Below are 72,089 nucleotides of genomic sequence, written 5' to 3' on the forward strand. Positions count from 1 at the left end.
ATCATTATCATAATCACCTTGAACCACTAAGATAGGCTTATGTGGGGAACTTTGAGAAGGACAAGCACTTGAACTATGAAGAGGGGTTTATTAGGTGTTTCATTCACATTAATCAAATTGGTTGAGGATGGTTTAGGAATATCAAAGGTGTCCTTAGAAGAAGAATGAACAAGATTATTGGAAGAATTGTTGATAGTCTCTCCTTGCACTAAAATGTTATCATGGATAAGACCAATTTTAGGAGGGAGACTAGAAGTAGGCATTGACGTTTTAGGAAAGGTCTTATCATCCTCTATCACCAAAGGATCTACATGGGGAATAAACTCTCTAGGAGAAGGATCAACATTACTCTTTAAAGTCTCACCTTTGAGAGGGAGATCTTTGAAAAAGAGGGAGTTATCAATCATGATTTCATCCCCTTTAGCTAGGTTTCTCTCATGGGGGAGAGAATAATCAACACCTTCTTCTAATGGTTCATCCCAAATAGTGAGGTCATTGAAGAAAGTATTAAAAATTATATCTTGCACAAAGATGTCCTTATTGTTATTGCCAATTTTGGGAGAAGGGATAACATTGTTCATTAATTCTTCATCCTTAGGAAGGAGAGAATCACTACATGTATTTAAATTAGATCCTCTTTTCTCAAAATTTCTTCAATAGGATCTTTAGGGGAGAGAGCATTAAGAAAATTCATTATGATTTCATCTTCTTTCTCTAAGGCATCTTTAGGGGTAAGGAAAACTTTAGGAGAAGGGAAAGCATTTCTCATTAATGCATTATCTCTAGTGGGAATTTTGTTGGAATCAAAAGAGGAAATGCCATCACTAGGAAAAGTATCTAGACAATATCATCTTCTTGCACAAAATGAACCTCATGAGTCGAGTATTCTTTAAGAGGGAGATGAACATCTTTCTCCAAAGATTCATGCTTAGGAAGGAGATCTTTGGAAGAAGTGCTCACAACCTCTTGTTGTACTAACATGCCCCCATTGGTAAGACCAAATTTAGGAGAATAGAGGCATCATATAAATAAGTTAAAGTAACACTAAGAAAAATGTTTATGATATCATCCTCCTTCTCTAAGATAGCTATATGGGAAGGGCACATTTTAGGAGAATTGTCAAGATCACTCTTCAAATCTTCATCCTCAAAGCATGGGAGAGTTTTGAAGGGGTTGGTAGAAAATATTTTAGGCACTAAAATGTTGTCATAGATAGTAGGAGGTTCTCTAAGAGATGGAAAAATTGGAACAAGGGAAGCTAACCCATTATCACATTTACAAAAAGAATACATCATGACAAAAAAATTCCTCTTTCAAATGATAACATATGCAAAATAGAAGGAAACATTCAATTTTAACCAATGAAAGCACTCTAAATTTTGATTTAGAAAATGAAATTTATAAGTGAAATGAGTTCCTAAATCAGATCTGAAATTAATGATCCAAATTAAGCTATCCACAAGTTCAATTTTGAATTGAAAAATTAGGGTTTTAACAAAATTAACCTCTAAATTTTGAAATTTGCAAGGAATTGAAACTTGTAAATGTAAATTTGAATTTGAAATAGAAAAAAAACTTAGATTTGAGAACATAAATGAAAATTAAAGAAGATTGGATTCACATCGGGTTCACCAAAATGTGGTGGCGGGAAAGCGAGATCGGATGATGAGGACCTAATCCTACTTTTGCCAACACATTGGGAATACGAAAGAGCCTAGGGAGATATATCACTTTGGCTACTTCTTGTGCGAAAGTGAGAGACAAGGATTATATCTTAGGGTTTCTATTCCTCTTTTTGCAAATGATGAGAAAAACTAGGGTTTGAATGATCAACTAGGCTAGGAGATAAAGAATGAAGCATAAATGAACTCAGAATTGAACAAACCTGTAGATCTGAAATTGAGATGCTGAAAGCATGAAAGGGGGATGATTTTGGATGTGTACCTGATGCTGCAAACTAAGCCAAACTAACTAGGACCAGGGTGCCATGCCACTATCCCTAATGATTTGACATAAAGCTGCAACTGGGAGGATGAATTCTGATGTTCCGAGCTTTCACCTTGCCAAATTTCACTTGAAGTTGGATGGGCTAGGACGTAGGACCAGGGCACCCAGAAAGGACCAAGGCACTCAAAGAGGACCGGGGCGCCCAAAGAGGACCAGGGCGCTTAGAGAGGACTAGGGCACCCAGAGAGGACCAGAGCACCTAGAAAGGACCAGGGCGCCTAGAGAGGACCAAGGTGTAGGACTAGGGCACCACACCCCTTTCCTAGAAAGGACCAGGGTGCCATGCACCTGTCCTAGTGAATTTTGCTCAAATTTGATCTTCGTTACTGTGTCTGTGTGCTTTGCCGAACCTGAAAATTGCAGCGACGATCGGATCATGTACTTGTACCTGCAACTAAAAATAGGGTTTTGGGTGGCTATATAGGGTTTTTCCTTAGTCAAACCCCTATGTTGGTGATTTCCACCTCCATAAATAACCAATAATGTATTGAAAATGTGTGTATGCAAGATCCTAAAATGAAAGCAACTGGAGCTACCCTACGCATGAGAGTAAACCCTAAATGTAAATGTGAATGTAAATGACAATACTTCAAACCAAATATGCTAAATGACATAAAGCATGCATGTAAATATGCAAATTGATGTAAAGAAGCTCATACAAAGACATGTAAATAACATGAAATCATACCAATCCCCAAGAGAGAGATATTACCACTTAATCTCCTATTATTCTTCAATGTCTTCAAGGCTCCTAATTGATGATGAATGTTTGAAAAATGCTTGATGAATGTTGATGAATGTTGTTGAAGACTCCACATAGGCTTCTCTTTCACTACATAGAATGCTCCTTATGCTTGCTTTGTTGAAAACTCCCTTAGATTAGATAGATCTTAGTTGCCTTCAAATAAAGAAAGAAAGCTCTTATGTATGAAACCGTAGATCTTAATTTTGACTTAATTTCGTCTTTAGGCCAACCTAGGAATTGAATTTACCGCCAATGTTTTGGGGTTAAGCATTATAATATCATAAAATTATGCTCCCAAAATTTCGGGAAAAAAGTCGAGGACCATGTGCATTCTCGCCACGGTCGGACCAACTTTTCACCAAATTTTTAGGGCCGTTAGATATGATGATATTAGAGAAAACCCCAAAGTTACAATTGATTTTGAGGTGTTTTGATATGCAAAATTGGGCCTTAAAGGTCAAAATAGGACATAATTAGGGTTTATGATTAAATGATTTATTGGAGGAATAAAATAAAAAGGGACACACTTAGGGTAAAGAGCCCAATTTTATGATGTGGGGAGTGATGAAAAATGACTTTTGATTAAATTAAATTAATTAATTAAATGCTTAAAGGGAAATAATAATGCAAGATGCAAACACACTAAGGCGGGTGCTAACCTAAGTGTGAAATTGTACCACCCTAGCAAGGGTGTACAATTTACGACACTACAACTGCAAATCTGCAAAATTTGATTGTTACTAAAAAATAGCAAATTATATGTTAAAAATCATCTCCCAGCCCTCCTAAACACATCCATAATGTTATTTTCACCATTTGAGCTGCTTGTAAAAGTCAACATCCAAGACCTCTTTATATAAGCCCCTTTAACTTCCAATTTTAGACTCACAAAAACTCAAAAGAAACAAACGTTAGAAAGATCGTTTCATGTCGGGTTCACCAAAATACGCACAAACTTAGCCTATTCAAACAAACACATGCAAACCTCAAAATGATAAGTAGCTTGATATGATGATGATTGGTTGGATGTGGTTTCTCATTGATCCAACAACATGACGACATGATAAGGATGATTGAGTGATGAAATGGACATTATAAGGATAGCATATGAAGAGATGACTAAAATGAGGGAAAAGGCCTCAATTTATAGATTTTAAAATTTGAAATGGATGGTGGAGATCAAAAGATGATGAAGGGCCAAGATTGACTATGAGAGGAGATGACAAGTGGGAGATCCAAGAGATTTAGCCATAAAGACATTGCTTGACTCCACACTCCTCAAGGAGATGGGAAAGAGGGACAAAGGACTTTGGGAAGAGGAACAAGGAATTAAAAGTTCCTTGGGAAGGACAAAGGGAATTAAAAATTCCTTGGAAATAAGGAGCCTTGGAAGAATAAAGGATAAAAGGAATTAAAAATTCCTTGGGAAGAGTGGGCATGGGGAGATTCAAGGAATTCAAAATTCCTTGGATAGATAAAAGTGGGTGACATTTAAGGTTGGGAGGTAAGATGGGAGAATCATTTATGGCATGTTCGTGACTCATTCCTAATCTTGGAGATTAGGAATGTGCAAATGATTAGTGAGGGGATTAGGTGGGATAATGGAGGATTAAGATGCAAGTGAGCAAGTTAGGAGGATGTGACATATGGAGAGAGAATGAGTGAAGGGATTTAATAATAGATAAAATGGTAAGAGGGATAATTAGCTTAAATCAATTAATTAAGTAGGTATTAACAAACTAATTTAGTAGGAGGATTTGTAGGATAAGGTTAGACACAATTAAATAAAATGTAAATTTTTTTAATTAATGGTGAAGGTTAATTTAAATAAATATAAATTTATTTTATTAAGGGTGAAGGTTAAGCTTAATTAAATAAATATAAATTTATTTAATTAAAGGTGGTGGGTGAAGATAAAGGATTAATTAAATAAATAGTAAATATTTATTTAATTGGCTAGAATGGGATAAGGTCAAGTGTGGCTGGGTATGGACAAATTTAAGTGTCTATATTTTGCCCCTTTGATATGGCATCATGAAATGATGTTATATCAAAGAAGAATAAAATATAGTGGATAGGAAGGGATAAGGACTAGTAGCATGATGCCCCAATCACTAGATGGGTAAGGAAGGATGATGAGGAGGTAGTGGTATGCCCCCTTGAGAGGATATGCATGTTCCAAGAACACGGGTGTGCTCTCAAAATGGATAGGACTATAGGATGAAAGGTGAAAGGGAATATGATAAGGATGAGGAAGAAGGATAAGAAGAAAATAGGAGGAGAATCATGTTGCAGTGGTATGAGCAACCTAGATTTGATAGTGTACTTGACACTATGTACCAAGGTATGAGGAACCAGGATGACAATGTGCCAAGTACATGATCAAAAAGGTCAAGGGAAAACATATGCCCTATTGAAACCATGATATGGAAGACCATGATGTCTTTGTGTCAATAGGATGCAAAGACCATTGTAAATTCAAACAATGATAACACACACAAGAAACAAGCAAGCATGCACAACAAACCAAAATTTTGCCCCTAGTTAAGTTGAAAACCAATTTATTGATTGATTGATTGATTGAGAGGATAGCAATGTTAATGATAAGAACAATGCATACCCCAAGGATTGGGAAGGATAAATCCCATGATGATTATTGGATTAAAGATTGATCAATAGATTGTCAGCTGATTTGGATCAAGATGGTGAATTGATTAAGGATGATGGGCTAGATTGCAAGATAGGATTTTGCATGGATTAAGATTTATTGCACTTGATTGGACTGATTTGGTATTTTTGGATTATAGGGATGAGAGGAATTGGATGGGAAGAGGATAAATGGATTTGATATGATGAGATTGAATGATGGATAAAGGATAAATCATGGATTAGGACCAATGACAAGGGAGAATCAAGGTTTGGTAAAAGGATGGATGGATGGATGGATGAATGGAGAGATTGCTTGGATAAGAGAGACAAATAGTGATTGGATATGGAGGACTAAAGGATGGAGGAAGGATAGGTGGATGAGGCTCCAAGAACTATGTTGCAAAGGACTGAAATGCCCACACTTGAAGTAGTGGAATTAATGATGGTGGATAAAGATGTATTAGATGGAAGGATAATGTGTAATGGATATGGATGGTGGAGGAATTAAGGCTTGTATTTTCCAAAGCATGCATGTATATTATTTTGCCTCTAGCTTGAACAAAACCAAAGGTAGGAATGGAGGGTGTATTTGGATAGTTTGGAGAATATGAGATAGAGGATATGGATAGGATAGTCAATATCAAAGATGAGGATGGACTTGGATAGGACTATGGATAGTGGAAGGAGGATAAGGAATTATGAAAAATCTTGAATTAAAGGGATGGGATCATAGAAAATGGATGTTGGATAATGGATGGGGTTGTGAAAGATTGTGGATGAATGGATGGTAATGTTGGGAAGATCAACATTGGCACACACCTTGAAGGGTGGTGGATTTGTGGAGGAGAGGATTTTAAATTAGATGGATGATAAAATGTGGATTTTGGGACATGAGGACCCAAAATAGATGAAGGGGATGGTGAAATTAAGATAGTGGATGTTAAGACGTAAGGGCTCAAAATAAATTTTGAAGATGGAAGCTTGTTAGATGGAGGATTGGAGGACTTATGTGTGGAGGGAGATTTTGGATTAGCAAGTTTGGATGCCAATTTGGATTTTTCTTTGATATGCATTTCTTCTATGAGTAGTTTGGGAATCCACATAGTTTTTAATTTTTAATTTTTGGGCCTTTGTGGACTTTTGAATTTTTCCTTCTTTTTTTGGATCATATTTTTCTTTTCTTGAGCATGTCTTTTTGATGGGACATGTTGATCCTTGGATTTTTTTGAAATTTTGGCTTTATTCATTTTAGATTTGGCATCCAAATTACTTCCAATAGCAATAGTAAGGGTGTATGAGGATGGATGACTTGGAGATTTTATGAATGATATGGTGGAAGAAGAGTGTGGGAAGGGATTACAAGGTTATGGAGTGGTGGATGGAGGGATGTAAGGACCCAAGATGGATGGAAGAGATGAAGGGTTTAGCTTTGTAATATAAGGACCCAAAACAGATGTGGATGAGGAAGGAATGGAATTTTGGACGTAAGGGCCCAAAATAGATGTGGAAGATGAGGGATGGTGTGATTTTGATTTATATAGAGGGATATTTTATTTTAGAGGGATGGAAGATATACCAACATCTTGAGCATGAGCTTTGTATCAAAGGCCATATGAATTTTCGTTTTCTTTGATTTGGATGGGTTCTGATATGCCTTGTTCATGTAGACCTAACCCTTTTCCTTGATAATTAATTTTTTCACAAATTCTTTTTCCAATAGGATACTTATTATTTTGGAAACAAGATGCAAGTCCATTTTGAGGTGGATGGGAGGTGGAAGGAATTGTAAGCTCTTGGAGGAAACCGAAGTGGATGAAGGTGGAAGAGCCAAGTTGATAGGTATGGGATTCATGGATATCTTGGATAGGGATGGTGGTAACTTGTGTAGGATTGGGATCATGTGGGGGATTAGGAGGAATATTAGGATCTTGAGATGGATTGGGATTGTGACATGGAGATGGAGGAATACTTTGATTTCAACTAGGGATGGGAACATGTGGTGGAGTGGGAGGCATTATTGGATCTTTATATGGAAAGGGATCATGAAATGGGATGGAGGGGATACTTTCCTCTTGAAATATAATGGGATTACGAGATGGAGTGATTTGATCTTGACATGGAGGGCAATCGTTGCATTGGATAAAAGGGATGTCTTGATCTTGATTAGGAATGGGATCATGAGGGGGATTAGGAGGGATAATTGGATCTTGGGATGGAAGGGAATTATGGGATGGAGTGGAGGGTAGACTTGGATTTTGAGATGTAGAGGTATCATGGGATGGAGGGATGCTTTGATCTTGAGGTGGAGAGGGATCTATGCTAGCATGCTTTGGAACAAGGTCTTGGCATGTTTAGGGTTGTGGGGATTGTGTGAAGGAGGAGGATATGGAATCTTCAACTTGGGTAGATGGATGGATGGTGGATTCATGAAACTTAGGGTATTGAGGTTCTTATTGGTTTGGAGGGGATGGAGGTGGATTTATGACTTGGGGAGATAGCACAATTTTGTTTTGAGGTGGGGATTGTGTCTCCTTTGCTAATATTTCTTGGATAAAATTATGAAGAAAGGACTTGGAGGGTGGGGATGATGTGGATTTTGGAGGATTGTGATCTTGTGAATATTTGGGATTAGATAGAAGAATGGGATAGTGGGTTGGGGGATAAAGTGAGGCATTATGATTATAAGGATTGGAGTGTAACAAACTTGAATTATGGGTAGGGGTGATGGTGGGGTTAGACAAATATGGGGATTGGCATGTGCATAGGGGAGAAGATAAAGGTATGTATGTTGGATGGGAAGGGTATGTGGGTGAGGGATAATATGGAGACATGGATGAGGGATAAGATGGATTTCCCTCTTCAAAGGTAGAGGAAGGATAAGGAATGTGAGATAGATTGGGATTGGATATAATTGGGTGAGATAGAATGGATGAAGATATGGTAGATGGATTGGAGGTTAAGGGATTGACTTGGTAAATGGATTGGGGTGGGGGGCATGATTAGGTGGAAGTAAAAATCACTTTGAGGCATGTGTAATACCCTAAAAAATGTTCATCTAAACCATGGGCCCCTAATCTCGACTACATCACCAACATCCTAACCAAAGGCAAAATAAATCAATCATGAGCACCTAATTAATTAATTCTTGGTCATCAATGTCACATGGCAAATAAATCACTCAATATTAATTAAATAATCATTTAATCAATTAATCATTCCAAGTAAATCATTTAATCAATTATCTTATTTATTCAATTAAATATCCTAGCATATTTAATTAATAAATCAATTTGTCATTAAAAAATAAAAAATGAATTAATTTGGAAAAAAGGAATTAATTTGAAAAAGAATTTAAAATTGAGAAAAGAAATCAAAATGGAATTAAATTGAAAATTTTCAGAAAAGCAATTAAATCAATTAAATCAATTAAAAATAAAAATTGAATATCAAAATATAAAATATGAAATAAATCATTTTTTCTGATTTTATCTTAAAATTAGTTCAATTTTCTTTAAAACTAAAGAAAGTAGCCAATCACATCAATTCACTCGGATTGTGCTTCCTCTTGGAGAATCTCTGCCGCTCAATGTTGATCGATATTGAACGTTGGTCTCTCTTTGGATTTTCTATAAATTCAGGCCCTCATCTCTCATGAAAAAAAGGAACCTAGAGATTATTGTTATTATATTGTTTTTTCTCCAGGCTTATTGAGATTTGTGCATTGAGATATTACATATTAGTTATTGCATATTTAATGTTAATTCATATGGCTTAAATCATGTTAGATTAATCACACATATCTAGCTTAATCTTGCATCCATTTAGCTCAATTTCATACTCATATAGATTAAATCTTTCGTTTAGGTGTTGTGTAGTCATTGGTGTTGCATATGAAAATCTGAGAGCAAAACTAAACTCACATCTACTAGAAGGGAATATGTTGCTTTGTAATGGTTTATTGGTCATTGATTATTGATTTACTAACCATGCATCTAATGAATTAATTGAAGTGTTGTGTATTCAGATACAGATACAAATCCTCTTTTCACACACACATTTTTGGCACCCACCGTGGGGCTCAAGAATTTCATTTCTCAACCTTGCAAAATCCTTATTTCATTTTTAGGTTTTTCATCTATACAGCCTCTGCAAAAGGTCGTATGAGTTTTTGTGCATTACAGGACGAGTTCTGGGAATACTCGTTTGGCTTTGTGGGAATCATCGTGCGAGTTCCTACTTTGTCATCTTATTTTGGGGTTTACTCATTCGGTCTAGTGAGAATACTTGTTCTGCCCTATGGGAATTGTTGTATGAATTTATGAGTTTCTCGTTCTATAAACAATATCTTTTTTAGGGTTTACTTGACTTGGCTTTGAATTTCACTAACGCTAACCTTGAATTGTCATCTGTCTGCCTGAGATTTTCACAGTTTCACTCATTTTTTGCAGAACACTTGTTGAAGAATTCATCAAATTAAACTCACGCATATCAAATAATCAAAAAACAACATGACTATTGTTGCGTTGGTTTTGCAGGTTGCCTAAGGAGAATCGACCAAATATCATGTATTCCTTTAATTCATTTTTAGGCACTTAAATTGCTATTTGGTTAATGAACAAATCTGTCTTTTATCTTTTAAGAAAAATCTAAGAGGTAGCAGAGTATGCTCTTGTCTGCACAGGCAATCGGAAATTCAGACCCTTGAATCTTTTTCTAAGTTTGAGATTTGTGTACCTTTTAGCGGGCTTGTCACAGTGGGAAAAAGTAATCACCCTATGAGAATGACCCAAGTGAGTACAACTAAAACCAAGCATTCTGAATCACTATAATAAATAGGCCTTTCGGGATTAAAGTCTTGGGGGACGAAATTATTTGAGTTTTCTCTTTTGAGATCTCTCATATCGGGCATTTTGTAGGGCCTCACGGTCTTAATCATGCTTGCATGACTACAACTTATTTTGGTACCTTGTCGGTCTATAGGCCTCAATCACGCTTGTGCGACTTCAAGGGGTAATTTCGAATGGAAATCCTTACTACGAACTTTAAAATAGAAGCTACTGGATTCACCTTTGAAAGGGGGATAATATTTGTGCAAGAGAGATAGTAACTCTCCCAAGATACTTGCTATTCTGTGCCCCCATTAGCGTTTGGAGTCGGCTAATATGACATTGAGAATCCATTACATGAGACTCAATGACTGTATTCTGATTAGCTATTGGGTTTGTACCCGAGTCTGCAAGCAAAGGTTTTCTCTCTTAGCCAATTTACTTAGAATTAGCATGTTGTGTTTGATGTCACTTTGGATCTCACGTGTTTGCTATGTTTTTTGTCTGAAGCTAAAACTGAAAATCTAAAAAACTGGAAAAAATCAAAAACACCAAAAAACTCAAAATTCAGTGGTAAAAAAAACTCAGTCTCCTTGTCAAAAATTTGTCTTTGAGCATAATTATCATACGAGCTTCCTAATTTGTCATATGAGCTTCCTAATTCATCGTATGAGTTGGCTACAATGTCATCTGAGTCTTCTAGTTTTTCATTCTGGCTTATTTAAACCATTGTTTTGGTCTCTAAAGATTGTTGTCTGAGCTTATAAACTCTATCATACGAGTCGTTATGGTTTGTGACAAGCTATCGTTTGGTTAACATTAAACTATTATTCGAGTATAGGCAACAACTCGTATGAGAAACTGTCTATGTTATATGGAACTTGTCAAATTGTCATCTGAGTCAGTATCCTTTGTCGTACGAATATTTGATTCTATCAGTTCAGAACTTGTTTGTTTGCATACTTTTCTAGAATTGTCATACTTGCCTGATCAGTCCGCAATGAGCGTAAATCTAGTCATCGTAATCTTGAGCATAAACAACCTTGATAGTGTACCTCTTTCGCTGTGTTTCATGACTTTGTCGATGATCTCCCAGCTAATTCAAATCAATCAATTATCAAACGTATCAAACTTAATCATCCTAGGTTTCTTAGATCGCGTCTTACACATGATAGATCATTCCTGAAACCGGATTAAGTCTTAGTCATCTTTCTTAATCACTACGTTAAAACACGTAACTAGCTTTGATTTAATCTTGACATTTGCATCACATCTGACTCTCGATCACATCGGTTGTAAATGCCTATTCAAACCAGAAGCTCTTCTAAGAACAAGAACAAGAAAAAGGAAGAGACAATAACATTGCAAACCAATCCTTTTTACTAAGAGCAACCAATTTTTGATGAATCTTTTGAACAACAATACTCAGACAAACCATTTTTGGATCAATCCTTATTTTCCAATATGTTTGAAGGAAGACAAGAAAAAGAGGATGATAAATGTAAAACTCATGATAACCTTAGTGTCTAGGCTAATGATAGTGATTCCTCTTCCAATGATTCTAAAGTTTACGAACCCAGATAAGAAACAATAGCAAAATGTAAAAAAGACAAAGACTTCAGAAAGATGATGAAAATTATCATGGCCCGAGACAAAGAAGAATACTTTCTTGAATTGGCCAAACAAGGAGCTAAACTCCCCCCTAATTACAATGTTGAAAGTCTTATCACTAAAGAAGACGATAATCCACTAGCAGTGGTGACAAAACAACTACAAGAACTACAAATTGAGATTAAGGAGATGAAAGACAAAGACAAATCTCCTATGAAATATTCCTTGGATACAATTTGTCCTTTTCCATTTGACAAGAGTCTTTACATGCCTATGTTTCCTTCCAAAACAAAAATTCCTAAGTTCGGTAAATATGATGACAACTCGGATCCCCAGGACCATATCCAAGAATTTTGTGCCCTATGTATGGAGTTCATGCACGAATAAACTTATCTCATGCACCTCTTTCCAAGAAGTTTAGGAGGACAAGCTATGGAATGGTTTTCAAGCTTGCCTGTAGGAATTAAATATATTGAAGAACTAGTTGAATTGTTTTTACAACAATACTCTTATAACATTCACCATCCGGTCACAATGATCGAGCTTTGTAATACTAAACAGAAGACAGGAGAACCTTTTCTTACTTTTCTTCAGCATTGGAGAAAGAGGTTCTCTAGGTAATCATGGTCCATTCTTGATTCTAAGAAAATGGACATCTTTGTCAATAATCTGATTGCTGAGTTGAAATATAGTATCCAAATGCAAGTATACCCTTCATTCAACAAAATGGTAGATAGTGCTCTCAAGATGGAAGACGTGCTTGTAAGGAAAGGAGATATATCACTTTATAAAGAAACACATAAAGGCTCTAGTTCCAAAGAAAAGAAAAAACAATGGAAGTACGACAAAGATAATAACAAAAATATTGTTAATGATGGAGTGGTTGATAATGTCAAACCATAACCAAAACTTGTAGTATTCAACCTGACTAGTAGAACACAAGCCCTCAAAGCAGTTGAAAGCGCTACAAAAAAACCCGCCTAAGAAATCAAAAGAGTGGTTTAAAGAGAAACCTTGGGTTTCAATACCTAAGCATGATTTTACTCCTCTGGGTGAATCCTATAAGTCAACTTTTAAAACTCTATTGGCAAACAGACTGATCACATTGCCAGATAACTCTAAACCATATGATCCTGAGGTCAAACCTAAATGGTGGAAGGAAGACAAGTACTGTGAATATCATCGAAACAAGCGTCATACAACAAATAATTGCATGAAACTCAAACACGAAATTCAAGACCTCATCGATGCTGGCAAAATTGTTGCTGGAAACCATATGACTAATGCTGATCACAAAGCCTTCAAAGATCTTTTACCTTCTTATGAACAAGGGGATTCCTCAAAATCCAAGGGAGGTGCCAAAGTCAATTACACCTGTAGACATATAAAAATGACTACTTTCCTAAATGAATATTTAATGTTCATTTTATTCTCATTCCTCTATTTAATTAAATCTAATTTAATTAAATCATCCACATTCATCTATTTGATTAAATAAGTTATTCAATTTATTTAATTAAATTCACCTAGGCCTTTCATATCATTTAATTGAATAAATCACTTTATTTAATTAAATCCCCTCTCTCTCCTTTTAATTAAATTTACATTTAATTAAATTGTTCACTTCAAATAAATAAATCGAATTTATTTAAATCCCCCACTCGCATCTATTTTGTTGAAATAAAGCAATTTATTTTAATTAAAATTATGCTCCATCCACTTGCATTCTCCTACATCTCCCACTTGCCTCTCTAAACCCCTTCTAGATTCTTCTAATCCCTTCTAAATTAGCCTAACCCATCCCCTAAATATTGTCACATCCCTAAACAAGGGAAGTCACTTCTCAAACCCTTAAAGTCTTCAATAACCATTAAAGGCTTTATGTCCTCAACAAGTTAACCATTTAAGTCTCTTGCATAACCATTAATGGTTAACTCAACCTTCTTACATGGTTGGAGACTTTTTGCCTAACTCAACCCTCATCTAACCATAGCATCTCATCAAGAATTCATTGCTTTGACCATGGTTATTCCTTTAACCCTTGCACAAGAATTTATCCTTTGGGTAAAAGCTTTATCCAATGGGTAATCTTAACCTAGCCTTAAACCTTACCTTCTAAGGTAACCATGAGGTCTTCTCCAGCATTTAATGCTTCTTACATCTCCTCTCAAGTAGTCTCTTGTTGACAATTGTCACCATTTCATTGGTGAGAATTGTAAACATGGATTGATAACTTTCAATCCTGACCCTTGATAGGATCATCCAATCTTGACCCTTCATTGCCCTATTTTTCCTATCAATAGAGCTCTTCTTCTATCATTCTCATATCCAATTCTTTAGCATCAAACTTATAGACATTTTACTAAGCATCTAAATCATCTTTATCTAGCATTTAGCCTCTCTTTGATAGAAATAATCATAACATCTTTATTTGTATAATCATGGTAGACTAGTATGATATGCTAGGATAGTTTTTCTACTAATCCTTTCTTATCATCATATGCATGCTAGTTTAGTTCATTTTTAATTAATATCATGCACATTAGGATTGCATTCATGTTAGATTGATCAAAACATCCCTCATTCTCATGATTGTCATCCCTAATTCACTTTGCTCAGTGATCTGAGAGCAAAGGCATTGGCTTAAGGGGTCTTGTGAGATAGAGAACAATGGAACATCCCTTGGGAAGTTGAGCTATTTCATATAGCTCCATAACTTTCACCAAGAGTCCCATTGGTGTGTGGACTAGTCATGATTTCGTAATTTTTGTTTCATTGCACCACTTTTCCCACATACAACAACTATTCCAACAATGACAATGTGATCAACATGATTGAATCTTCCCAATCTAGATATTGCAACGTGATCATAGTTAAAGATAAACAAAATAAAACACAAACTACAAATACCGTAACCTGCACTCAAAAGAAGATTGTGCTCAAAAGAAGGTTACTCTCAAAGGAGTTAGCTCTTCCTCTCCTAATCAAACACCATCAAATCTACCGACTACTTCAAACAAACAACCAGATACGATCATGACTAAATCCAAATAGCTGGATTCATCATCTTCTTCTGGTAATAGCATTGTTAAATAATTAAAGTGAACCACAGCACAAATCTCTTCTGCTCATAGAGAGATTCTAGACAAATATTTGCTCACTACTAACGTCCCTAAAGACCTAGATGTGGGTCGGTTTCAATCTATGGTGGGTCACCTGACTTCACCTCACTACCTATCTTTTTCTGAAGAAGATGCCAATTCATAGAATCATCCGCATAACCGGCCATTGCATATTTAAGCTATGATCCATAAGCACCGAGTCAAGCATGTTTTGATAGATGGAGGCACCGGGTTGAATATATGTACCTACAATTTACTAATACATTTGAGATTTTCTGATAATGTCATTGATCCAATGAAGAAAATAACAATCAAAGCTTATGATGAAGAAGAAAGAACATCTAAGGGTTTGCTACTATTGTCAATCAGGGTGGGACCTGTAGAACGAGATGTTATTTGTCAGGTGCTTGATCATCCTCTCTCCTACAACATCTTGTTGGGTAGACTGTGGATTCACGAGATTCAAGCAGTTTCATCTACTTATCATCAATGTTTGAAATTTCCCTATAATGGGGCTGAAGTTAGTGTTCCTGCAGATACAACCTACACCTATAATGCTTTATAACAAGGTGCTGATACCCTTGTTCCTCATAACAGAGCAGCCTCTGCAGTTGAAAGTTCAGAAACTTTGATGAAAGACTTAGAACAGAAATTGAAAATCACAGGTACTGGTATGGATGGATACAAGATCAAACCTGTACTCTCATTGATATCTCCTCCACCATCACCAAGATAGTCTGGAAAATAGTCAGAAGCTATGAAGCCACAAAATTCAAATACAAACGTCATCTATGATGGTATTTTTGTACAATCCTCTACTTCCCTTGCAGATGAAATAAAAGAGGCGGCAGTCGTCAAATGGCTTTCCAAATAAGAGAGTGAAAATAGAGAAGGGCAACATAGTGACATTTCCCCTGCCCAATATGGTCTAGGCTATAAGGTGATTCAACGCATGGGATATTCAGGTACCGGTCCTTTGGGAAAGTGCTAATATAGAATCATTGAACCTATCAAGTTACAAACTAAGTCTACAAATGATAATACTGGAGTCGGCTACCATCTAGAAGAGTCATCAAATCAAAAACATACTTCTCATCGACAACCTAAGTGGAGGAAAAAGATACTACCTCCAACATCACAAGAAGTAAATACTTAGCAAATTCAGGATGAGTGTGAAAAAGAACAAGAAGAATTGGAAATCAAGAGAGAAGAAGTATCTTGCAATCAAGTTTTGACTGTATCAACAATAACACTACAAGAAGTGGATATTCCAAAAGACATAAGAGAAGAAGTGGAAGGAATCAAAAACCTATTTGTACCACTAAATATTCCTATCACATATATGGGAAGAATGCGAGTAGAGGATTCAAAAACTAACTTGAATGAGTATGAATAGGGTCTAGAGCCTCTATCGGATACATCTATTGAAGAAACTCCTAAAGAACCTAATGATATCATAGATGAAGCACAATACATAATACACTTGAAGCTGCAAAAGGAAATAGAAGAAATCAAACTAAAAAGACAAGAGGATTATGAACAATAGCTGCAAGAGGAAAAAGCACAAGAAAATTCTTCACCTACTATATCTCCCTCTAATGAGATAGAGCAAATCAGGTATGGGACTACAAATAAAGAATTGGAGGCTACATAAGCAAGGACGGTAATTAGTCCAGAGGAAACTGAATGGAAAAGATGATAAAGAATAACAAAGTCCTCAAGGTTATGTCAACATGTATGTCAACTACAAGTGATCAATGAACCAAATCATGAAGGAACTTGCAGCATCAAAGATGTAGATATTGATACTATACATGCTTTCACTAAGCCACTTGAAGAGGAGTCAAAGGCTTCATCTTCTGACTCTGATCACTCTGAAATAAGATCTATTTATGACATTTCCTATTCGACACCAAACTATGACTACTTTGTCATGATTGTCGAAACTCTGTCTGATGAACCTATTACTGTCAAACCACGATATGTAGTCCAGTCCGAAGTAGAGGAAGGTGCTAGTGGTAGGTCTGTTGGGTTAGGTCCCCTAAATACTAACATAAACTTTGATAATAATATTCTATCTCTCCCCGGTCTCGAGACACTTACGCAAGGTAGTATTCTAGAACTCAAATTGTCAGTCTGAGGTTTTGATGACAATACCATGAATTCCCTTGAACCTGTTAAATCTTTATCCCTGGTACATCTTGAGCTTATTGACTTGTACTTTTCGAGATCAAATTTTGAATATCCCCTACCTTTACCAATGACTATACATTAGCCTATTATCTTAATACAGTTGAACAAATGGGCTCTTCCATCAGTGAACAAAGTGAGAACATAGTAGCAACAGATGTCAAGTATCGTAGTATCAAAAATAAAAATAAAGAAATATAAGTGTTCTAATGGTGAAAACCACAATGTGGTGGTGTCAGAATACAAAATAGTAAAAATAAAGGACGTACCTACTAGTGAAAACCTCTCTGAGGCACCTGAAGGTTAGATAATTGATATTTTGCATGATCACTTTCAAGAGCGGTCGTCAGTGCTAATTGAACCTACATAGCCAGTGAACATTGAAACAAATGAAGCTCAACATACCATACATGTAGGTCAATCCTTATCAATAGAATAACTGAAATAATTTGATGATTTCTTCACGGAAAAGAAGATCAATTTTGCATAGACATGTGTTGATATGTTGGGTCTGGATCCTGACCTCATAATGCATCATCTTTCTATCGCTCCCAAAGTTAAACTTGTTAAGTAAAAACTCCAAAAAATGCATCCTCATGTTGCATTACTTGTTAAGGCTGAACTAGAAAAATTACTAAAAGTTGGTTCATCAGAGTAATTGATTATGCCAAGTGGATATCTAATATTGTACTTGTTTCCAAACCTGACAAATCAATACGTGTTTGCACAGATTTCAGAGTTTTAAACAAAGCTTGTCCAAAAGATGTTTTTCCATTACCCAACATAGACATGATAGTGGACATGACTGTAGGTTATGAAATGTACTCTCTAATGGATGGTTTTTCTGGATACAATCAGATCAAAATTGCACCTGAGGATCAAGAGAAAACATCATTCACTTGTGCATGGGGAACTTTCTGCTGGAATATAATGCCCTTCAGCTTAAAGAATGTAGGCACCACTTATCAAAGAGCTGTAACAACAATTTTTCATGATATGATACACAAAAACATGGAGGACTATGTCGATGATACTCTACTCAAATCTATGAATAGATCAACACATCTATCAAAACTAGGTCCAATCTTAGATAGGATGGAAAAATTCAAACTCAGATTAAATCCCAAGAAATTTGCATTTGGAGTCACATCTGGCAAGCTCCTACGATACATCATTTCAACGAAAGGAATTGAAGTGGACCCAAAAAAAGGTAAAGCTATCATGGACATGCCACCTCCGAAGAATGTCAGTCAAATGAGGACTCTACAAGGGTGGCCCCAATCCAGAAGACGTTTCATCTCTCATCTCACAAACAAAACTAAACCATTCACAAAAGCTTTACAGAAAGGAGTTACCTACAACTGGGATGGAGACTATGAACAACATCTAAAGCAAATCAAGGAATATCTTTTTAATCCACCTATCTTAATGCCACTGATTCAAAACAAACCCTTGATACTCTACATATCAGCTACTGATACATCACTCAGGTCACTTTTGGCTCAACTAGATGAGAATAAAAAGGAAAGAGCTATATATTATATTAGTCGGACATTGGTGTCTTATGAGATGAACTATACTATTATTGAGAAATCTTGTTTGGCATTGGTCTTCGCATCATAAAAGTTAAGACATTACATGCTAGCACATTCTATCAAACTAGTGGCTAAAATAGATCCGCTCAAATATCTTCTCAGGAGATTAGCTAAGTGGGTTATGATTCTTATAAAATTTAACATTGAATATATAGAACACAAAGCTATCAAAGGACAGGTCATTGCAGATCAACTTGTTGATGCTCCTCTTGAAGACAATCAACCTTTTCACATAGAGTTTCTGGATGAATCCATCATGCACCTTACTCAACAATCCTGGAAAATGTTCTTTGATGGGTCTTTCACTCAACAAGGTTCTGGTGCTAAAATTCTTTTTATCACTCCTCAAAGATATTCAATCCCAAAGGCTTACAAGATCCTCTTTCCTTACACAAACAATATTGCAAAATATGAAGCTTTGGTAAATGGAATCAAGCTAGCTATTGAATGGAAGGTTGTCGAGTTACACATCTATGGTGACTCTCAGCTAACAATCAACTAGAGCAATGATATATATCAAACTCGGGATGAAAAACTGATTCCCTACAAAATAATGGTTGATGACTTTAATAAATACTTTACTTTTGTATCATTTCAGCAAGTTCCTAGATGAACAAACAAAGTTGTAGATGCTATGGCTACATTGGCGTCTCTACCACAGGTACAAGAGTTTGAGTATCGCTATGAATTCCTGGTGGAAGAGCTTCATTATCCTACTTATGATTCCCCTAGGTCCCAAATGGTTTGTTCTATTTTTGGACATGACTCATCTCGCTATAGTCATATCTACTCTTACTTACGTTACCAAATTATTCCTGATAACCTTACCTGTAATGAGAAAAGAAACGTAATCTGAAATGCTTCATGGTATGTCATCATAGCTAACGATTTGTATAGGTGAGGTTTGGATAGTACTTTTCTTAGGTGTTTAGAACCTGAAGAGTCCCAACATGCCTTATTTGAAGTCCATGAAGGTATTTGTGGATCTCACTCAAATGGTCTAACTTTAGCTCGCAAACTGCTAAGGGTTGGCTACTAATGGCCAGATATAGAAAAAGATGCTATAAAGTTTTCTAAAACGTGTGAGAAATGTCAACTACATGGGCATCTCATACATGTTCCAACCAAAGAGCTAATACCTTTTATCACACATTGGCGTTTTCAACAATGGGCATTTGATCTCATTGGCCAAATCTATCCTGCATCCTCTAATGGACACAAGCTTATCATAACTGCTATTGAATATTTTACCAAGTGGGTTGAAGTGGTTTCGTTAATCAATGCAACCGACAAATAGGTAGCTATGCTTATCCTTAACTATATCTTCAGCAAGTATGGCATACCTTCTTCAATTGTAACTAACAATGGAGGGCAATTCAAAAACAAAGATCTAGATGAGGTATGTGAAAAGTTCAAAATCAAACAGCATTGGTATTCTATATATTACCCTCAAGGTAATGCCCAGGCTAAGGCATCTAATAAAAATCTGCTAACTATCTTACATAGAATGGTCAACAAATCTGGAAAGGATTAGCATCTGCAGCTCAATCCAGCATTGTGGGCTTATCGAACAAGCATCCGAACACCTACAGGAGCTACACCTTTTGCTTTGGTATTTGGGGTTGAAGCAGTCTTGCCTATAGAGGTGGAAATCCCTTCTTTGAGAGTTTTTCTACAAGGTCTTGTCATTGATGAAGATCACATAATATTTAGGTTGCAAGAACTCGAATTGTTATATGAACGTCGACAAGTGGCATTCGATCATCTACGAGCTTATTAGAAGAGAATGTCTAGAGGTTATAACAAGAAAGTTTGACATAGAGAATTTCAGGTTGGTTGATAATATGATGAAACTATAAAGATTTGATCAGCTACTGAGAGGGGGGGGTGAATCAGTAGATAGAAAATTAACTAAACTTTCACCAAACTCATTCCCAACTTAGAAGCAACTCACAAGCTTTACCAGTTTAGTCACTAAAACAAATCTGCAACAACATTGTCAAACCTTACCGGATGACCTAATACTTCAGTGATATAAAGCAATAGATCTGAAACTTAAATATCCTTCGACCAAAATCTTAAACCACTTCACTAATACCAATAATAACATGTTTCAAATAATTTCCAATCATTTTGATATATCTATGCATATTTACCAATCATTCATATCAACCATACCAAAAACACATCCACAAAATCTTTCACCACTTCAGACAATGATTTTTCACGTGGAAACCCAAATGGGAAAAACCACGATGGGGATGAATACCCACAAGTATTTTTAACTCTTCTGAAGTTCTCCCTATTAGGAGCCAAGCCCGGTTAGAAGCTTATACAATAATGTCTTGTTAGGAACAAATCCAATTAAGGACCACCCGGTTAAGGGATTGACTATAAATACCGTGTTAAAGGTAACCTTGGTGGAGGATTTCAAATCCAAGCTAATGGATCACCTGGTTAGAGGATTTTAACAACAAGCCTGCTAAAGCTTACTCGGTTAAGGGATTTTACTGCTGTAATGGTTAGAGAAAAACAAGTTCTTGATTGATCTGGAAATAGCACTTCCTTGTTGAATCAGATCCTTTACTGCTCCTATCTTCCTTCACATCATTCTGCAGATACACCACCTAGTTCAACAATAATCACTTCCACACTCTATCAAATTACCAACACTTCATTGAATCAAATCATCGACCTTATAAGAAAATACATTAGGTCGGTAACACAACACTAACCCTACAATTCTCATAGAGATTACAAACACACCGGTTCAATCTTGACCATTAGATTACATGCAATCAACTTCACATTCTTCTAGGCATCTACAACCGCTCCTGGATCACCGCACTTTGAATCTTGTAACACATCACGCGTTTGTCACTTCATACTAAGCATTTGATCATTCCCAAGATAAATGGTTATCTTTGCACGCCAAAACCTTTTCAAAACTCATCACGTGCAACATGCTTACATGGCATCTTCATCACCGATCTTCATTCAGTCATTGATCATCACAACCAATCTCCAAGATCCATCGATTAGGGTTATCAGTTGATCATCACTACTTCATTACTGGTTGCTTTACTGCTTCATTACCGGTTTCTATTCTCCTTCATTACCTGTTGCCATTGACATTAATGACAACACTATACTTCTTCAATCCAATCTTCATGCAATGCCAACATTGGTGACCTTGTTTTAAGAGAGAATCCTAAAAATCAACAGTTTCAAGAACAAAAGGGGAAGTTTGAACCCAACTAGCTGGGTCCCTACATTATTACTGCAGCCTTTGGCTATGGTGCTTAGCAACTCTCGACATCGGAAGGAGAACAGCTCTGTGAACCGATCAACACCATCCACTTGAAGAAATTCTACACCTAGCATTCTTTGCTCCAACAATCTGTACAACGAAAAAGTCCTAAAGAAATTCTAAAAATCAGAAAAAGTCCTGAAGAAAAAAAAATAAAAGAGAAAAAGAAATGAAGAAAAAAATCAAAATATAAAAGAAAAATGCCTTGGTGAAAACCTGGTAAACATGCACCTTGGTAGTAAAAAAAGAAAGAATCTTTGCCAAGCAGGTGAAAACTTGGTAAACAAGCGCCTCTTGTACTCAAGCGCTCCATCTATCAACACAAATTTGGCATTTCCTATTTTGTTTCTTGCCTTTCTGCATCTTCTCTTTAGCTTGTATATATCCTTTAGTCGCTTTCATGACACCTTGGTTCTTCTTGGAACCCTCATGGCTTGAAACCAATCAATGTCATAGTCTTAGGGAAATCAACTGGTCAATTTAAATATCCTAAGCAGTTCAACCAAGTCATCTTTCTGTCGATAGCAACAAGTCATCCAATCTGAGTTAGTCACATATCTCCTATTCACTACTGAGTTTTACCACTAAATAAACACACACAACAAGAACATTGAAAACAATCACTGCAAACCGTTTGAGGTCTGACTACAATTTTCTTTGAATGTTGTCTTTTAACTTGGTTTTCGATTATTATTCCCTCTGAGTAACTCGAGGAAGTCTATCTTGACTAAGATGAGCAAGGACTGAGGACATAATACTTTTCTTTTTTTTTTGGCTTGTAGCAATGGTTCTGCTGATCTGAAAAATCTCATAAGCTGGACGTCTGTGATAAGTGCCTTCACATCAAGGTGAAATCACAAGACATACCTCGACTCCGTTTATTTATATGCTACAGGGAGGTTGGAATGATTTCCTTGTCTATTTCGAGTAAATTTATTTATTATGCAATTTGGATACATGCTTAATCTATCCTAGGATATGCACGATACAAGGGTCATTGCAGACATGATAATCAATATTGCATACAACAAGGAAGGAACTCTGCTTTGTCTGGTGTGTTTGCACGCAGGTAACATTCGGGTCATCCTGGCTCTTTATGCCTTGATGCTTATGTTGGCTTGCTATATTAAAAATGACGTGACATTCAAGTCATCCTAGCTCTTCGTGCCTTGATGCTTATGTTTATTTCCAACATTGTAAAATGCTCAGTGATGATAAAAAACAAATTAAAATCTAGTGACTCAGTCCTAGTTTGCATACGCATTCATTTGCATTCATACTATTGCATGAAAAACAAAAAAAAATATATAATTTAAATCCTTAGCTCATCATTGTTATCATTTATTGCATTTGAAAAAGTAAAAACATTCATATTCATCTGCATTACATACATACATACTAAAAATAAATGCATTCATATAGAACAAAAGCATATAGAAAGACATCTCACAAAATATCTCATGTAACTCAGCACAAGAACAATAAGATCAAATCACAAACTCGTATGTATCTCTCATCAAAAATATAAAGGGTACAAATGACATCCACTGTCATATACAATGTCTATCGGGGCATGAAATACATTGAGTACAAAAAAAAGGGGTGTACAAAATAACACAGAACATCAACGTCCAACTATGACCCTCTCCCTCATCGCCTGGTGCTCGAGGAGGTGCCTGCTAAGGATAAACCTGTCTGGGTGTCTGTGCTCCCTCATATTGAGCCATGTACTAGGAATATGGCACCACCTGTCTGTCTATTGGCACTGTTATATTGTATGTTGCCACATAATATGTTGTGTGGCTAGTCTAATGAAGGACCTCACATTAAGAGGTAGCTAGCTCTGCTCGCAATCTCTAAAACTCTTGGTCTCGCTCTGCTCACTCTTTGCATCTCTTGGTCTCGCTCTGTCCTTAGGCTCTACAGCTGTCACTCACGCACTGAGATTTGTGCCTGTGCTACTGCCACCTGTGTCTGCAAACCACACACCTTCCCTCTCAAGGTATGGATAATATCTCCATGTGTTTTTCCTCCTGCTCTAGCCTCCTCATCTCCATCCCCTGCTCCTCTCTCCTTCGTTGTACTTGCCTAGAAGCATCATCTCTACCAGGTTCCACTGCCTCACCCATCTCTACATCTACTACAACATCTCCTCCCCTGTCACCACCTGCCTCTCCACTAACTGCTCCCAAGGATCCACCCTCTCCCATCCATCATTGTCGACCTCCCATAGGTGCTCTGCTACTTCTCGCACCCGGATCTCCTCCTTTCCTCCTAGGTGTCATCTCTCCCTGAGATCATGCAGGAACCTCCTCAACCTCATCTTTACAAGGCACATTCTATCTAGGATCTGTAAATCGAGGAAGGGGATGTCTTTGAAGCCAATCTCTATACTGGGGCAATACCCCCGTGTCTACCACATCCTCTAGGTACTCCCATCTCTGCGGCTATAAACTTGCTAAATCTTGCATGGTCAAGGCATATGACAGTCTATGTGCCCATCCTCATCTCTCCTTATCCCCAAATCTAGCATAAGGTGTAAATTCCTAGGATATACTCGATGGTCTCCCATACTACCTCAAAACCCTAGACACTACAAAACGCTCAATAATAGTAGACAATCTGTTGATGAGAGGTCTAGTCATAAACATATCTCTCCATTGTATCCTCCAATCATCCCATAGCTCTAGACCCCTATATGGTCTCAATACTACAACTATCAAGTCATCTAACTGTTTCCTCCAAAAACCAGTCTTTCTCGGGTGGGGCTATGTGATATAACCTGAATATCGACACACACTAGGTTGATGTGCCTCCCTCAAATCATCCACAATAGGTCTGCAACCTGGGACATGCTCCCATGCCCATATCTGCAAAACTAGAACACCTGTCGCCATACTCTTTGCCCCTTTATAGGCAATCTCATGCATCTAATGATACATATGCGCAAGTAAGAATGAACCCCAACCTAATCTAACTAGATGAGTAAGAAATCTCTCTAGCATTCTACCCCATCCACATTAGAATCCCTGTTTTGCTCTGTCAGGCATCACGAAACAACCAATCATGCCAACCAAAATGTAAGCAAGAGGGTATTGTGCACCATACCTACTCAACAAATTGTCCCAACTGATAGAACGATCAAGGATAATGTCATGATGGAAAGTGCATCTGAGAGCCTCAATGCCCGATCATGGAGTCGAATCATAATCTACCTTATCTCCAACAAAAGGAATCCTCAAAATCCTGTAAATATCCTCAGGAGTGATCGTCATCTCTCCAACCGGCAAATGAAATGTGCTATGCTCAGAATGGAAACGCTCAACTGATGCAGTCAACAAACCATGATTCGCATAGATATCGAGCATCTGTAACAAGTATCCAAATCCACACAAGCCAATGTGACCTCTCTATGCGTTTGATAAGTCACACACTATTCTCATAATAAGTGAATATGTACATCTGAACTAAATATCAGGCAATTGAACCTGTAAAATCAAATAAACAAATCATCACTACGTGATCAAATTTGGGCTAATGATGTGCCAAAAGTGCTAATCAATCCAAATTTTCAAAAATGACAATCAAAATTTGATGTTTTGGTCCTTAAAAACAAACATTGTTTTCTATACGAGTCAGTACAGTCAAGCAACAAATCGTATGATAAAACATTATGAGCCACACAAGTAAACACTCCCATACGACAATTAGTAACATGTAGAATGATTAAATGGTCTATGAAGAACATTCTCGTATGATATAAGGGTAGACTCCCATATGATAAACCCTGCATGACCATACAACACAACACAAATTGCCAGATACTCGTACGAGAAACACTATTGAACCGAACGATAAAATGACACAAACAACCTAACACAAAATCAAAAGCAAGAAATTCAACAAAAATTCAAACGATAAGAAATTCAAAAGGCTTGCTATCGATCACTTACTGTTGGGGGATAATTCTGAGGTCGATTATGTCGTCTCTGGCGCTTGAATTGATGATCTTGAATAGGAATTGGCATTTTTATTCACAGGAGGTTTTTCAAATTTTGAACTTTGAGAGGTAAAAATGAATTGACAAAGACACATTGAACCCCTTATATAGCCCAAACCCTAATTTTCAAACTTGCTCCAATGGACATAAAATTTGTACTCTAAGCTAAATCGCCTATCCTGAGTCCATTTTCGGAATTGAAATCAAAATCTAACGTCAATTTTCTAGTCAAAATTTCACAATGTTGTCCCCTTAGTACTTTCCTCCTCAAGTCAATTTTTGAATCATTTTACGCTCAATTTAACTTTGATATCAAATTCATTCTTACATCAATCTTTGTGCTCAAATTGTCAGCAATAAAACAAATCTTTTTTCTTTTCAAAATTGCCTAAAATCATTGTAACCTCACCATCTTTCGAATTCACTCTCGATAGGGCATCATCATTGCATCATCATTATGTCATCATTATCATCATAAAAAAATTGATTTTTTTTTTTCAAAACTTCATCCAAGTCGAGCAATTTTTTTTTTTAATCAAAGATTAATCAAACAAAACCCTATTGTTCTTCAAAATTGAATCAATCTCTATGGACATATCAGTTTCATCACACCAAATCAAGCTGATATTGTCTTTGTCTGAATTACGCTCAATCCAAATAGGTGTTCACTTTCATCACATCAAATCAAGTTGGATATTTTCTCTAATCGGTTTTTGTTCAATCAAGTTCATAATCGGTTTTATCTCTTCACTTAATCTAGTTCAATCAAGTTCTAGATCGATACTCGTTTCTTGATCCATCAAGTTCAAGATCGGTATCTCGCTCTTTGTCGGTCCTAGTTCAATCAAGTTTAGGATCGGTGTCGCTTTAATCAACCTATTCAACTTCATCGCTTCAAATCAAGTTGAACATCTCGCTCTTCATCGGTTTGTGATCCATCAAGTTCAGAACTGATAATCTGTTTAACATTAAATTTTCTTTGAATCAATGAGTTGCTCGCACATCAATTCAAAGAGGGGCAAGTGTAATACCCTAAAAATAGTCATCTAAACCATGGGCCCCTAGTCTCGACTACATCACCAAGTTCCTAACCAAAGGCAAATTAAATCAATCATGAGCACCTAATTAATTAATTCTCGGACATCAATGTCACATGGCAAATAAATCACTCAATATTAATTAATTAATCATTCCAAGTTAAAATTTTAATCAATTATCTTATTTATTCAATTAAATATCCTAGCATATTTAATTAATAAATCAATTTGCCATTAAAAAATAAAAAAGAAATTAGTTTGGAAAAAAAAAGAATTAATTTGAAAAAGAATTTAAAATTGAGAAAAGAAATCATAATGGAATTAAATTGAAAAATCTCAGAAAAGCAATTAAATGAATTAAAAATCAAAATTGAATATCAAAATATAAAATATGAAATAAATCAGTTTTTCTGGTTTTATCTTAAAATTAGTTCAATTTTCTTTAAAACTGAAGAAAGTAGCCAATCACATCAATTCACCTGGATTGTGCTTTCTCTTGGAGAATCTCTGCCGCTCATCGTTGATCGATCTTGACCGTTGGTCTCTCTCTAGATTTTCTATAAATTCAGGCCCTCGTCTCTCATGAAAAAAAGGAACCTTGAGATTATTGTTATGATACTGTTTTTGCTCTAGGCTTATTGAGATTTGTGCATTGAGATATTACATATTAGTTATTGCATATTTAATGTTCATTCATATTGCTTAAATCATGTTAGATTAATCACACATATCTAGCTTAATCTTGCAACCATTTAGCTCAATTTCATACTCATATAGATTAAATCATTCGTCTAGGTGTCGTCTAGTCACTGGTGTTGCATATGAAAATCTGAGAGCAAAACTAAACTCACATCTACTAGAAGGCAATAGGTCGCTTTGTAATGGTTTAATGTTCATTGATTATTGATTTACTAACCATGCATCTAATGACTTAATTGAAGTGTTGTGTATTCAGATACAAATACAGATACAAATCCATGTATGAGTTGGATGAACATGGTTCATAGGGTGATCCTTGAACTTCCATAACCATTTGTTCAAACCAACCCATGATGTTTGGTTATGGGTTTTGGATTTGGATTAGATGAGGTCTTTTATGAGGATTGGGATCAAGTATGGATGAACTTTAGAAGATGGATGATGGATGATGGATGGTTAGGGATAATTTTAGATGGAGTTTATATTAGAAGAATACAATGATGGAGGAAAGGTTGGTTGATATAGTTAGATTTTAATTTGGACGATGGAGGAGGTTTGAAATGTGAAGGATGTTAGATGCTTGGATATAATTTCAAATGATGATTGGAGATTGGAGGTTTGATTGAGATAAGTGAATGGTTAATAGGTGATTGGTTTTGGATGAACGGGTAGGTGGATTGAATTAGTATTTGATTAGAATGGTATTAAGTTGACAAGGGGATTGGATTAAGATGAAGGATGAGATTAAGGATGATAATGTATAGAGGATGATTAGGGAAAAGATGAATGATGAGATTGAATCAAGAGAAGTGGATTTTGATGTGGATTATGGAAGATGATTAGGATAAGAATTAAGACCTTGATTGGATTAGGTTCCTAATGGATATATTATGGATGGATTAAGATAAGAAGAATGATTAAGATGATTAAGAGATGGCTAATTGGGATACTTAGGGATTATTGAGATTGGATGGGTGATTAGGATGATTAAAGAGGTGATGATTGGGATGAAGGGGAATGATTAAGATGGGATGATTATGATAAGAGGTATGATTAGGATGAGGCTGATAGATGAAATATTTGACTTGGAGATGATGTGGAATGCTCGACTTAGAGGACACCTAGACATGAAAAAGGAACTTTTTGTGCTTTTGAAATGTTTTGATTTTTATGAGCTTTTGGTTTTTTAATTATTTTTTTGGCTTTTTGAATTTTTATGACTTTTTTTGGGTTTTTGGATTTTTTATAATTTTTTTTGGATATTTTTTTGGATTTTTTGACTTAATATGAAAACACACAATGAAATGATGCGAAATACAAAATCCTATGGCTCAATTTGGATTTGTGTCCCCTTTTGGTCTCAAGTGAGGAAGGTGGTCTAAACATTCAAACACAAAAGACACACCAACAAGCCTACACAAGTGGGATTATCAATCCTTGTATGCACAAAGTACCATAAGGAAAGATGGCTAAAAAGTCTTAACTAGGCTTCACAAGATCAACTAGGGGGTGTCCTCTATATACGCAAGGTATGTGAGGCCCAAATTCATAAATGAAAAAGAATAATGCCAAACAGTCGGGAGGAGACGGTAACCCAATCTCCACCTTCACTTCCCAAATGTATAAAGTTTTTTGGGGCTTAGCCAAGATTGACAAGATTCTACTTCCAAGAGGGGTGTCTTTAGATTCACCCCCCGCTCTTTATACTCCACTAGAACACGAGAGTTGAGGTCGTCCCTTGGGGTGATCAAATCCCCAAGCAAGCCTCCTAGAAAATGAAAAAAAAAAGACTACTTATCTCTGGTGCACTGAAGTTCACCATAAGGCATGAGAGGGATCATACGTAAGAGGTCTTGGGTTAAAAAGCACTTGTTCATTTCTTAGATCCAAATCCAAATGTGAAGGGTTAATTTTAAGCCCATTTTGAAAATGTGAGTAAAACACACAAAACATAATGTATAATGCTAAAAAAAAATTGCAAAAATAGATTCCTTATGATTTTTGATAAATTTCAAAAAAAAAATGCTCAAAAATGATTTCGTTTGAGAAAGATATGAACATTTGAAATTTCAAAAGGAAGGCTGACTTTGGACATGTGCACCTGATTTTTGGAGCAGAATCTGAAAATTTCATTTATACCACAAATTAGAGCTCTGAGTTAGCTTTCCAACACACTTTGAAAACAAAAAACCTTAGTTGATATACAAAAGTTACATCCATTTCTGTGAGATAGCTATTTTATGTGTTTGCAGAGAGGAGGGGAGTTGGACTTAAGCCCCTAGGAACCCAAATCTGGTTCCCATGTGACCAGCAGCTGGTTGGAAGGTGTTGGGTCCTGATTTAGCCCTGCCCCTGGTCTTTCATATGACCAGCGGCTAAAACCCTACAAAAAATAAAAAGAAATTAAAAATCCTGAAAAAGAAGATTTAATATTAAAAACAATAAACAAAACAAAAAATTAAAGTTTTACTTATAATCCATATACATCTACCTAGCCCAATGGATTTCTTTGAATGCAAACAAAAGAGATAAGTATATGATTCCTTATAATTATAAATCAAACAATTAAAAAAAGATTTTTAAAGCGACTTTTTTTTTGGAACGTAGGTTTCTTTTTAAAAGTGTAGAAGCCTGTGTATATGTCGTGGGTGCATACTCACGGTGTATATACATACACATTAAAAAAATGGAAATCCTTCTCTGGCATAAATATACGACAGTAATTACCAGTAATAAATAGATATTTATATATATGTTAAAACCTTAAATCACTGGAGTATGTGCTTACAATGACAGCTTATTGCATGTATATATTTGCAAACTCGTGTGTATATATTTGTGATGGTGGATATTATGTGTATATTTCCTGCAGTAGACTGTGTATACTTTTCCAAAAAACATGTTAACTCGTGTATGTATTTCTGCAATTTAAATTTCAAGAATATACTCACTGTATATACTGCAAATCTGTAAAATTTGATTGTTACTAAAATATAGCAAATTATATGTTAAAAATCATCTCTCGACCCTCCTAAGCACATCCATAATGTTATTTTCACCATTTGAGGCTGCTTGTAAAAGTCAACATCCAAGACCCCTCTATAAAAGCCCCTTTAACTTGCAATTTTAGACTCTAAAAACTCAAAAGAAACACACGTTAGAAAGATTGTTTTATGTCGGGTTCACCAAAATGAATGCATGCAAATGTAAGCAACAAAATATGCATAAACTTAGCCTATTCAAACAAACACATGCAAACCTCAAAATGATAAGTAGCTTGATATGATGATGATTGGTTGGATGTGGTTGCTCATTGATCCAACAACATGACGGCATGATAAGGATGATTGAGTGATGAAATGGACATTATAAGGATAGCATTTGAAGAGATGGCTAAAATGAGGGAAAAGGCCTCAATTCATAGATTTTCAAATTTGAAATGGATGGTGGAGATCAAAAGATGATGAAGGGCCAAGATTGAATGTGAGAGGAGAGGACAAGTGGGAGATCCAAGAGATTTAGCCATAAAGACATTGGTTGACTCCACACTCCTCAAGGACATGGGGAAGAAGGACAAAGGACTTTGGGAAGAGGAACAAGGAATTAAAAAAACCTTTGGAAGGATAAAGGGAATTAAAAATTCCTTGTAAATAAGGAGTCTTGGAAGAATAAAGGATAAAAGGAATTAAAAATTTCGTGGGAAGAGTGGGCATGGGGAGATTCGAGGAATTCAAAATTCCTTGGATAGACAAAAGTGGGTGGCATTTAAGGTTGGGAGGTAAGATGGGAGAGTCATTTATGACATGATGTTGACTCATTCCTAATCTTGGAGATTAGGAATGTGCAAATGATTAGTAAGGGGATTAGATGGGATAATGGAGGATTAAGATGCAAGTGAGCAAGTTAGGAGGATGTGACATGAGAAGAGAGAATGAGTTGAGGGATTTAATAATAGAGAAAATGGTAAGAGGGCTAATTATTTTAAATCAATTAATTAAGTAGGTATTAACAAACTGGTTTAGTACGAGGATTTGTAGGACAAGATGAGACACAATTAAATAAATGTAAATTTATTTAATTAATGGTGAAGGTTAATTTAAATAAATATAAATTTATTTAATTAAGGGTAAAAGTTAAACTTAATTAAATAAATGTAAATTTATTTAATTAAAGGTGATGGGTTAAGATAAAGGATTAATTAAATAAATAGTAAATATTTATTTAATTGGCTAGAATGGGATAAGGTCAAGTGTGGTAGGGTATGGACAAATTATAAAAAAGGTGTCTGCAATTCCCATTGTCCATTTTGGCTCAAACATTTTTTCTAGTTCTGCACCAAAGCTCAAGAATCTTGGACTTGGATTCATGATTTCTTTAGGCCTTTTAGACCTACTTCTTTTATGTGGCATATGGTTCTATTAGAAGACTAACCTTGTCTAACTTTAAAGTATACCCAAATTTGACATGCTTTTATGGTGGAGAATCTCTCTAGCATTTGGAAAGATAGAAAGTCCACCTTTTTTGAGGATGATCTACTAATATTTATTTCTCTCTTTAACTTAAAGTTGTGATTTGATATAATGCACTTATGTAGATTCAAGTGCAAGTTAACAAAGTTATATTTGACATGAGCCATCTACAAGAACTTTTGGACCACTTGGAAAATTCTTTTTGTACTATTTTTAGAGTTTCACCTACCTTATTTTCCCCTCCTTGAAGGCATTAGAAAGGTCACAACTAGTTTGCCAAAATAAATCATGGTTCCTAGTTTTGTGGCTCTCAACCCTTGGGAAATAGACATAACATTTCCCATAGTTAGTCCTAACCCTCACAACCACCTTCTACCTTCTCTAATAGGTGTAGTTCTCTTGGTTGCCTAGACTTTAGCAAGGTTCCTCACCTAGATTTGACTATTTCTTTGGTGTGTCTTCAACAATCTTCAAATGATACTCCTGAAAGAAGGGGGTGAACTCACTAATTGGTAGCTGAATCAGAGGATCATAGGAGATATTTGATCTTCCTCACCCACCAAAGAGACAAAAGAAAGGGGGAGATGGCAGTATCTCGATCCCGAGCTACGAACCACGCTACATAGGAAAGAAGGAGATGCGATCAATGAATGGTCGAGCTAGGCTTTCATCCACCCGAGTGAGTGAATAATGAATGAGAAGTGAATGCCTCTCAATTTCTTCGGGAGAAAAAGCTTTCAAGAGGTTAGAATGGGTTGTTCTCTAGCCAAGAATCAATCCTTAGTCGATCCTACTACTCTGACAGATAGATTGAGAACATTCCTTTCTTAGTATTTTATGTTATAGTCAAACTTCAAACCCTTTGACTAGATCCTATTTAAACTTTATAGATATACTTTTTTGCTACCATTTTTTTAATTAATATTATCTTTCCCCAATTTTATTGTAAAAAATAAAATAATTCAATATCTTGGATCACTATGAATTATTTTTTACACCGACCCACATCATCATGTTTTCTTGAAGGTCCAATTGGAACACCACCTTTTGAAAACCATTTTCAAACTATTGACAAGTTCTTAGATGCAAGGGAGATTGGGTGGTTCGGAAAGTGGTGGGCCTCTCTGCCACATCAAATATTTCACTCCAATGATGGATCACTATTTCATGTCACCTCATAACATCAAGATTTTCATGTGATACATAGTGATAAATGGTTGCAAGCTCAAAATTGGCTTATTGTAACCTTCTTTGTATTATTGTAGATGGTTCCAGATTGCATATGCCATATTATTGGCTATGTGGATATTGTTCAAGGAAGAGAGTTGTCAAGAGGGGATTTTAAAATATTTAACTAGTTTGAGAGAGCAGGCCTTATTGCTAAGTCAAGCCTACTCCACCCAATGATGCATCATACCGACAAACTTTGTTATCTTTAGAAGTGTGTTGACCATTAATTTATGAAATAATTTAGATAGCAATTTGGCATTTGGCGAGCTCCATATAGCTAGGTACATTACTTTACAAAATAGTTTTAACAACTTTCAAAAAGCTTGTAAACCATTAGATTTTGAAGGAGATCAATGGCCCAAGATGAGCTTGAAGCAGGTATACATCAATTGTTTCTACATGAACACCCTGCCATCTTTTATACATGCCTCATTTTTTTTATATTATCAGAGACTAAGTAGATAGTGTGAAAGAACACTTTTAGTTGATTGTATAGAATCATTATTTTTTTTAAACAGTAATACATTTAAATGGTTTGTCTATTTATATCTTACATTTTGGTTGCACAAAAGTTTCAAAATGAGGAGCCTAAAAATGCATAAGAAGTCTCCAAGATAATTTGACATGTTTTGGTGTCAAAATTGATGATCTAAAGTTCAAAAATTGTATTTATGCACTTTTAACAAGAGAATACAAGGTTTGGAAACTTTTCCTAATAAGTTGTGTGGTGTTGATTCATCTTTTTTCTTTTCTTCAATGATTGTGAGGAATTTCTACATATAATTTTCTTCCATTCCCATCAAATGGTGATGTAAGGTATTCTACTATTAGTTGATCTATGCAACCAATTACCCTTGTTACCACTTTTTGAAAGAAAGAAAATAGGCTTTATAATGTCAAGCAACTATATCATTATCTTCAATATTCAATACTTTGTTGTGACCTTTCTCCTATCTATAATGCTCATACTCATGAGGACCTTAGCTAGGAGAGGCAAGTTTCTACTTGAAGTCCACCATGAATCCATGTTAAAATAGTGGTGACTTTGTCAAGTTTGAACTAAGTATTTAAAAAGTGAACATGGGCCACATCCACATCAATTTGGACCTACACTACAATAATTTGTTCTTTATTAATGTTTTTTCAAAGGTCCTCCACTTATTCACTTAATTCATTAATCATTTAACGTGATGGCTTCCTTTTTGGCATCCTTTGTGTCTTGTCATATAACTTGGGTCTTTATTTGCTACTTTCTTAATTCATCAATGCATTCCTCAATCCTATTAGATTGAATCTAGTTAAGATGTAGTTTCTTCCTAATGATTTCATTGTACAACTTCTTTCTCTTTACTTCGTATCTTGGCTATTAAGGGTAATATCTATGTTTCCAAGGTATGAAACTCACTTATTAAAGCAACATTTGACCCTTGACTATGGAATTCCTTTGTGTTTTAGCTGAGTGATGGGTTTTGAGGAATGATATGTCCAAGTCTATCTCTTTAATTTGGGTTGGCTAGCTAAACCATCACTAAAAACTTTAATCTTCTCTAGAAACTTGGCATTGTAGATTCCATGTTATTCAATTAGTTATGCTTGAGCCCACACTCACTCTACTTGGCTCTCACTTAATGCATTTAGGAGTTCCTAATTCTTACTGTCCATTTTGTCTCAATAATTTTTTCTAATTCTACACCAAAGCTCAAGAATGTTTCACTTGGATTCATTACTTGTTTAGGCCTTTTAGACCTACCTCTTTTCTATGGCACATAATTTTGTTAGAAAACCAACCTTGCCTCGCTTTCAAGAATACCTAGATTTGGTAGGCTTTTATGATGGATATACTCTCTAGCATTTGGAAAGATAGAAATTATAATTGTTAGTGTAGGTTTTTTTATTTTCCTTATGTTAGGGGGTATTTATTTTGCTCACACATATTATTTAAGCTTTCTTAGGTTATTAGGAGTGGTTAATATGAGGACACATGGCAAAATACTGCAGCTACATGTGTAACTCTCCACCTCACATGGGTAGTTGAGTTACACACCCTCTTTTGGCTTGTTGTGCCACCTCTCATAATCACTATTTTATCATTTCCTAAGTAGGTTATGGGGTAGTTGGGTTTCTCACCCTTTTTTGGCTTTATGTGCCACCTCTTATAACTCCTTTTTTGTTTTCATGTAAGGAGGTTATGCCACATGTTTTGGCATTTACCAAGTAGGTAAAAACCTCCCACCTTTTATGGGGTAGTAGGTAAAACCTCCCACTTTTTATGGAGGTCAAAGTTAATGGACCTCTTGGATGTATATGTTTTTATTTTTCTATATAATAAGCACTATAATCTCACCTTCACTAGCTTAGTGATAGCTCAGTGAGAGTCTTCTCAAAATTATCTTCTTTGTCTCTATTTTTCTCTCATATCATATTTATCTTCATTCAACTATTTTGACCTTCAAAATTTGTTTCTTGGAGTTGCATGTGATCTACGACCGACATCGGATCCTAGCTCGGTTCTCACTTCTCACAGAATCTAACATGGTATCAGAGTCGTGTTGTCTAGTATAGCTCATTGTTTTTCTAATTTATTTGAGAGATTTGAGACTATTAGATAGCTAATGTTTTCCTTAAAACCCAAGTATTCTCTTCTTTTGCATTCTCATGTGACCTAAGAATCAAAATAGTTTAAAGGAAAATAAGCTTCTAGTTAAATCTAGTTTTATATGTATGTGTTCTTTGGGTTATGGGTAATTGCAGTATTTTGGTAATATTGGAGGCTTCTTTAGCATTTCCAGAGTGTCCAAAAGGCTTGAGAAAGTCAAAAGTGACTTTTATTCCACCAAAATCAAAGTTTGGAGGACATAGTAAAAAAAAATCAGAGTAAAATCTTTTTGCTGGAGCTGTTTTCATTTCGGCTTTAGTGTTCCAACTTTCGTTCATTTTCAGGAAAAATGATTTCTAGGTTTTCTTCCCAGTATCGAAAAAATTCTGAGTTTCTAATGGTGTTTCCAGAAAATTAAAACTTTTTGCATAAATCAAGTTTGAACAAGGCCTAAACCATTTTTCTAGCAGGCAAATTCAACAACCTTTCTTAAAAGTTGCAAAACTTTTGCCTTAGGTGTCGGATTTTTGCAAACGAATACTAGACGGAAAGATGGAAATAAGAACTTTGCATTCTTGCAAGTCTCATTGAAATATTCTACCTTTTTTCATCAGATATTGTAGGTTGAATCAACTTCTTTTGAACAGGTCATATCATTCACCTCACAACTCTATTTTTCAAAAATGAATAGTTGTTGGAAAGGTATTGAGATGAATTGAGTAGCTATAAGGCTAAAAAAATTTAGATCTTGTTTCAATTTTTTTTATATAACTTTCTTTTTTGGCCATTGGAGCCTTCGAAAGCATTGTAATCTGACAAAAAGCCTTGTAAACGCACTAATTATAAAGTGTCAACCTTGTAATATTTTGGGGGGGGGGTGTGATTTTTGAGACTAGTGGAAAGGGGGGTGTCTCTTGTGTCTTCTTTCTTGCACTCTTCCTGATTCTTTACAATCTTCTTTTCTGTTATCATGGATGCATCTACAATTCTTCTTTTAACACCATATAATTATTTTGAATGGAAATCTAAGATGATAATATATCTGAAAAGACATGGATATCATCATGTTACTATGGGACTTGAAATCGAACCTCGGGATGCTGCAGAAAAGATTAAATGGTTTAATAAATGTGATGAAGATTTTGGTACTCTATGTATGTTAGTCTCTCCTGACCTTCTTTTTCACATTGAATCTGCCACTACACTAAATGGAGTGTGGACCACTTTGGAAAATCTCTTTGGTAAGCAGGATGAGCTAAGAGGTCATCAGTTGGAGAATGAACTCATAGGGTTGAATCCAACCAATTTTGATACTATACAAGACTTCTTCACTAAACTTAAGTCTGTAAGATTGTAGTTAGAATAGTGTGGAACTAAGAAAGATGATAAGAAATTGGTCTTGAGTATTATTTCTAAGCTTGGTCCTAACTATTCAGTGTTTGTTTCTACATTCTATGCTACAAAATGTGCCCTAGGTACCACATTCAAAATGCCTTCTCTAGATGAATTTATTGCAGAATTCACTAGGGAGTAGGACAGATTAGTTCAAATGGGTACAATAAAACCCTCCTAGTCACATGCCTTAGCTGTAAATCAAGGCACAAAAGAGCAAACAGGGTCTAGTAAGAAAGATAAAAAATAAAAGAACCAAGGAGAGAAGAAGAAAGTTCAGAAATCTGCTACTTTAAAAGCAGATAATCAAACCTCTTCATCAAAAGGTGAACAACCTAAGAAGGAGAAGGTCAAGTGTTCTTATTTTAAGAGTCTTGGTCATGATGAACATAGGTGTTTAAATAAATAGATTGATCACCTTTCACATCTTCTTGAAAAGAATAATATCAAGGTGCCTGATTCAGTCAAACAGAGTTTATCAGAAGGATCTTCAAAGGACACATATAAGAGTAAGGAGAAAGGAAAGGGTAAGGACCTAGTTGTTGTTGCTTCACAACCCAATCCTTGAATAATTTACTCAGGTGCTTCACACCACATGGCTTCTTCAGAAGATTATTTCACCTCTTTAGAGCCATGTTTCATGCTTACCATACTAATGGGTGATGACACTTCTATTGAAGTGCATGGGAAAGGGTCTATTGATGTGGGTGAAGGAACATTTGAGGATGTCCTATGTGTTTCATATTTATCAAATAATCTCCTATCTCTTTATCAGATCACTCACACTAGTTTTGGCAAGAGAGTTGAGTTTACACCAGATACAGTGGTAATTAGTGAAATGCATAATGGGTCTACTATTGTTGTGGGAAAAGTAGATCATCATTCTAGATTATATTAGTTTTCTCTTTGTTCCTGACTCTCCTTCGACAATTTTACTCACTCATACAGATGAGGTGAGTTGTTTGTGGCATCAATGGTTTGGCCACTTGAACCACCGTTACTTGCAACAACTCAGTCAATAGGACATCGTTTCAGGGTTGCCTTCTATTCAATTTTTTGATGGAGTTTGCCAAGGATGTATTCTTGGTAAGCATCCTGAGGAGAAGTATGATAAAGGCAAAGCATGGAGAGATACAAAACTATTGGAGTTGGTACACAGTGACTTGGCAGGACCATTTCCACAACCATCTTTCATCAGGGCTAGATATGCCTTGACATTTATTGATGGCTTTTCCAGATATACATGGGTTTACTTTAGAAAACAAAAGTTTGAGGTATTTGAGAATTTTCTAGATTTCAAAGCTTTTTCAGAGAAACAACCGCGGAAGTTCATCAAGATTATGCGTACAAATAATGGGGAAGAATATGTTAACAATCAGTTTGAACAATTTTATGCTTTAGAAGGTATCAACATGCAACACACACTTCCATACAGTCCTCAGTAGAATGGTGCCACAAAACGTAAGAACAAGACCTTGAAGGAGATAGCAAATTGTATGATTCACTCCAAGTCTTTGGCACCTTAGTATTAGGCAGAGGTCATCAGCTATGTGTGTTACATCTAGAACTGGGTTCCTCACAAAGCTGTGAAGGGGGTAACTCCTTTTCAAGCTTGGACTGGTCGAAAACCCACATTTAAGAACTTAAGAGTGCTTGGTTCTCTTGCATGGGCTCACATTCTAGCAGAGAAATGCAAGGCTATGGATCCTCAAAGAAAGCCTTTCATATTTGTTGGGTATCCAAATGATGTCAAAGGGTATAAACTTCTCCATCCCACTACTCATGAGTTATTCATTGAGAGGATTGTTCGTTTTGAGGAGAGTTCTAGTTCTTGTCATACCACTTCTCCATCCACTATCACATTGTAGACATTGCATCATGATGATAGTTCTTTTGAGGATCTTAATCCTCCTAATCTTGATGAGGAATCTTCTTCCTCCACTTCAGATGGCGACAACAATGATGAGGATTCATATCCTTCTCATAGTCATCATTTAGAGGTTGATGATTCTCCCCCAGAATCTCCAGCCTTAATGCCCCTTTGGGATCAACAAACATTTGAGTCAATAGGAGATTGGCTTGGTGATCCATCAGATACTAGAATAACAAGGTCATAATTTTAGTAGGCTCCACATCTCTTCATTGCTTCAGCTTCTAATCCACAATATTTCTAAGAAGCTTCAGGTGTTCCCGAGTGGGATGCTACAATGCAAGAAGAGTTTAATTCCTTGGAAAGGAATCACACATGGGATTTAGTTCCTCTTCTTAACGAAAGGAAACTTGTTTGATGCAAGTGGATCTATCAAACAAAATTTGTAGTAGATGGGTCAGTTGATAAGTATAAGGCTCGCTTGATAGCAAAAGGATCTTCCCAAGTTTCAGGGATTGATTACTCTGAGACTTTTGCTCCAGTTGCTAAGATGAATTCCATCCAACTTGTCCTTGCTATAGCTACATCCCATCATTGGGAAGTTCATCAAATGGATGTGAAGAGTGCATTTCTTCATGGTAATCTTTAGGAGGAAATCTACATGGTGCAGCCACAAGGGTTTGTTCAGGATCCCTCACTTGTGTGTCGACTTCGAAAGTCCCTCTGTGGCCTCAAACAGACTCCTCGATCTTGGTATGCCAAGATGGATTCATTCCTTCTAACAGTTGGTTTCAATTGGTGTCATTCTAATCTGAGCGTATACATTCTACAGGAGGATGAAACTCTCACATTTCTAGTTCTCTATGTTGATGACTTGTTGATCATCGGGAGTCACTCATCCACCATCAAGACAATCAAAACGGATCTATATGATAGATTTTTGATGTTCAACTTAGGTCTTTTGCATTACTTCTTGGGGATTGAGATCACTCAGTATTCTTCAGGTATCTTCCTTGAAAACACAAGTATGCACTTGATATTCTCTCCAAATTTTGCATGGCTGATTGTAAGCCTACAGCTACTCCATTTTTGTCAGGGGTCAAACTTGAGGCTAAGTGCTCTTCACCCTTGGTTGATGGCACTTTATACCGACAACTTATTGGGAGCCTCATTTACTTGACTCATACGAGACCTAACATTTCATATGTTGTGGGCATGGTCTCTAGATTCATGCAGGAGCCACATGAGTTGCATTGGAAAGCAACTAAGCAGATTATCCACTACATTAAGGGTACTTAGAATTATGGAATTTAGTATGCAACAAACATGGATATTGATTTGGTGGGATATACATATTCACATTAGGCAGGTGATTCTCAAGATCACAAGTCTATTTTAGGGTATTGCTTCTCACTTGGTTCTGGTCCAGTTTGTTGGTCAAGAAAGAAGTAGTCTGCAATTTCTCTTTCATTGACAAAGGCTGAGTATCAAGGGGAAATCAATGCCACCACTGAGCCTACTTGGCTTTAGAATATTCTCACAGAGTTTGGTATTTCAGTCAGAAAGCCTACCATCATCTTTTGTGATAATCAGAGCGCTATATAGATCTCAAGAAATACAGTTCATAACCAGAGCACGAAACACATTGAGATACATATGCACTACATTCGAGCGTTGAATCAGGAAGGCATCATTGATCTTAAGTATTGTGCTACATCAGAGCAGACTGCGGACATCTTTACCAAACCCTTCACTGAAAGCAAGTTCCTTCATTTGTGAGCTTTGCTTGGAATACAACAAGTGTCTACTTTAGGAGGGGCTTCTTATTCCTTCATTCTTTCTCTCTCTATTAAGGGGGGGCTATTCTGATAAACTTATAACGCACTGAGATGGGGGGGGATGAATCAATGCAAGCAAAAACAATATGAATCTGACCACCAACTTAAACAACTTAAAACTTATCAAGCATAAGAGTAATATGACCACATAATCTAATTCCTAATAAAAAAAATTCCACATAACATGAGAGATTATATGTGGAAACCCAAAAGGGAAAATCCATGGTGGAAGTTAATACCCACAAGATTCACTATCTGCAGAATAGAAATCTTGACCGGTTAAGGTCTTACAAATATGCCCTGTTAGGAGAAGACTCAGTTAGGAGTCATCCAGTTAAGGGATCTAAATGATTAGCCCTGTTAGGATCTTTCACCTATTAGAATCAACCTCACAAGAGGATTTAACACTCTGATATAGAGCTGCCCTGTTAGGGGATTTACAAGTTAAGGCCTGTTAGGACCTACCCGGTTAGGGGATTTTACTGTTGTAACTGTTAGGATAACAACAGTTCAAATGTGTGAGAATTTGTCAAGATCTAGAGGAAATGGAAAGCACAAATAAGAGAGAAAAAATGTGACAAGAATAAACTATATTCCTATCAATCATGCAAAATACTAATCAACTGGATCATTATAAGTTGTTGTTGTTACATACAATGTAGATGAGCCTTCTTATAAAGGTAAGGCTATATGGACATGTGAGCACACAAACATGACATGTGGCTCAATAAGAAACAAGGGTAGGTAGGAGAAACAATATAGTATTCCACATGAGGTGGAAATTCTTCTACACACACTATCCCAATTTGGCACAAACACCCAAGTGTCTCATACCCAAACTACTATGAAATGCATTATCCTAAGTAAACTTAAGTAAGGTGTAATAATATCCAAGACGAATAATTAATTACACCAATACCCCCCCTTAAGTGAAACTTAGGGGAATGCACTTAATTCTACAATGCAACTAAGCAATGCAAGATGTGTCCTGACTACTAGGTCATGTTAGGTACCCATGTACAAATGCAAATTCACACAAACCAATGCAATCTCTCATAAAGCAGGGAAAGAGAGAAAAACCTTATGGGAAAAAACCCTCCCCCAAAAGAGAGATGAAAACTATACAAGAGAACTCTCATAGAAGTATGTGAAGGACAAAACCCCATGTGAGGAAAAAGTCCCCCCCATATGAGAGAAGAAGAGAAGATAGGTGGCCCCCCCTCAATGTAGAATCTGCATCAATGGTAGAAGCTAAAAGATGAATGAAGAAATGTCTCCACGAATGTCAAACAACGTTCCTCCCCTTAGGAAGAAACAAACCAAAGGTGTATCCATGAAGTCTCCCCAATCATGAAGGGAAGATGTAGGAAAAAAACTCATGATGAATGAAGTCTCTGAAAACTGCTCATGTGTCCCCATGTCGATGCTGAAAGATACCCCCTCCAAAGGTGGTGAACTGATCCACACTACTGAAAAAGGCACTCCAAGATCTAGTGGAGATGAATGTAGAACATGATCCAAAGACTCACATGTCTCCTATAAACATAAAGAAACCTCCAATCAATGTACATAAGTATCCACAATCATGTATACCTCGAAAGAAGGATCATGTAGAGATTGAACAAGAGGGTCACAGTGTTCCCTCACAACAATCGAAGAAGGATCATATTCATCAAAGAGAAGATGAATATCATCAATGATGTCTCCCAGATATATAATGTAGGACTCCACAAAAAAACTAGCAATGTCTTTGAAGTAATCATCCATCGAAACTGAAGCTGGAAGACAAGGTATATCCTGTTGCACTGAATCATAAGAAGGAAAAATTGTCGCACTATCTGCATCATCAGGTGCAATAGGTGATGTGATATCAATCAAAGGAGATGAAACACAAGACTCAAGAACGACGTCACATGTGAGAATCCCTAACTTCAAGTACCCAAAGTTCTCCTCAAAATCTGAATCATCACAAGAAGTGCGATCATCATATGTAGAATCATCATGTGAAGAATCATCATATGTGAAATCATCCTCATCAACAAAATCTAAAAAGGATTATAACCGAGATGCATGATCAACCACCCCAGATGCAATGATAGCTCTAGTCTCCAAGTCTCTAATGAAAACTAACTCAGGTGTGAACTCCACAATTCTCTTTGTTGCCTCATGTGTGATTTGATAGATGGAAAGGAGATTGTTTGTTAAGTGGGGTACACACAACACATCATTGAAGGAGTTATCCCCAAAGGAAATAGTTCCTTTCTCAATCACATCCATGTATGTATGATTGCCCATCAAAATCCGCGGCATGGTGCAAGGCTCAAATGTAGAAAACATAGACTGCGAAGATGTCATATAATGAGAAGCCCCTGAATCTAGAAGCCATCTCCTTGAATAATGACTTGTAGTAGCACAAATAGCTTGTCCTTTGCTTTTCCAAAAAGAGTGACTCTTCCCACTTGTTGAGGCCATGAATGCTTGCCCTTTCCCCTTTGATTGTGAGGTAGTGGAAGGTGATGAATCCTCCTTCTTGTAGGCATTACAAATCAATGTTATGCTTTTTGAGGGTGTGTGAGAGCTCATCAATCTTCTTAGAATGGCAACGATGCTCCTCATGACCAACCTTTTTACAATAGGCACAAGTAGGTCTCTCCTTCTTTGGTGAATTGTCCTTCTTGGAAGAGGATGAATCTCCTTGTTGTGGAAAAGGTGGTGCTTTGTCCTTAGGCTTTGATTGCCATTTCTTCAAGTGTTTGAGTTGTCCTTTCCTTGATTTCCTTTGTTCCCTTGATTTTCCATTAATGCTTGAGACTTATAAGTCTTAAGAATGCCCATACTTATCAATTTAGTTTGTTTCATCATCAACATTTCGGTGAAAGCATCAAATGTAGGAATTGTGTAGCTTGAACCCATTGTCATCCTATGGGTTTGAAAACTAGAAACAAATGTTGCATATTCTTGTGGAAGCTTTCCCATCAAATTGAAGATCAATTGAGTATCCTTCTTATCAATGCCAAAATCTTTGAGTTGTGCCCTCAACTCTTTTCCCTTAGTGACATAGTCTTGTATAGTATCAAAGTTCTTGGGATCTAACATGGTGAGATCACTATCAATCTGATATCCCCTAATCTCATCAACTTGACAATACAAGTCTTGAAACTTTTGCCAAGCATCCTTAATTAAGATACATTTCTCAATATGAAAGATGAGATCCTTTGATACATATTTTCTTAAGGTACCAATTGCCATAATATTTTTAGCGAGTCAATCCAAGTGAGCAACAGGATCAACCTTAGGATCAGCAGGAGCAACACTAGTTCCATCAATGTAATGAGTTAGTCCTTTTTCCATAAGTTTACTCCATGCCTTAATTTTCCAAGTAGCATAATTATAAGGAGTTAAGAGAGGAAACTTAGGAGAACCCATATCAGAAAAAAAATAAAGAACACGAGATCACAAAAGCATAAGAGACACCCCCTCAAATTCAATCAATCAAAGTACCCCCCCAAAAATGATGATTTTGGCACTTTATATGTAGTGCGTGTACAATAGGCCACTTGCAAACAATGGCAAGGTGGACTTCTGATTTTGTTGTAAAACTTCCCCAATAGGCTAAGAACTACAATGCAAAAGACTAGAAAGATAGATCTATGCAATACAAGTACCAAATTGGCCAAAAAAGACCATATGCTAAAATTACAATTTCTACTCAAAATCACTGAAAACTAATGGCATATTATGAAAGTAGATGAAAAATTATGCAGAAATGGGGATTGGATAGGTACAGTCACCAAAAACTGATATTTCAAAAATATATGTCCATCAAAATCCAAAAATAATACCTCCACGTGAAAGTGCACAAAAAATTAGCCCATTTCAAAAAAAATTGCACCAAAAAAGGATAAAAAATGAGCAAGATATGGCCATTTGAAGTTGAACTGCAAAATCAAAAAGCCAAATGAGAGGGGCCTGCCAAATTTTCAAAAAAGTGATCACGTCATCAAATCATGCGATTAAATTTGATGGCCATCACCAAAAATTCGCTTCCTTGCCTGCATGGTGTCTATACGGTATAGACTACTGACATGTCGCAATCCAATTGGCCAAAAAGATGACAGGTTTGCAAAAGTGTTGATTGTACAAAGGACGTGGAAGCTGACGTGTCTGTACGAACTATACGGATAGCTTCATGAAAGACCATGTGGTTGTACAAATTTCCACGTGTTCACTGATGTGGCTATACGGACTAGTCTTTGTGGTAGAGTACGGATCCCACGTGGGTAAGACAACTGACAATGACAAGGCCTGTGATCGAGCGAGTGATTGGGTGTGTCATATACTACATGGCTTGCCAAGTTGGTAGATGACTGATCCACATGGTCCAATGAGAATAGGGAGGCGGAAGTCACCGACAATGAACTGGCGGAAAGATAATTGTCAGCGGGAGGTTGCACGGGGCGACGAGAGAAACGGCGGTCGAAAGCGGCAAGAGGGCCCGGAGTAGTGTAGTGGTCGGCGGTGTAGTACGGGGGCCGATGGGAGGAAAATGGCGGGGGCGGCCTGCCGATAGCGGTATGGTCATCGAAACGGGAGGTGCAGGTAGCCGGAGCAGGAGAATCCCAAAGCGACGGCGTCTGGGATCAGGCGACGACAGGAGCAGTGGCAGTCGAAAGATAGGGTCACCGAAGTACAACACGGGCCCTGCAGAAATTGCAGACTACAACAAGTACAAGTGGGGGGATGTTATGGGACCCCCCCAAAATTATAATATATATATTTTTTGAAAGATTTTGAATTAATAAAACAACTTTTAGATATATAATATTAAAAACTGAGAATTAAAAAAATGAAATAATTCAATTCGCAGAAAAATAAAAAATATATATTTTAAAAGTTTTTTTGAAAAATCTACCGTACCGCCCTACCTGGGCAAACTTTTTCCTCCAAGCTCCAAAATCGACTTTCACCCAATATAGGAGAATTTATAGTCAAAATTCATGGAAACGGCCACTCGGATTCAATGGCGAGGTCGGATCTGGTCTAGGATGCCTCCAAAAGATGTTGTTCCTCAAATCTACCTCTTGACGCTACAATAAACCTCTCCAAGACAAATCAATGATGCTCTAATGGCTCTAATACCATGTGAAAATTTGCCAAGATCTAGAGGCAATGGAAAGCACAAATAAGAGAGAACAAATGTGACAAGAATAAATTGTATTCCTATCAATGATGCAAAATACTAATCAACTAGATCATTACAAGTTGTTGTTGATGTTACATACAATGTAGATGAGCTTGCTTATAAAGGCAAGGCTATATGGATATGTGAGCACACAAACATGACATGTGGCTCAATAAGAAATAAGGGTAGGTAGGGATAAGTAGGGGTAGGTAGGAGAAACAATATAATATTCTACATGAGGTGGAAACTATCCTACACACACTATCCTAATGTGGCACAAACACCCAAGTGTCTCATACCCAAACTACTATCAAATGCATTATCCTAAGTAAACTTAAGTAAGGTGCGATAATATCCAAAATGAATAATTAATTACACCAACAAAAATGATCTTCATCTAACACCTCTATGTCTGATAAGATCCGCTTCAGATCCTCAAAACATCAATAACGCATCAATACAGAGCTTCACTAATCACTGCACAATCAGAATCACAATATTTGCCTTTGATCTCATCAACATACTCATATCTATCTCATAACTCATCACACTTTTTATAGACATCAACTTAGTCGGCTACAACCTTGTAACAATTTCCTAGGTTCAATGAATCTAGACAAACTAACATTACATGTCAAACTTATGTCGGCCACTGACATAACAAATCAAAACTTGTGTCATTTTACCGATTTAAGTGACTTTATCACTACCAATTAAGTGTTCATCAAAATACCTGCTCTGTACATCAAATATCGCTTGACTGGTTGAATATGCCAATGCAATTATGAACATAGCTCCAAATACTTGTCTCCATCATCGTTGTAAAACCACATCATCCAACTCTTCATGAATCGCCTATATCGGTTGTCAGAATGCAACTCTATTCATAGTTTACCGGTTGAGATCCTAATTACCAGTTCTCTACTAAACTGTCATTTGTACCGGTTATACCTTACCGGTTGGCTTCTAAGACTTAGATGACCACAAAAACATTGTTGCCATCAATGACAACACAAGACAGTCATCAAACATGAATCTCAATCTCTTCATCACGTTCACCAATCAATCATTTACTGGTTGCAAATCACCAACAGTCTTTACCGGTTTAGTCAAATGCCAACATTCTCCCCCTTTGGCACTGATGACAACACTTAGGAAATTTTTTGTCAACTAAATGTGCAAAACAAAAATTGACTCCATGACATATACTCCCCCTTAGCAATTACATGCTATTACAAAAAAAAGTTAAAAGACTTATACTACTACTCCCCAATATAATTACATCAAAATTTTGACTCTACAACTACTCCCCCTTTGACAACAATGGCAAAGGAAAGTAAATACATAGAGTTCAAAATGTTTTTACAATGCAATCTTAGAAAAAGCATCACTAAAATGTGATTTCAACTGCTTTAGATCATTATGCCAGGTTTCCAAAATAGTGTCAGTAATCTCCACAAGTGTATTGATTTGTCCAGCAAACTCCTCCATGGCACCTATGGTACTCATCTCCGAGGTTGCTAGAATAGCTTTAGATTCTTTATAAGCTCCGTGCAAGATTTTCACCTTCGATATCAGTTGTGTCTGTAATTCCTACAGTGATTTGGTCCTCTTAACCTGTTCATTCTCATAAGCTTTCATCTTATGTTGAAGTTCAACAACCGATTTTCCAAAATTGATAGTAGATTCATTAAGGGGCTTGAATGACTCACTAAGAACTTCAAGTTCTTGCTCATCTTCCTCCTCCTTCTTCAGATCAGCACAAAATAATGAAAATTTGGCAACAGTGGAGATTATTTTACCACCAGTCTCAAGTGCTTCTTTCAAATAGTCCTTATTGATAGTAAGAGCAACTTTTCCTTTATCAATATTAGTCATTAAGTGTTATGTTCTCTTCTTCTTGTAATCCTTCTCAACACTAACATAAGCTGCATCCTCAAAATCTCAACAAAACTTATTATTTTTGCCTCCTTTTATTGTTCTTTCATCCTCTTCTTCTTGTCCTGAGATTGCCTAGCAGTTACAATCTCCATCAACTTGGTTGAGCTCGACATAACCATATTAATGGGCCCTTGAATACTTATTGCATCATCATCATCTTCATCCATAATTTTATTTTTAGAATCAAGTGACAAAGGTGTTACTTTAGGTTATGTCTTCACTGTCTTATTCTCCTCTTTCTTTTCCTTATCCTTTGCAGTTTCCTGTACCGGTGGGGGTTGTGTATCAATAGTTTGAGTTACTATCGGTAGCTCCTCATCTATCCTTTCTTCTTCATTCTTCTTTTCTCCTTGACCTTGTTCCTATTCATGTTGCTCAAACATTTGAGCATCAATATCTTGCACATTTACATTGTTAGTAGCATCAACATCATCATTAGGGATAATCTCAAGTTCAGTTTGTGTGTTCACCGGTTGATTATCCAACACAATTTCATCAGGCTTAAAATTAGTTAGCTTAAAGCCATCAAGAAGATCTTCAGCCTCAAACTTCTCTGGTTCATCTTCCTTAACTTCTTCCTCTTCATCTAGAATCAGACCCAATACCTTCTTCAAAATTTGTTCAGTCTCCTCATGGACCAATTGGGTCTCTCTGATTAATATTCTTGTCAACCTTTTCTTTGACCTGAAAGATGACTTTGCCTCAACAATTTCATCTAGCTCTTCCTTAGTAGCTTCAGGTTGCAAGTTTTTTAAAACATATTCAATGAATTCCCTGTCTTGTTTTATGGCTTCCTGCCATCTAGCATCAATTATATTAGACAGTGAATTTGGAATTTGCCCCTGCCTTTCAATTAGGGCCTTGTTGTATTTATTCATCATATAAACAATCGCAACTTCTATCTGTCTTTGTTCATCTTCATTAAACTTATCATATAGTTTCTTCACACCAGTCAATACACCATACTCTTTAATGTTTATCATTAAATTTTAAGGAGGTGTGAGCTTTGTTACCGGTTTCTTTGAATATTTCACAGTAGAAGTACCAACACCCTTTGACCTTTTGCCACTGGCCCTTAGGGATTTCTTTTCTCCTTTGGACTCAATCACTTCTTCACCAATATCTACTAGTTTATGTGCTTGCTGCTTTTTCCTTTTACCAGTCTTAACCGGTGTAGCAAGAGGTTCAACAATCTTACCTTTCCTCCGAAACAAAATCTTTGATGGTTTCTCCTTCTTTGTTTCTACTGATTTCTCCTTTTTAACTGTTGCTGGTTTTTCTTTCTCTGCGGCTTTCTCCTTTCCCGCTCTTTTCTTTACTCCGGTGGGGGTGCCGATTGGAACACTTGATGTTCCAGCCTATTGAGGAACATTCTTTGCTCTTGCTTCAACAATGGCTTCCTTTGTGAATCATGCTTTCTCTGCAAATGCTTCAACTTCCTTTCTAATCTTCTTTGCAATTACCAATTGGTTAAATTTTGAGTGCACTTGAAGGAATTTCTCCTTGTAAGTGCCAAAATGTTTTGTTGTTGTATCTAATAGTTGGGCAAGAAATGATCAGCATATGCAACCAAAAGATCTTTGTCTACTTCATATCCCATGAGCATCACCCATGTAGTTCGGGGCTCAACTACCTCCATCATGCAAGTATCTGTATAAACCAAAAAGCAAATTGTGTTTTCGTACCGGTTGACAACCTCTGCCGGTATCCTTTCCCTCGCATGCATTTTCTTTTGAAAATCTTTAAAGTATCCCCATGCAGTCTTGTTGAAATCATTACCAAGCATTCTAATGATGTACTTCATTTGCATGAATGCAGGAGTGCCATATATTCATTGGATATCAACAGTACCAAGGAAACATTTCTGAAAATAAAAGAATAGACCAAGAATTAATTGACCAAATTTAAACCTTAACCTCTTATCCTTCTTTATGGCTTCCAAGTGTAGCACAAGTTGACTCCTCAATGCCTCTGACAAGTCACAGTCAACATCTTCTTTGATCATCCGGTGGGCAATGTGAATAGCACCAGTAGGGATGTTGTTCATCCTGCTAGAATAATTGATCCAGTAAGCGATCACCATAGAAGCATACTTTACTGCTAGATCATTGATATTATTCATCGTCATTGCTCTTCCATCCCATTTAGATCTTGTTGAATTTTCTACATCATTCTTAGGAATGGATCTCAAAACTGCAACCTCACCAATGGGACAAAATCCGGTGACTACGTGAATAGCTTTCTCAAAAAAAAATTATGGTCGATCGAGCCACATAAACTGGTCATGAATCCTGCTAAGCACATATCTCACAAGTTCATCATCAAAATCATTAATGAAATTTAGGGTATGGTGAAACCCTTTCTCAGTAACCCTTTTGAACTGGTCCTTCAAAATACCATTCTTATCACACAATGCTTTATACTGATCAAAAATAGCGGCAACACCAAGATCCTCTAGTTTGCAATGATAGAAAGATTTAATATCTTCAAAATTTAAGACACCATAAGGAACTCCAGATAGGGCTCCGATGGGATCAATTTCCTCAAATTTAAACGGGTGCCTCTTAAATTCAGGATGGGGTCTATCGGTAACATCACCTAAATGTGGGGTTTCCATCTTCAATGATTCAGAAAGATAAGCAGATAATAAGATATCTGGATAAATACCTTTTACCGCTTCTACACCAGGGTTCCAAACACCAACAAAACTTCTTCACCAATTCCCAATCACAAATTACACCAAAACACTTCAATCTCTGTTAAACAAGTTAAATGTTGAAAACACAAACTCTGCTCTCCTCACTCTCCATGTGCTCTCAAGTATGCATTTTGACAAATAAAATTCAAAAAGTTCCTTTTATTACCCCATTATCTACCACATTAAATGTCATTACCGATAAAACCCTAAAATGTCTTATAACGCAATATCGGTTCACATAACACATCAAACCTACCGGTTTGATTACATAATCACTTCTTAACATCATAGTAAATCAAAGTATTTGGATTCAACATACCTCATGGTCCTTTAGGGGGTTCTAAAATGGATATAAAATTAAGTTCCCCCTAAGCTTTTTAAACAACTTAGTTTGCCAATGAAGGGTTCTCCACACTAGGTGAAGAAATAGGATCTTCGAATGGTTTGACTTCAGTTATCTCATCATCCTTCTTTTTCCAGATTTTGAGGAATATCACCACATAAGCTAATGCCCAATAAAAAAAATTCCACATAACACAAGAGATTATACGTGCAAACCCAAAATGGAAAAACCATGGTGGGAGTTAATACCCACAAGATTCACCCGGTTAAGGGATTTAAATTATTAGCCCTGTTAGGATCTTTGACCTGTTAGGATCAACCTCACAAGAGGATTTAACACTCTAATATAGAGCTACCCTATTAGAGGATTTACAAGTTAAGGCCTGTTAGGACCTACCCAGTTAGGGGATTTTACCGTTGTAACTGTTATGATAACAATAGTTCAAATGATCTTCATATAACACCTCTATGTCTAATAAGATCCACTTCAGATCCTAAAAACATCAATAACACATCAATATAGAGCTTCACTAATCACCGCACAATCAAAATCACAATATTTGCCTTCGATCTCATCAACATACTCATATCTTTCTCATAACTCATCACACTTTTTATAGACATCAACTTAGTCGGCTCACTAGTACATTCGGGGCTAATTTCCGACGATTGATTGTTGGAATTGCGACTACTTTTCGTCACATCGTCGGACTTGTCAACTATGCCTCTAATCGTCAGAAGTACGATGACCCCATGGACTCTGCCGACGATGGGCATGATTGCTCTTCCAGTCAAAAAAGTCATCGGACACACAACATCCTCGTCGGATGTTTGTTTAGATTGCGTCAGAATATTGACGAAGTCTCAAACTTTGTACCAATGGGAATGTTGTTTGTCCGACGGTTTTGTCGTTTGTCCATTAATATGCATTGACGATCATCCGTTAAGGAAGTGTCATCGGACATACAACATCCTCGTCGGATGTTTTTGTAGTTTGAGTTGGAATTTCAACGGATTCCAAAAACTTTGCATCAACAAGAACATTGTTGGTCCGACGATTCCATCGTTGGTGGAAACCTTAGTCTCTGTCGTAATTCCGACAAAAATTTATTTAAATTTTTTTTTATTATTATCTAGATGTAAAGCACATCTCATTGATATGTACAGCGAATGATATTCTATCCCCGTCAGCTACCAATAGGGGGCATAGGTTTGAAGCTAATATGATGAGGCGCACTGGTTTCAAGCTAATATGATGAGGCACACCATGGTTGAGATGGTCCAACTCCTAAGAGGACTGTATGAACCACTGAGTACTGGTAAACCTACTAAAAATGGTGCTGATAGGGAATTAGCTAACCCAAATACAAGAGCCTTTAAAGCCAATCAGGGAGATGAAATGACTTTATCTACCTTATCTAAGTTAGTTGTTCTTGGGAGCTACCAAAACTTATCTACTATATATATACATGAAATGAATTTATCTACTATATATACACATATTTCTTATAAGTATATCCCAAATTGATAATTTCATATAAAGTGTCATCCTATGTCAATACATGACATATATCTATTGAATGACATGTATATATCTCATACTAAGTAGTCACTTGCTATTATATATTCAACATATATTCAAAGACAATAATCATGCATTCCGGACTACATGAATATCCTCTTTAATAAAATAAATCACATGTACAAGGCTATTGGGTTGTTCGAGTCCAATAGCAAAGTACAATAGGTAAAGATAGTACTAAAAATAATGTTACTAGCATCTTAAAAGAAAACATAAATGCATTATGACCACCCACAAAACACTTGATATAAAATAGTTCCAACCTTTCTTTTGTTTAAGTAACTAGGGTATTTGAATTTAAATTTTGATCTAAAAAATAAAATTTTAAAGGTCATCTCTCCCCCTGTATAGTTCAACATGCCCACATGTTTACTCCTAAAATTTTTCAACTCATTTAGATATCTTATTTTCTAGTTATGAAATTGATCTTGGGACCTATGGGTTATGGGCCCATAATATACTTAAGTGAAGTTAGCATAAACCATATCAGTTATGTTCAGTTACATTGATCTCCACTTGGAGTGTTTAATATACATATCATCAATGATTATAATGCTTATTTCAAAATACATTTGAATTGCAACTTGCAAGAATAGATGAAAGAGAAAGAACATGTGTTGAGGGAGGCGGAAGTGCTCTCTAAGGTGATCACGAATTGATTCCATCAATCCCCAACAGTGGTTTGCAATGCCACCTGACCATGTGGAACCCTTAGGTCCACCCCATCGTGCTTGTGGAGATAGTTCCAAATAGTCAATCAAAGTATACAAGGGGGATGATAGGCTCACATATGCCATACGCGATGCATACATGACACAAGTAATGGAATAATACAATGCAAAATCAATAGAGAAGGATGATACCAAGTCATGAATCCACATAGGGTCACTACTTTAAAAATACACAAGGCATTAGATTCTAGAGTGCAGTGGAGGAAGTGTCATCATATGTCTCTTCACACAAGTCCCAACGCTCCATGTGCGGGCTTGCCTTTCATTGTATGTGCTCATGGAGACGCACCATATGGAACCAAGCATTCTCTCATATGGATGAGAAAGACAATCACACAATCCCTATGCTACATGAGCGGGTATGTCTCTTTGCACAAGTCCCAATGCTCCATGTGTAGGCATGCCTTTCATCGTATGTGCTACATGGGGACAGACCATATGGAACCAAGCATTCTCTCATGTGAACGAGAATAATGATCACATAATCCTTGTGTGAGTGGGCATGCCTCTTTGCACAAGTCCCAATGCTCCATGTGCAAGCATGCCTTCCAAAACACCCTTGGTGTTGTGATAGCCCTCAAGGCATGCTCAAGGAACCAATTTTCTTGTTATTTGTTTTAACCCAAGTCTATTGTTATGTTATCACTTGATTACGAAACTCCCCAAACACAAATGCCAAGCGTACCACTTTCAGACAAGGGACACAAGTGGGAGCCACTCCCTAGTCTCACTCTAGGACTAAGCTCATGCCATATCTAAATGCAAGACATCTCAAATACATCAAATTGTCTCAATTGCAAAATGTCATTTTCATACATAAGCAAGACATACCTCAAAAACCTTGAAATTTCAAAGTGCATAAAATGAAAATGCAAGATTATCCTTTTGATTCTAATCAACTCAACAATACAATACTCCCCCAATTTGTCATTTCAACATCCCAATTAGAATTGAACATCATAACCTCATATATACTTGTAATTTCCAAATTTGGTTCATACAAATCATATAATCATCCAAATGGAGAGATTGAAATTGGAAGAATACTTAATTCACTCAACAAATCATTTGCAACAAACTAAAATCAATTCAATTGAAAAACAAAGGAGGAATTTGAGCTCCTACCTCAAACTTGACCAAATCTTCAAATTGACAATGTAATTGAACATAATTGAGATGAGACATGAGTTTCTTAAGTGAAGTTACCCATAAACTATGTACAATTGTTTGAATTCTTTTAGCATAAACCACAATGAATCTACACCTATAGTCCAAAGTAATCTAGCAAGGCATGCTATCTAAAATCCAAAATCATGAGTATTGGATCCAAGAGTATAGCACGAAAATTCGATTATAGCAATCTATTATACATAATATATCAAAGCAATTTGCAACCATATCTATTTAAGAATGGTTCAACATATAAACTCTTATCTTTGTTTTTTTTTGTAAGCATTATCAGCTATAATGAATATATAATACTGTAAAGAAGTCTTTATTGTTCATTATATAAATGGGGATATGTATAATATGGTATCGTTATATATATTTAATTGTAATAGATAAGATTTGAAAAATATGTTTTATGTTTATATGTATTTATTCAAATAACTGATCTTTTGTCATTGAAATATAAGGATATACACCACTTTATTACTATTGAAAATTACTCACTGAGAATTAAAACAAAATAAATCTAGGATATGGAACAAAATTTTCTTAAGGTTTGACAATGGATGTATCCCTCAAATCAATCACAAAATTAACTATATAGATCAATATCTTACTTGAAATCACATAGAGAAAGCTTATCGATTGACTATGAACATGTTACCTTAGGATGAGCTTAGATATGAATTTGAAGTTATCAAAGCAATGTTAACAACATGTATCGGACATCTGGGATAGCAACATAGAGAAAGTGGAATATAAGATAGGTGAGAGTGAAGTGTCTTGGATGGAATATTGGAAGAGATGTGTGGGACCCCTGCACACCCCATAGAAGCATTTAGAAGCCATAAAAAAGTGCCATAGACCAAATATTAATGGCTGTCCTAAGGGTACCAATTGTGAAAATCACAAGTTTACCAGTGATACTGCCTACTCAAACAAGTTGTGTTTGGAAACCCCACTAGGTGTGTATATGTAATGGTAATGAAATGTCCTAAGAGTAGCCCTTACACTAGTATGCACAAACCTTGGTGTCACAACGGTTTTGGTGTGGGCTTGGGCCAATGGTGGTTGACTGTTACAATTAGGACAATGATATCAAACACAATTTACGGTGTTTATAACTCTAATGTCCCAATCTACTTGTATATATTTTCACAAAACAATTAACAACCCAACCATAGCTATTAATAAGATTTCCCCATAAAATGCATGCAAAACATATCATCATTGATAGGATAACTGACTTGCATTTAGTAAGAGACCTCAATGAGTGGAGTTTCATGCTGAAAAGAGTACTTGCAATAAAGATATTGAAATCAACGAGACATTATGCATTCAAAAATCCACAAGGAAGATCTAATATTTATGAATGAAATTGCAAATCAATCGAAGTTACATATTTGATATCTTACTTATATCATGGCAACATAAAATGTATATATGCACTCAACTTACCTCTTTGCTTGTTTATTTGAGAATGTTGCTAGGAATTAATAGGTGAATGATACATTGATCTACACATGAATCACTTGTAATTTCACGATACTTTCATCCCTTGGTCAAGGTCGCGTACCCCCTAACACTTGAATATTGTTTCCACCCTCATGATTACTTGAAGTCCATGCTCAAATCACACTAAATGACAATAGTTAGTACAAAATAGTGACCATAGCCAAGGAAGCCCAAATTTACTCATACTCAACATAATAAGAAATAACTAAATCATCTGGACCATTATTCATAACATAACCTCTTTTTCACATCATGGAAGGTCAAAATTACAAGGATCACACTTCTTTGAAGGAGCCATTGTTCAGAGCCACCAAACTATCAAAAAGAGTAGAAGTATTAGGCTCATACAATTTTAGGACATATAAAGAGTTGAATCAGAAGTGAGATCATGAAGCATACAATAGAGAGGTATTCATGGAATAGACATCTGAAAACATCTCATTCATGAAGTAATAAAATGCTAAAGAAAATGACAAGTAATAAAAAAACTTACAAGGATGAGGTATATTCATAACTTTTGCAATCCCGCCATGGATATCAACATTAGAAGCAACTCATATTGTTAGTGTACATACAAGACAATATGGGAGTTCATTATACCCAGCAACTTGTGGTGTTGTTGTTCGTGTTGGCTCTATTGGACCCTGCAATTAAGATCCAATATACATTATTCAATAAGATTAACTGTGCAACATAATGAAATATTGAAAAGTGTGTTATCTTGTTGAGCTTCGCTTGGTTTTGAGAATAGTTTAATATTCTCTACTTAACAAGGCCAACCACGTGAAGGTGGAAGCTCATTTGGCCCCTCCCCCCCCACTAACATCACTCTAAATTCCCCGTTAACATCTTATAACATTCATTCATTCATTCTTTCTACCATTAATAAAATATAACATTCATTCATTAATATCACATAACATTCATTAACACATAACATTGATTAACATTAATTAACATGCAACATTCATCAATATTAATTAACACATATCATCCATAACCATTAATTAGCACATAATTACATTCACTAACACATAAAAATCAGTCATTATCAAATAAGGTAGATTACAATCATTTCTTTTTTTGTTTTTTCTTTGAAGCTATGAAAAGACTAAGTGGAACATCGGTTTCTTCATCATTTCCCCCCTCTACAGTTGTTCTGCCCTCTGCTCGTGATCTTGATATATGCCTAGTCCTATACTAAGGACGAGGACACTAAAGCGAAGGGGGGTCCTCTGTAATAACAAAGAAATGGGTTGAATTCAAAAAAAAACTAGATCATCTGGAGTTGAAATACTAAAGGTTACATTAATGTTGAACACCAATTACAATTATATTTGTTTAAAGAAATAACAGTGGTCCTCTTTACCTGAGTGGGGAACATCATGTTCCTGATGTTGTGTACCCAAATCATGCTCCACTTGGTCACCACTGATTACATGCTCTAAAATATTAACAAAAAAGGTTACATTAATTACTACTCTAATTACAAATTAAGATGTTTAATTGTATTAATAACTACATAAATAAATTTGAATAGAAAATGAATACCTCCACTACTGGGACGCACATCTGAACCTTCATGTGCAGGTGGTGTTTCATGATTAGCAGGCTGCATTCCAATCTCATGCACATTGTTATCATTGCTTGCTTATTTAAAACAAATATAGTCACTTTATGTTGGAACTCAACATCAATTAGATTATTGGTAAAGTATTCAATTTCAAACAATTTCCATTTAGCATATTTACCTGTGTGATAGATGCACTCGAATATCGTGTATGCCCACTCAATTCTTGTAGCTGATCAGCCACGACTGAATAGCCTTGCTGGTAGGCAATTCTCTTGTCATCTTCTATGGGCACTCTATTGAATTCAGAGCCCTGCATTTTTGCTTGGTATTGTGAATTTTGCTTGCATTGTTTGATAAAAAAAAAATCATTTGCAATTTATTAATATTTTGATGCAATATTTCGTTTACATGAAATACTTACAATTCGTGCAGCAAGTTTCATATAACCACCAAAGTCGAGTTTGTGTTGCCCGTGCTTTTCTTGTCTTGCCTTGGTTGCCTTTGACATGTCACTCAATCTATAAAAAGTTTGAAATATGTTAGATTATATAAATATAAAGAGTAATTAATTAGTACATAATTACATTCTTAATAGTATCATGTACCTTCTTCTAGCGTCTAGCGTCTAGTGGTGTATTTCCTTTTTTCCTTTCAATTCTCTCCTTGGCATCCAAAATCAGGTCCTTCCACTCCCTCTCTGGAATCATGGGAGGACGCTCGTACTTTAGGTTCCTCTCTAAATGGGTCCTGTATTGGTCCCTCACATACTTTAGATATGTGCCAGCTTTTTCAGGGAGCTTGCTTTTGTCAAAGGTATCATTTCCAAACCACTCAACCATTTGGTTTGTCAATTCATCTTTTAACCTTTTTTCTTGGTCATTCCACCTTTTAAAGCAAAAAAAAACCTGTTAGATTCAGAAATGAACTAAAGCTACATTTATTACAGTTCAAGAAATGGATCAAAGGAAAACTATTCTAGTAATGATATGAAATCAAAATAGTGGATTAGGGTTAGTTCACATATTATGTACCACCTTTTACGTATGGTGGGCCAAAATATCTGCAATGCAATGTCACTAATATGTTTATAGAAAATATCATTTCCTGCAAAAAATTCATGGGATTATTAGTCCAAAACGAGTGATCATAAAGTAAATTACAATTAGACTATATATAATAATAATTTTAAAGTACCTCGAACCTTTTGTATCTTTAAGGGAATCATTTCTTCATCGCTCACCACCAATGTGGCCTGCAACGTTCCCGTACTAGCAATACGAGAAGATCTAGGAAATGATGGTATGCTATCAGCAGTAGTCGCCTCTGACGCATCCTCATGTGCATCTCTTCTTGTAGAAAATGAATCCACTATGAAATGCCCCCAAGAAAGAACGCTTGAAGGGAAATAAACACATAACAGAAGATAGAGCAAAAGAGGGATCTACCAATAGTGGGTGGGCCAATATGACGTGCAGTAGAGGATGTCTGCATACTACGTGTTGCCGATATTGCAAGCGGCAATACAAGTGGGGCTAACCACTGATGAGGCGGCGACGATATTTACTCAGGAACATTGACATCACCTGAAGAATAATACATTAAATATATCAAACATTAAATATATGAAAAGTGCAAGAATTGTAAACAAGGATGAACCTTTATTTTGAAGATTGACAGTATCAAGTATGATGTGTTTTGGGTACTCAAAGTGATAAGCCAAGAAAGCGGTAATACAAGAAAATCGTCATCACCTGAAGTACCTGCAACACCCTGATCATGGCGACGACTTTCATGAGGGCGGATAAATTACTGTAAAAACAACACGTACATATTTTAGTTAATGACATAAAAGAGAATAAAATATAAACCATTATTGAACTTTTATTATAATTAAATCTTTCATTACTGCTTACTTGCAAGTTTTTTGCTGTCCGAATCAATACTTGTACCCTCTCTCGTATCTCATCAGTCATAGGATGCACGGCTACCAAAGCAACAATCTCTTTAGTAATTTTTCTGAGAAGCTTTTCTATGAATTCCATAGGGTGTGTGGAATTTTCAAGGTCATCATCACTTAATCCTATTAAGTCCACATCCCTAGAGAGGTGCTCAGGTACTGTAGCTCCCTTTCCCTTTCCCCGAACATCCGTCTATGTCAAGAATATCATTAACAATTACAAAATTATTCTAAATCACTAAAAAAAAGAACATAATAATGTAATAGTTTGCTTCTGTCTAATTTGTACAATTACAATGAGGTTTACCTGCTCGGTAGAAGTGTCACGACCTACATCCCTGTCTGTGATATGAGATGGATCCATGTCGCCCTGTGACAAAGAAAAAATATAAAAAACGTTAGCGAAATTAAACCAATAAACTTAGTAAAAAAACTTCATAATAAAATGATATATTGGATTCATTAATTGGAGGTTGGTTAATTTAAATGGTATATAGTACATACCACCCCCATGATATTAACTTTGTTTGTATCTATACGATTCAAACTGTAATCAATTAGAATTTATTTGTCTGCACTTATTGATTTTATCGCACATACAAATACATGATTTTCCTCGTGTGCCTCAAATATGCAATTGTGTTGTTTATTAGTTGACCCAGGTCGCGTACTATTTATAAGACCTGCAATATTCCCTGTTGCTTTTGGTCAACCATCAATGTATACAGCCACTCATTTACATTGATCATTATCTTTTTGTTGTATATAATTTGCTGACAATGCATACCTATGCATACTTTTTTAATATTGAACAATCTACATCCAATTATTGTAATTGTAACAAGGTCCAACAAACTCCATCAATTCAGTAACTTTGTTGTAACAGACCTTTATGTCGTCCATGGAAAATAAGTCGAAACCATGTAATGACGAAGGTGCTATGTGATATATCCTATCGTTAACACAAAAGTCGATGTTTATTGGAGGAAGTTCCTTGGGCACCCATTGTTTCTGTAGATGTTTGTACCTTAGTGGCACCTCAATGTCACCTTTGGTCTCATCATCATAAGAACATGAAACCCCTTGAGCAAGGAAAAATTTCATGCATTTATTGAATTTTCTTCTAATCTTTTGACCTCTTGTTGATCTCCCTATTGTAGACCTACTACATGTCTCACTTTTGTTTTTAGAACCTGCATTTCCCTCGCTCGACGAAGATAGATCTAACAAATACCTATTTGGGGGTACCTGCACTCCATCAAATGAGAGAGTTAATTGGTAATGAGAGAGAAATTTTGCAAATGAGGGTAATGTTGATGAAGAAATTGGCCCTAAAGTTGATTTTGGGATTAAAATGTGAATAATTTCAACTGGGGCCTCAAGTGTTGATAACTGTATTAGATTTGCTGCTAATGTCGAGGTTTGAAAAACTGAGGAAGTTTATTTTCCAAGTAATTTAAAAAAAAAAAATTGTTTCTATAGGGTGTATTGACTAGTTATACCTGTCCATCCATGAGACTGTGTAGGATCTTTGTCAAAGGGGTTCAGGTTCCTACACATGTAATTCAATTATCTTATGTTAGCTAAAAATTACATAGTACACAACATGAACAACATGAAATTTGTAGACAAAAAGAGTATTAAATAATAAAAAGGTGTTGTCATCAAAATCATTGTAAATTTTTTAATTCCTTACCTTTACTTTATGTAGACTATGCAGGATCCTCAACTAAATGGTTGACGATGTCTGTAGTCAATGACCTGTTCCCACCAAGGGTGACAACATCACACAGGGACTATACATGAAATCAACACCATCAATTGAGCATCATAAGCATTACTACATTTGTAAGTTGATAAACAATAAATACATATGTATCCTAAGCATCACATGATGTATCATCATATATGTAATTGAGTATCATAATTAGCATCACATATGTGTCATCATAAACATGTAGTCCATCACATATGTATCATAAATCACCATCCATCACATAGGTAATAAACAATCCACATTCTATAAATAAACACAAAGTTCAAAAAATGTCACATGTATCATCATAAACATGTAATCCATCACATTTGTATTTTAAATCAACATCCATCACATAGCTAATAAACAATCCAAATTCCATAAATAAACACAAAGTTTTAAAAATGTCACATAAATAGTCACTCTCCCTATCTCCATCTCCATATTAAAAGATGCATCATGAATTAATTATGTGATGGCATTAGAATTCAAAACATAATGAATTAATTATGTAAAAAAATTCTATCAAGAAATCAATATTAAATAGGTAATATACTAATCGCATACCTCATACATTTCATTCATCATCATGAACATCATGATCATCATCGCCATCATCATCATTTAGGTCCTGGGGACAACTAAGAGGGGGGGGGGGTGAATCAGTTGTCAGATAAATTTATACCAAATGCAACTTAAACAACTTTAATACCTTATACCGGTAAACTAGTCTAATATGTCGGTAGATAGTTTTACCAGTTAATAGCAATACCGGTAAGAGTTAATGCATGAAACAAAAGATCAAAGTCATCCACAACACATAACACCAAAACTTATATGTGGAAACCCTGTAAGGGGAAAAACCATAGTGGGAAACCTTACCCACAATCAGATGATACTACTACAGATAGTAAGTGTATACAAATGGGGTCTATACATGCAGAAAGGCCAAGTGCCTAGAGCTCACTGCTCAATGGGAGTCACACTGACTACAGTTGGATAGTTAAATCCAATAAGAATGTACTGCTTAAAATAGCATCTTCATATGCTGGATTCAATACCGGTGTAGTTCTGATTGTCTTCACAAAAACCTAGCTTCGCCTTCAAATGATGTCTGCGTGTATAGCTCTGCTTAATCTCGCATATACCTTCTTACAATTCCTTTTCGCATTCCCTTTTTGATCTTACAATTAAGATCTTACATTTATACCATAACCTAAGACCAATTTTAGTAGGTCGGCTCTACAAGATATTACAATAAAACATTTTACAAACAAAACAATCTCTGATGCAATAACCGATTGAACATGTCGGTTTAATGCATTTACAACAATAATTAATCATCTGCAAAGCGTTCCATGCTGACCTGGAAAAGATAAACCTGCCGGTGTATATCCTGGACCTATTTGTCGGTAATAGCAAATATGCAAATGTGAATATACCAATAACCAATTCTCCAAGACAAGATGTCCAAATGATGTCTTCGACATTACCAAGTGTTTTCCATGCCATTCCAAGTGTCGGTGATCATTATATCCTACTGGTGTGCCATATACTGGTGACTGTGCAAAAGTCACTTGCTTGCCGGTGACTGTTGTTGGATCTCCAAAGTGCTAGAGTTTTAGTAGGTGTTGACATTAATGACAAAACCATACCAAAATACCAACAATCTCCCCCTTTGGCATTGATGGCAACACAAGATGGAAAAACCATCAAAGTGCCAATACAGAAATGCCAAATACCAAAGTACCAACAATTACCAGAGTATAAGACAATCTCTCCCCCTGAGAGTAACATGTTTTTCATACCAATCTCTCCCAAAAGATAATGTGTTTTTCCATAGATATCACTCCCCCTTTGACATCAAATGCCAAAGTTACAACAAAACCAAGTTCATATACAAAATACCAACCAATTAAATATACCAACTACTCCCCCCCTGAGAAGTAGCTTCCTCATCAAAGCTGAAAATAAAAGATTTCTCTGTTAATTATGTCGGTTGATGACAAACATCAACTGTCTAAGTCTCTATCGGTGGGGGTATAACCACAAGCTGATCTCTGAGATATTCAAAATTTTCCTTAGGCAAAGGTTTAGTAAAAATGTCTGCAATCTGCTCTTTTGTATTCACATAAACCAGTTTTATTTCTTTTGCTTCAACTTTCTCCATTAGAAAATTCAGTTTTATAGAAACATGTTTGGTTTTAGAGTGTAATACCAGGTTCTTAGATATATCAATTGATGTAGTATTATCACAATAGATAGTTATAGGTTCCTTGCATTTTACCTTTATGTCCTTCAACATTTGTTTGAGCCATAATACCTATGTACAGTTTGTTGCTGCTGCAATATATTCTGATTCAGTTGTTGATAAAGATGTAGAACTTTGTTTCTTGCTTAACCAAGAAATTAGTTTGTTTCCAAGGAAAAAGGCTCCACTTGTGGTGCTCTTCCTATCATCCACATCTCTTGCCCAATTTGCATCTGTGTATGCATATAATTCAAAGTTTTCATCTCTAGGATACCATAATCCAAGATTTGTAGTGCCTTGTAAGTACCAGAAAATCCTTTTTACTGCTGATTCATGATTTTCTCTAGGATTACTCTGAAATATTGAAACAATACATACTGCATTCATAATATCAGGTCTGGTTTGTGTTAAATACAGTAAACCTCCTATCATATATTTTTACCTAGTCGGATTAACAGGTGTAGATTCATCTCTTAGTGATAATTTGTCATTTGTAGTCATAGGTGTGCTTACCGGTTTGGAGTTTTCCATTCCAAATTTCTTTAGAAACTCTTTTAAGTACTTGTATTGACTCAAGAATATACCTTTATCAATATGAGAAATGTGCAATCCTAAAAAAAATTTATTTCTCTAATCATAGACATTTCAAATTCTTGCTACATTTCAATAGAAAAGTCCTTACATAATCCATCTTCTCCTCCAAAGATTATATCATCAAGAAAAACTTCTATAACCAAGATGTCATCATTGGTCACCTTATAATATAAATTGTTGTCTGCAATGCCTTTAGAAAAACCAATCTTCAAAAGATACTTATCTAACCTTGCATACCAAGCTCTTGGAGCTTGCTTCAATCCATACAAGGCTTTCCTTAACCTGCAAACCATATCTTTGTTTTCTATCAAAGAAAATTCATCAGGTTGTTCAATGTAAACTTCTTCTTCAAGGTCTCCATTCAGAAATGCACATTTAATATCCATTTGATATACTTTGTAGCACTTGTGTGCTGCAAAAGCTAAAAATAATCTAACTGCCTCAATTCTAGCTACCAGTGCAAAGGTTTCATTATAATCAATTCCTTCTTTCTGAGAATATCCCTTACACACTAGTCTTGCTTTATTTCTAATAACCTTACCATCTTCATTAAGTTTGTTTCCGAATACACATTTGGTTCCAATCACATTTTTATCTTTAGGCCGGGGAACTAATGTCCAAGTGTTATTCTTCTCAATTTGTTCTAATTCTTCTTCCATAGCTTTAATCTAGTGTTTATCTTCACATGCCTCATTAACAGATGATGGTTCGATTTGAGAAATAAGACATACCTCTTCATTTTCCAATCTTCCTCTTGTCATAACTCCTTTATGCTTGTTTCCAATTATCTGATCTTCAGAATGATTCAGTCTTACATACTGGGGTGTCTTGGTTTGTTGTTGTTCCTCAGTCACAGTGGAATTTTTAGATGATACCAGTGTACCTGGATCTTCATTCTGTATTGGTGGATTTTGTACAAATTCATTTGTCAGTATTTCTGTTACTGGTTCAGAGTCTGTATACCTTGAAGTTTCTATGAATTGTTCATCAATCTTTACATTTGTACTCTCAACAATTTTCTACAATCTTTTGTTAAAACATCTATATGCCTTACTTTTAGATGAATAACCAGGAAATATTCCTTCATCACTTCTAGGATCAAATTTTTCAATATACTCATCTCTTCTAATATAACATTTACTTCCAAATATTCTGAAATATTTAAGAGTAGGAGTAATACCAAACCATAGTTCATGAGGTGTCTTACCGATTTCACCTTTGATGTGAACTTTGTTGAATGTATAGACCGCTGTACTTACTGCCTCTCTCCAATACACATGTGGTAGATTTGCTTCTAATAACATACTTTTGGTTGCATCCAAGATAGTTCTGCTTTTCCTTTCAACAACTCCATTCTGTTGCGGTGTCTGAGGTGCTGATAGTTGTCTTCTGATTCCATTCACTTCATAGAATGCATTAAATTCCTTAGATGTAAATTCTCCTCCTTAATCTAATCTTAGACATTTGATTTTCTTACCGGTTTCATTTTCTACCATAGCGTTGAATAGTTTGAACTTTCCAAGTGCTTTTGATTTTTCTCTAAGAAAAGTAACCCAACACATTCTAGAATAGTCATCAATGATTAGCATAAAATATCTATCTCCTTGTAAGATTTTAGTTCTAGCTGGACCAGATAAATCAATATGAATTAAGCCGAGCATTATTAGATTTTTCTAGAATGCTTTTGAAAGTAGCTCTAACTTGTTTTCCAAATTGACATTCCTTACATACTCTATTGTGAGGTTTAACAATCCTAGGTAAGTCTCTAACTGCCTTAGTAGTACTGATTTTCACCATGCAATCAAAATTTACATGACAGAGTCTCTTATGCCATAGCCAACTTTCATCAATGTGTGTAATTAAACATGCTTTTTCATTGTTATTCAGATGAAAGATGTTACCTCTAGTTTGATTAGCGGTTGCAATTTCCAAACCAGTTCTGTTCATAATTTTGCATTTACTATTTTTGAACTGTAACTAAAATCGTTTTTCAACTAATTGACCAACACTCAAAAGATTATGCTTTAAACCTTCTACATAGTAAACATTGTCAGTATTATGTTTACCATCCAGAGATATTGAACCCTTACCTTTGATTGAAAAAGCTTTATCATCTCCAAATCTTACTAGACCTCCATTATACTCTTGAAAAGTTAGGAATTTACTCTTATCACCAGTCATATGATGTGAGCATCCTAAATCAATGATCCATTCATCCTTTACTTCAATTTTAGCTACTAAGGCCTGCTCTACCGGTTGAACAGTAGGTATCGGTTGATCTTCTATTATAGCTACAAAAACCCATCCATTATCTGTCAGATCCTCATCAGAATCATCAGTCACTCCTTCATCAGCAACATAACAAGATTTGTCCTTATTCTTCTTGAATCTATATCTCTGATATTCAGGGTTAGGCTTGTATGTCCTTCTAGCTTCTTCTCTTAACCTATCATGTCTATCAGAGCATCTTGAGGCCATATGACCAATCTTATTATAGTTGAAACATTTAAAGGGTGTTTTACCTTCATACTTACTTCCAATTGGACCTTTAGGCATTTTTCTTGCAAATAGTGCTTCAAGTTCTTCAATTTCTTCATTTTCTTTCCTGCTTTCTTCAAGTTCTCTTGCATAAAAGGCTTTCCAATCAAACTTGTCAAATGATTGTGCAGATGATGTTGATGCTTTAAAAGCTAAGTCAATTTTTATAGTGGCAACAGGACCAAACTCCTCAATTTCAAATGTTGAAAGTTTTCCAATCAATATATCCCTAGTTACTGATGTGTTAGGCATTGTTCTTAGTTCATTTATAGCAGTAACTTTCATCTTATATGCTGGTGGAAATCCTCTTAAAACTTTTGAAACAATTTCATCTTCACTCAGGGTTCCTCCACAACATTTAATACCCAAAACAATTTCATTTACTCTTTCCATAAAAGCATAAATTCTTTCATCTTCTTCCATTTTCAGATTTTCATACCTGACCCGGAAGCTTTCAAGTTTTACAATTTTGACTGTAGAATCTCCTTCGTTCAGTGTTTCCAAATGATCCCAAATAGCTTTAGCAGTAGACCTATCTGATAGTCCCATAATTTGCTGATCTGATAATGCGCTCAAAAGTGTTTCTCTTGCCTTGCAATCATTTTCTTCATCTTTAGCCAGATTTGGTGGATTGGGCTGACTAGTAGTAGGAGCACTATATCCATTCTTTGTAACCTCCCAGATATCTTTTCCAATACAATTCAGATGTGTTTCCATCCCGATCTTCCATATCCCATAGTTGGTTCCATCAAGTTTAGGACTATCCTTCCTGAAATAGTTGCTAGACATTGGATCTCCTCAAGCTATTAAACTTCTGCAAAAAGAGGACTTAGCTCTGATACCAATTGTTAGGTCCTGGGGACAACTAAGAGGGGGGGGGGGGGGCGTGAATCAGTTGTCAAATAAATTTATACCAAATGCAACTTAAACAACTTTAATACCTTATACCGGTAAACCAGTCTAATATGTCGGTAGACAGTTTTACCAGTTAATAGCAATACCGATAAGAGTTAATGCATGAAACAAAAGATCAAAGTCATCCACAACACATAACACCAAAACTTATACGTGAAAACCCTATAAGGGGAAAAACCACGGTGGGAAACCTTACCCACAATCAGATGATACTACTGTAGATAGTAAGTGTATACAAATGGGGTCTGCACATGCAGAAAGGTCAAGCGCCTAGAGCTCACTACTCAATGGGAGTCACACTGACTACAGTTGGATAGTTAAATCCAATAAGAATGTACTGCTTAAAATAGCATCTTCACATGCTGGATTTAGTACCGGTGTAGTTCTGATTGTCTTCACAAAAAACTAGCTTCACCTTCAAATGATGTCTGCGTGTATAGCTCTGCTTAATCTCGCATATACCTTCTTACAATTCCTTTTCGCATTCCCTTTTTGATCTTACAATTAAGATCTTACATTTATACCATAACCTAAGACCAATTTTATTAGGTCGGCTCTACAAGATTTTACAATAAAACATTTTACAAACAAAACAATCTCTGATGCCATAACCGATTGAACATGTCGGCTTAATGCATTTACAACAATAATTAATCATCTCCAAAGCGTGCCATGCTGACCTGGAAAAGATAAACCTGCCGATGTATACCCTGGACCTATTTGTCGGTAATAGAAAATATGCAAATGTGAATATACCAATAACCAATTCTCCAAGACAAGATGTCCAAATGATGTCTTCGACATTACCAAGTGTTTTCCATGCCATTCCAAGTGTCGGTGATCATTATATCCTATCGGTGTGCCATATACCGGTGACCGTGCAAAAGTCACTTGCTTGTCGGTGAATGTTGCTGGATCTCCAAAGTGATAGAGTTTTAGTAGGTGTTGACATCAATGACAAAACCATACCAAAATACCAACATCATCATCATCATCATCATCATCATCATCATCATCATCATCATCATCATCATCATCATCATCGTCTTCGCCATCGTCATCACCATCATCACCATCACCATCACCATCATCATCATCATCATCATCATCATCATCCTCGTCGTCGTCGTCGTCTTCTTCTTCTTCTTCTTCATCTTCTTCTTCTTCTTCTTCATCATCATTGAGAAACTATCGATCGTGATCATCATCTACTTCAACTTCTACTTCTTCGGTATCTTCTTCTTCCATCACATTATACTTTATCGGCCTTCCTCTTGGATCATGTCTAACAACAAATGGCCAACCCGGTTTATGTGGAACCTCTGAGTAAAATACTTGCTCACATTCGCTTGGAAGAACATAGGGCTCATCCCCAACTGGTTCAAATGACCTTGTATTAACCATTGTAAAACCATTATAATGTTCAATAATAATTCTATCAGGATCATTTTTATTCAATCGTAGCTTGTACCATTTGACGACGAACAAAACTAATTTGAAGGAATTAAAGTCACACTCAAGTATATCATCCAAAATGCCATAGTATCGATTTTGAGACTGTTGAGGATGTATGTCATTTCTCGATGAAATATTTGTCACCTCAAAGACTACAGTGATGCCAGAATCACAAGTTTTCTTCGTGTCATCCAACTTTTTTATGCGAAATTTATGACCATTGTAGCACATAGCGTTGTGGTGTTTGACCTGCGATATGTCAAACATGTAAAATTTATTGCATTGTGATTTGATAAACATATGGGTGATTAATAAATTTATACGTACCTGTTTATCTCTTAAACCATATGCTAAATCAATTTCCCTTTGCGTAACATTGGAATCTCCATTACAATGAGCTTCTTTAACCAATGAATCCACACCTTCCCATGTTAATGTGCGTCCAAAATGTTGACAACATTCAATCCATACTGTCATCCAATCAAGATTGTTTGCAATATACAAATGTAGTGCATCCCACTCTCAACCAACTTTACAAAAAACAAATAGACATCTTACAACCGATTTATTTTGAAGATTAAGAATTAATTAACTACAATAACATCTTATAATTACCTCTCACTTTCCTCAATCTACCTTTCCCCATCAACTACTCCCCTTCGAATTTGTTAATGGGTTTGGGATCCCAAATGCGATCCACGTGGGTCTTTGCTACAAACTTAGGAAGATATTCAGAAATGTACACCATAGTCTGGTATACCATATATCCCTCCACCATAGAACCCTCAGGATGTGCTCTTTTTCGAACCAAAGCCTTTAAAAATTTCAAGTGCCTCTCAACCATCCACATTGACCTAGTGTGTATAGGTCCACACAATTCAATCTCCTCAACTTGGTGTATGAGGTAGTGTTCTTGTGCATTGAAAAAAGCTAGAGGTAGACACTTTTGCATTTCACACATTATATGAGGAATTTTTCTCTTCCAATATTTTATATCTTCTTTATGGATTTCTTTACATGACAACCACCTACAAGATATTCAGGACGCAAAAAAATATATTACATAACAAGTAAAACAAATCGCAAATATAATATTTATACAACGAACTAAACAAATATCACTACTTACCTCATGTATTTTCCAATATCATATATGACTTGCTTGACATTATTGTCAAAGTCATCTGGGAGAGATAGAGGTAGAATGTACTACAACAATTATAAAATTATCTTTTCATTTTTTTCTAACATAAGACAATGAAAAGTACACGTACGTGCAATACTTAAATACATAGTAAAAACACAAGAACATGAATTACCTTAATGAAGGTATGCCAATCATGCGTTTTCATCCCTGGCCCAAATTCACTTTTCTTTGATATGAGATTGTTTATGTTCGTAGAAAATCCTGTGGGAAATCAAATTTTTAGATGACTTATTTTATAGCATTGCTTTGCTGGTCCGTTAATAACCAAGGAAGCTCACTTATATTAATCTGGTCTCCATGGCTATTTGATTGAATGACATTTATCATTGCATTATTGGAATCCTGAATGTCACTAAATATTTTGACAATTTTTTCTTTGTCACGCCTTCCATCCAATATTTTCCACAATGTCTCTATTATATTCTTTCCAATATGCATAGTATCAAACAAATGCACAATTTGTAACTGCTCATAGTAGGGCAACCTACTAAATTGTTGGGGATAAATTTTTAGTCCCTTAGGAAGGTGGTCATTTATGCCTTCACGACCTTCATGATCATCAATCACATCATCAGTAAACAAAACAAAATAGAAAAGATGTTTTATGACATAAACCATTAGATGGAATGACATTACCTTGATGATTAATTCTATTATATTCCAACTTCCACAGGTGAGGTTTCATTCTTCATGGCTTTGATGTATTCTCTTCTTTCCCATTGAAAAGATGTTTTTCAATATTTCGATACTTATGATTTTTGTGGAGAAAGTGTCTATACTCATCAAACACCTACTTTCTTAAACTTTTTGAATGACGAGATTTCATCTTTGGACCACAAACTGGACATGCAAATTTTCCCTTTGTTTGAATACCTACAAGATAATGTATAATTGGATTAAACATGATAATTTTTTGAATTATAATGTTCATGCACAACTTAAACACTATAACATACCACAAAAATGTGTTAGCCCTGGGGCATCGTGTGTCCATAGAAGCATCGCATGTAATTAAAATTGTCTTTGTCCTATTGGTCTAGAGACATCATACATAGTGACACCATTCCATAACTCCAACAACTCGTCGATAAGAGGCTTGATATATACATTCATATCTTTAACTTGGTACTTACCTAATCGAATGAACAAAAACATTACATAATTATTATGACCATTTTACTGCAATATTTATAATTAAATGTAGACGACTATATTTAAATGATAAAATACTTGGAACAATCATTGCCAACATTATGCGCTCCCTCTTTATTGACATCCATGGAGGAATGTTATTGTTGATAACAAAAACAGGCCACACTGAGTAAACAGATCTCATCTCTCCAAATGGATTGACACCATCTGTTGCCAATGAAAGCCTGAGATTATGAGGTTCTTCTTTAAAGTGTGGCCACTTTTCCTCTATGTCCATAAATGTTGAACCATCCACAGGCATTCGAATAATGTCATCTTGACTTCTATGCATGCATGGTAATCCA

This window comes from Cryptomeria japonica, chromosome 8, assembly GCF_030272615.1.
Source record: "Cryptomeria japonica chromosome 8, Sugi_1.0, whole genome shotgun sequence".
NCBI classification, from domain to species: domain Eukaryota; kingdom Viridiplantae; phylum Streptophyta; class Pinopsida; order Cupressales; family Cupressaceae; genus Cryptomeria; species Cryptomeria japonica.